Here is a 69251-nt window from a genome sequence, read left to right as displayed (position 1 = left end):
CATAAAATGATAGCCATAAAGATAGTCCAACTTCATATAGCAAGATTAGAAATGTGTGCCCCGAAGGTAGCAGGCTCAGTCAATCCGTATGTATTTACTGAACATCAGGAGGAAAATGGAAGTGAAGGGCTTATGGTCTGTCTGGGAAAGGAGAGAGGAGCACACCCAGGAAGGGGAAGGCTTCCTGGAGGAGTCAGGCCTTGAGCTCCTTCTTAAGGATAAATGCCATTTGTTGAGCTGGTGTCCTAGCTAATGCTCGCAGGCTTCAATGACCAGTACCCTCAAACCGACAGAAGTGAAAAGAGGATTTCCTGGAAAGACGTGGGAATCTCAGAGAAACTGGTAGTGGAAAATACAGCTAGATCTCATGGGATCTGAGAAGACACTGGGCTGGTTATTTGTTGAGGATAATTTGACTGAGTGGGTGAGTATGGAGGGCGTGTGGGCACACATACATACCCATAGACACACCTCAGTAATCTCTCTCTCTCTGTCTCTGTTCCATTCCCCTCTCCTCTCCTGGTTCAGCCTGGTCATGCTACATGACCAGAATGGCATTCAGGTAGTGCTCTGTAGCTCCTGTCTCCATCTAAGTGACTCAGTTACTATGCCTCCTGAGTTCCAATGCCCACAAGAGAGAAACTGAAGAGTCAGCCAGTCTACTTATTGTTTTTCCTGGGTTCAGATGCCCCACCCTGTTCAATCATCTGTGGACAGACGGCAGATCATGCACTCACCCAGGAGAAGGGGGCATTGACTCTTATAATCAAGATGGACAAGACAGAACGAGGGTTGTCCAGGCAGGGAGAACACTATGACTGAGGATTTGGGGTCTGTGTGTCTGTGGGTATATGTGAGAGAGAGAGGGAGAGAGAAGCCAAGAGAGCTATCAGGACCACGATTAGCTGGGTGAACTTTTGCGATTTATTTAATCTCTTTATGCCTCAGTTCCTCATCTCTACAATGGAGTTGTTGTGAAGATTAAATAAATAATCCATATAAAGCTCTTAGGAGAGTAAATGGTCAGTTCCTGTATGCTATTTTTAACTAAGTCTGGATGGATAGTAAGTTCTCATCATGACAGGTCTCGACTGTCCCCTTTGGTTCTACCCTGGACAAATCATTGATTTTGTCTGAACCTCAATTTGTCCATCTGTAAAATGAGATCAGACTAAAATAATTTCCAGGCTCTTCTCTAGATTTAGAATGTCATGGGCTTGGCTTGTGGTTTTGGGCAACAGGGAGCCTGTATGCTGTCCAGAAGGCAGATGACACAATGAAAGGGGCTTTCATGGACATGGGTGTGCAGCAGTGTGCCTGGGGACAGTGGGGAGTGTGGCCAGGTGATAGGGTGTGTAAGTACGAGCAGTACCAGATATGTGTGGTCTGAGGATCTGGAAGGGGCCTCACTTAGGGCAGGGAGAAGAGGGGCCAGGCATACAGAAGCTCAGATGGTCCATGATAAAAGGAGCATGACCAGGAGAGCCACCCTGCTTGGCCATTGGGCATGCTCAGAGAGAAACTGAAGTATGAATCATCAAGGCTGAGGGCGCCAGGCCTGTTTACCGAGGAGGCACTAGGGTAGAACGAGGTCATTGTGAGGGTTAAAGAAAAAAATCTAAAATCATGTGATGGCCTCTGGAGCAGCAACAGGAGGGTTTTCCTCAAGGACACCAGAGCTCAGCAGCATCTCAAGAGACCATTGAGCACAGATGGCATGCGGCTGATGGCATCAGGTCCCTGACACTGTCTGGGGCCTTCAGGCTTCCAAGGACCACAGCAGCCCCTCTGGCCAGCCTCCCATCCTCAGCCACCAGCCATGTCACATTCAATTATCTTCCATTCCTACACTGTGCTCCTGCTGCTTCCCTCAACTCCCTGTCCCCACCAGCCCCTATCACCCCGTTCCCTACCCCTTCATCCTCCAAAAGCCCCCTCTTCTGATTTCACTCAGGGCTGCTAAGTATTTCCAGAAGAACTGTACCAAAGCTTGTTATGACCTCAGCTTTGGGTCCTGCAATCCTGGCTGGGCCCCAGTGCCATCTTGGCAATCCCTTTCTGCTTTTCCATGTCCCTGCACACTGCTCCCATTGTCCACAGTGTCTTGTCCAAATGCTCACCACTCTCTTCAAGAAGATCCACATCATATGCCATCCTCCCTCTTGACCATACTGTACCACAGCAGAGGGCCATGACCACAGTTTGACTGAGAACCCCCAGGTGGCCCTGTCATGTCTATAAAGTCCCTTGGTTCACCTTCCTCCTCCAGCCTCTGGCCAACGCTATTCCCTGTACCTCTGCATCTTGATGCTGTGTTCCCCATCCACCCTGGGTTCTGGCTCCATCACTTATTCCTTCTTCTTCATATACCTTTAAACTTCTCTTGGCTCCTTTACTGCAGTCTAAGTTGCCATCACTCCCTTCCTGTTAAGGCAACAAAACACAGCAAACACTTCTGTGACCTTGTGTATCCCTCTAGAAATCTCCTTTCTCTCCTTCTCTTGTCCAGTCTGAAAATCTGTACCTTTAAATTGGATTATTTAGCCCATTCACATTTATTGTAATCATGGACATAGTTTGAATTTATTTTCACCATTTCATTTATGCTTTCTATTCATCCTTCTTTAATATATTTTTTTCCTTTCCTTCCTTACTCCCTTTGGATGGATTATTTTTTCTCATTCTATTTTCTTCCTTCTCTTAATTTGGAAGTTATTTAATCTGTTATTAGCATATATCTGACAATTAATAAAGTATGCATGAATTCATATGTAACTTATACATTTTTTATTTAGTCTTTTTAAAAAGATTTCACTTATTTATTTGAGAGAGAGAGAGAGAGAGAAACATGAGCAGGGGGAGAGGGAGGGTAGAAGCAGGCACCCCATTGAACAGGGAACCCCACGTGGGGCTCTATTCCAGGACTCTGGGCTGATCTGGGCTGAAGGCAGACGCTTACAGGGCCGAGCTACCCAAGCGCCCCAAGCCTTCATTTTTGAAAGGTATTTCCTATGAATCCAGTAGTCCCCCTCCCCCTTATCTGTGATTTCGCTTTCCACAGTTTTAGTTACCTGTGGTCCACCATGTCCAGAAGCAGATGATTCTCCTTCTGACATATTGTCAGAAAGTCAGTAGAAGCCTAATACTACATTGCAATGCCTACATCATTCACCTCATTCATTGCATCTTGTAAGCATTTTATCATCACACATTATCACAAGAAGGGTGAGTACAGCACAATAGGATATTTTGAGAGATCACATTTACATAACTTTTATTACAGGATAGTGTTACAATTGCTCTACTTGATTGTTATTGTTGTTACTCCCTTACTGTGCCTAATTTGTAAATTAAACTTTATCATAGGTATGTATGTATGGATAGGGAAAGATAGTATATAAAGGGCTTGTAACTATCCAGTTTCACTGGGGGTCTTGGAACGTATCCCCTGTGGATAGGGGGAGCTATTGTATACGATATCTAAGTTGACTGTGATTTTTCTCTAGGCCTTTTTTAGTTGTTTTTGGATTTTTGACTACAGAGACTATATTTCTTGGAATTTTATCTGTGAGAATTCCTTGTAGCCCAAGTTGAAGGTGGGCTTGTCTAGAGATGATCTGCTCTTCTTCCTTCCAGTTACTTTGAGAAGGTACACCAGCCCAGGACCATTTGAATCTAAATAGTGTATAGCTTTTCAGATCACACTGGTAGAGTGAATTTGTAATGAAATTGAATCATGCAAGCCCACTTGTGGTTGCGAATTCTCAGGGAAGATTTCCCCCCATTCTCACTTAGAGCCAAGGTTTAAGTCCGGTAATTTTCCTTTCCTATCTCCTGGAGGAGTGAATTCTTTCTAGTTCATTCTTCAACCTAGTATATTATTACCCATCCTGGGTCACAGCTTTGCGCAGATGGTTGCTTATTAGACTCCTCACCTTGGGCAGTCCTGGGCTTTGTTTTCCGTTCCCTCTATCCTGCTTGCCTTTGAAAACCAAAGTTCAAGTTCACCTGGTATGCAAATGGTCTCAAGGTGAAAGCCAGCTTTGCAGTTTTGCTTTCCTCTCTTTTGTTTCTTAGTTTTTGACTGGAATATTCTTCACTTCCTTGGTAGTTTTCTAAGTATTTTGAGTTGCTTCTTCAGCAGAAGGTTTGCTTAAAGAAACTGGTCCACTGTTCTGAAGGAAATTCAAACCTCCCTGTCCCGTCACAGCCACGTTCTTTTATGTATGTATGTATGTATGTATGTATGTATATATTTCTATTTGAGAAGGGGGAGGGTCAGAGGGAGAGAAAAAAATTTTTTTGAAGATTTTATTTATTTATTTATTTATTTTTTATTATTTTTAAATTTTTTATTTTTTATAAACATATAATATATTTTTATCCCCCGGGGTACAGGTATGTGAATCACCAGGTTTACACACTTCACAGCACTCACCATAGCAAGATTTTATTTATTTTTGAGAGAGAGAACATGAGAGAAAGCATGAGCTGGGGGAGAGGCAGATGGAGGGGGAGAGGCAGACTCCCCATGGGGCAGGGAGCTCTATCCCAGGACCCTGGGATCATGACCCGAAATGAAGGCAGATGCTTAACCAGCTGAGCCACCCAGGTGCCCCAGGAAATAGAATCTTAAACAGACTCCATGCTCCACACCCAGCATCCAGAGCAGAACTCAGAGATGTGGGGCTCGCCTTACATACAACCCTGGTCCTGAAATCAGGAGTTGGATGCTTAACTGACTGAGACACCCAGGTGCCCCTCAGCCAAGTTCTTCTAAAGAACAGATGACTCTCAGTCTTTCTAAGCCTCTGCTTGCCATTCACTTATAGCCCCCTGAGGTTAGGCCTCTACCCCATGTTTCACTGAACCTACTCAGGTAATCATCCCCTTGAAGCATCAGGCTTCAAATCCTCAAATCCTAGACATTCTTGGTTCCTCATCTTATTTTATCCCTTCTCACATTAGAAACCCCTGATCTCTTGAATCCCTGGGGGTTGCATGCAACTGATGAATCACTGAACTCTACCTCTGAAACTAATAATACGCTATATGGTAATTGAATTTATAAAAAAACAACAAAAAACAAAACAAAAACCTGATGCTTAGAACCTGCCAAGAAAACGGGAGAAAATCACATTTCCAAATATCTGTCCACATCTATCTCTTCAACGTTACCTGCCTGTCTACCCTGCACCAGCCCCCTTCACCCCGCACCCCCTTCACCCCACGCCCCCTTCACCCTCTGTGCTGCCAGGTTGCTCCTGCTTCCTCTAAATGCCAGGCAATTTTACTTCAGTATCTTGTTCGTACTGCTCTGTCTGCCGGGAACTACCTCCTGCTTTCCCTTGCCCCACACCAGCCTGTCTACCTAGGGGATGTTCTTTGATCTTCTAAGAGTCAGCTATAGCATGGCCACTCTGTGAAAGCTTTCTGCCCTCTTCAGCTTGTCCCTGAAGAGTTGAGACATCCATATCTCTTGAGTGCCCCTACTGAGCCTTTACCGGTGTGTGTTACAGCGTAAACACATGTTGTTGCCTTTTTTTTTTTTTTTTAAGAGGAGGGAGGTTGGGGAGGACATAAGGCAGAAGGAGAGAGAGAATCGTAAGCAGGTTCCATGCTCAGTGCAGGGCCTGATGCAGGGCTCAATCTCAGAACTCTGAGATCATGACCTGAGCTGAAAACAAGAGTCAGCAGCTTCACCAGTGGAGCCACTCAGGCATCCCTGTTGTTGCCTTTTTAAAAAACGCTTGCCTCTATTATTGTAGGTTCCATGAGGGCAAAGACCATGACTTATCTCTCTTTTACATGGTGCACCCGGTATACCATAGGTGCTCCCTGCATGCTTGTAGAACGGGTGAATGAAGATGAGCTATTCCCTTCTTGAGATTAATAAGTCTGCTGCTCATCAAGGTGAACTGAGCCAGATCCCCTAAGATGGCAATGTCTTGGTGCACTGTGACTAAGATGGCAGCCATAACACTGGACAGTCTAGTCATTGGAGCCCGGGGAGTAAGCTCTGGGGAATCCCATGACAAAGGGGAAGAACAAGGCAAAGAGGAAGTTTGTAGACTGTGATATGGGTCCAGTCCTAAAATTAAGGAGCTTAACAGAAATGGACACTTTGAGAAGTGTCCAATGGACACAGAGAAGCTGTGGGCAGGACACAAGTAGACTGAGTGCCCTAGGGCTCGGCTCAGGACCTAAAAGGGAAGGTAGGCACATTACATAGGAAAGCCCTGATTTGAGGGGATGCACCAAACCCTCAGGAATAGGGTGTGAGGATATAACTAACCCCTCCCACAACCCATCCAGTCTAATGTCCACACCTTCAGCTGGCTCTCGGAGACCAATCCCTGGGAATGCATGAGATGCTATGATGCTGAAGGAGCACAGGACCAGCGGGCTGTTCCTTCAACACTTAATTATACATGGGCTAGGGCAACTTGCTCACCTTCTTTGGGTCTCAACTGCCTCCCCTATAAATTGCACACACACCGACATGTCTCAACCACTTCACAGGATTGCGGTAAAGGTCAAATCGTCATATCGTAATAGCTATTCTTTTTATATCACTTCCTATGTGTCAGAGGCTATGCTAACTGCTTTACCTATGATATCCTTGCAACATCTCTATGAGATAGAACTATTTTTTTAAAAAAGATTTATTTATTTGAGAGAGAGGGAGAGAGCACAAGGAGAGGGGCAGAGGGAAAGAACTTCAAGCAGACTCCCTGCCGAATGCAGAGCCTGACATAGGGCTCGACCTCATGACCCTGAGATCATGACCTGAGCTGAAATCAAGAGTTGAACACTTAACCCCCTGAGCCACCCAGGTGCCCTGAGATAGAACTATTATCAACTCTGTTTTGCAGATGAGTGAATCGAGGCTTAGGGAGGCAAAATACCTTGCCCAAAGTCAAATGCTATCAAGTGAGACAGTGGAGCTGGGTTTGGGGTTGTCACCCCAGTGTTCTGTTTCCCAGGCTGTATATTCAGGTACACAGCTGACCTTGCAGTCGAGGAATAAAGCAACCACAGGGATTGGTGAATGTAACTGAATTGAATAGTGTCTTCCCTGAATTCAGGTCCACCCATAACCTATAAATGTGATCTTATTTAGAAACAGGATCTTTGCAGATATAATCAAATTAAAATTACTTGAGCTCATAGTGGATTGGGGTTGGCCCTGATTCAGTGACTTGTGTCTTTATAGGAAGAGAGAAATTTGGACAGAGAGATACATGGAGAAAAGATGGCCACGTGAAGATGGAGGCAGAGAATGAAATTATGCTTCCGCAAGATAGGCAACACCAAGGATTCTGGGAACCATCAGAAGCCAGAAGAGACAAGGAAGGATTCTTCCCCAGAGGCTTGAGAGAGAGAGAGCATGGGCCTGCTGACACCCTGGTTTCAGATTTCTAGCCTCCAGAACTGTGAGAGAATAAATTTCTGTTATTTTAAGCCAAGCAGTGTGTGGAACTTTGTTAAGGCAGCTCTAGGAAACTAAGACAGTAACCCAGCACTGTGCATATCACAGCTGGGCACCGTAAGAATGGGTGGGGCAAAGTTTGAGAGACCAGTTAGATGGACTCGGGGGGTGACCATTTTGGGGTGATGAGGGAGAGCAGTATAAAAATAAGGGGTTTACTCATGCAGCTACTGACCAGCTCATAGACTGCATCTCTGCGTGACTTTGCACCTGTGTGTTTGTGTGTGAGTTGTCTGAGGAGTGTGGCTGCAGTCATGTTTTTTTTTCTGGATGAGAGGATGGGTGTTCTTCAGATTTGTAACAACTTAGAGGATGAGGGTTCCATTTGGGAAATGTTGCTCCCCACCTCTGGTCATCCTCTCCACCCCTAGATCTTGGATGATGATGCACTGTACTTAGAGAGGTTAAAGAAACTTGCCCAGGCATTCATACCAGTTAGTAAGAAAGGGAAAATTCAGATCCAGAGCTCTGGTTCTAAAGACTCTGACCTCCTCAAGATCTAAAACTGTTTCTCAAGCTAAAGAAAGCAAACTCTTTTCAAAAAGATATGGGCAATTGATTCAGTTAAACTTTTTTATTTTATTTGTTTTTAAAGATTTTATTTATTTATTTGGCAGACAGAGATCACAAGTAGGCAGAGAGGCAGGCAGAGAAAGGAGGGGAAGCAGGCTCCCTGCTGAGCAGAGGGCCTAATGTGGGGCTCTATCTCAGGACCCTGGAATCATGACCTGAGCCGAAGTCAGAGGCTTAGCCCACTGAACCACCCAGGCGCCCCCAGTTAGCCTTCTTTAAGTACTTTTTTCTAAATTTGAAAGTAATACTTGTTCATCTGTAAAATATTTAGAAAACATTGAAGTGTTTCAAGGAAAAGTAAAAAAAAAAAAAAAAAAAAAATCCTGGCAATAACTACTGATAATATTGGGTAATTCCTTTCCAGTCTTTTCCCCATACAGTTATATATTATCAACAAAATTAGAATAATACTGTAAATAGTTTGGTATTTTGCTTGCTCATTTAACATTATCTCACAAACATCTCACCTTATTGGTTTTTATACATTTAATTTTTAATTACTAAATAATGCTCCATCCCATGGATGGGCCATCATTTATTTGTCTTCTATTACTGCCTCCTTAAGGGTCCAGCTTTTTTATGATGATAAACATGCAGCTGTTAACATTTTTCATACATATTGGTCCTCATCTCTATTATTTCTTGGAAGACAGACAAGGAATAATACCAGCCCATGGGTATGGATATTTTAAGGCATTTGATATATAATGTCAAACTGTTTACCGAAAGGTAAACAGCAGAATGGGAGTGCCTCCCGCAGCACCCTCCCCAAGACTGAGCGCTAGCATTAAAAACCTGACTCTGTTCTGCAAAGGGGCACCCCAGGATGTGATCACACAGGTTGCCGCAGGCTGCCGCGCGGGACAGGGAGGCGGGTTGCGAGGACCCCGGCAGGACGTGAGACGTGATGGGGGCTTGAGGCGAAGCAGTGGGGATGGAGGGAACAGAAACACACGCACGCGACCCGTATGGCATTCGATGCGGAGGAGGGGGGTGGGTGCTGATAACTGTGCGCAGGGCGAGGTGCAGGCCAGGGTGGGGGCCGCGTGTCAGACCCGGGCCTCTCAGCGGAGCGCTCGGCACCCACCCGTGAGGTGGCCGAGGCTCGAGCCCCTCCCACCCCTTTAACAGAGACACTCCCCTTTAAGGCGGGCGCCCGCGCGCACCCGGCCCCGCCCTTCGGGGACGCGCGCGGCGGCCGCGGCGCCGGCTCGGCCGGGAGCGCACGTGCCGGCGCCGGGCGGAGGAGAGGGAGGCGGGAGCGGGGCTGAGGGAGGAGGGGAGGCGCCGGGGGCGCGCGCGCGCGCGCTGGGCGCTGCTGGGCTGCGGCGGCGGCGGCGGCGGCGGCGGCGGCGGCGGTGGTGGTTACTATGGCGGAGTCGGCCAGAGCCTCCTCCTTCTTCCCCCTTGTCGTCCTCCTGCTTGCCGGCAGCGGCGGGTCCGGGCCCCGGGGGATCCAGGGTGAGTCCCGGGCCGGGGGGCGGAGGCCGGGATGGAGAGAGCCGGGCGAGGGCGAGGCCTCGAGCCGCGGCCCCTGGCTACAGCGCGCCCCCTCCCCACGCGCACAATATGGCCGGGTGGGGGGCGCGGAGGAGTCGGGGTGACCCGCGGTCGGCGTCCCCAGACCTCCGAGGTGCGGCTGCCCCGCCGGGACCGAGCTCACGCGGGGCCCCTGGGGACCCGAGCCGTCTTCCAGGCGGAACTGGATTCGGGGAGCTCTCAGGATCACACTCCCAGCACCCCCTTGTTCCATAGTGGGGAGTGCGGGCTCCCTTCCCTGAGATTCGGAGGTCCGTGCTTCTGCCATTCAGCATGTCCAGGGGTGGGGGTCTTCATACCCTCCCTCCAGATGCTCTTGAAGGGTGCCTTTTCTCCCGCCAAGATTGAGGGGTTCAGGCGATGGGTGTTTGCTTCTCTGAGGTATCCTGATGTTGCGAGCCCTTGCGCACCTCAGGTGACAGGGGAAGGGGTCTCTAACCTTTCCTTCAGGACCTGCATTTGGGGTGTCTCTTTCCTTCCCTCTGCTTCCTCCCTAATGTTCTGGGAAAGGGAGTCACATTTCCCCTTCGCGCAGCCCCTTTGAGTTCAATGGGGCAGAACCCCCCCCCCACATACACATGCCCTGTGGAAGCTATTTGGAGGAAGCGAGACCCACAGGCCCCTAAACGTTTTTGGAGCTTGGCTTTGGAATCTCTCTAACCCTAGGAAACCTGGTTCCAGAACGGTTAATCTGCATCTAGGTGTATTTGCTTTCCACCTCGCTTCCCCCACCCCACCCCAGGGGGCCCATTCAGTTAATCACTTTGTGGCTGCCTTTCAGGTGAAATCCTAGAACCTCCCTCCAACCCCCAAGATTATTTAAAGATCCCACCACTGGACCCACTTCCCGGCCCTTGGTCAGTACTTATTTACCTTCCCACACGATCCCTTTTTCCAGCCCTGCCCCCCACGCACTCCCCCACCCTCACACACCCCTTACCTTCCAGCCCCCACAGCCTTCTGCTCCCTGACACCACCCCCACCCTTCTCACTATAGAGGTGGGTACCTCTCTGTGGGACACTCGACTGGGTGTGTTGTTTATGAGGTTTTGGGGGCTAAGAAGAGCACATGAAACCCTAAAATATTTAATTTAATAGTCTCCTCTGAAATGTGTCTTGGCATTGGGGGAGAAGATGAAGGTTATATTTGGCAGTTATATTGAAGTGATTATTGACCCACAGATGGATCTGGGAGAGACGATCAGGATTGTATTCGCTCCCGATGTACAAAGCCTGGGCTTTGACTTCTCAGCAGCCCCTAACCTTCCAGCTATGGGAGATCAAGTGTGTGTTCTGTGGCTCTCCTCTCCACTAAAAATAATGATTCTCAGGTGGGTTCAGGCTTCTTTAATAAACCAGACAAACAAGAAAAGACATCATCCTACTTTGGAGTCTCAAAAACAAGTTCATTATCTCTAGCTTTGATATTTGTTCCCAGTGGTGTAGCCTGTGCAGTGGGGTCTTTGTTCACTGGCTAATGCTTCTGTTAAGCACCTCGTATGTGTTCCTGGGTCTTGCTGCTCTGTGCATGGGTAATATGCCGGTGGGTCTGATAAACATGGTGAAGGTCTACGAACAGGGACTGACAGTTGGGGTAAGATCATGCTTTTCGTGAATAATGTCTGCTGGGCCTTATTATGGGCCATGTTTTTGGAATGTGTAACATAATGTTATTTCTCTAGTAGGATAGTAAATAAGGAGACTCAGCCATCAGGTTTGTCATTTTCTATGTGTCTGAATAAATCTTTACATTCTTTCCTTAGGATTTTTTATACTGTCCCAATATAGTTAGGTTTTTTAACAGCGATTTCCCTGTTGATTGGGTGTAGTGTCTGGGGTTTTTCTTGTGGTGAGCCTAGTTAAGAATGTTTAATTGGTAATCCAGCTGGTTCTGAATAGGGCAGAGTTCATTTTTTGTAACCTTCCTAAAATGGGTGTTTGTTAGGGTGAGGATGGGTGGGCATAATAGGGAGTTAGTTTCTTTTTTTGGTAAATTGGAAATTAGGTTGTGTGTCCAGCAAACATTCTCGAAGGCCTTTAAACTTCTTGGCCAGACGCTACAGTTTTTTCCGGGACACATGTAGTTGCCAATAGTGCATGCTACAGAGACCACTGTTGCAAAAGGCTTAAAGTCAAACGTCAGTTCTGGGAAAATAGAGGCTGTGGGATTAACAAGAAGTTGATTGCTTTCCTCCCCTGAGCTTCCTCTCTGTACTCCTCTAGGTGAGCTGAAGGAATGAATGAGCCAGGCAGCTCTGATAGCTGGTACTTGGGCATGACATGAGGGCAGCAAGGGATAGGTGTTCCTATTAGTGCATTAGCTGCAGCTTAGTAAAAGGCCAGTGACAAGAAGAATGAGTGCCATGTTAGAGGCAGCATCCATTTGATAAATATAACTGGTTTTAAGGTCTCACTTTGGGATTTTCACATCAGTATTTAAAAATGTAAAGTTGCATTAGTTAGTAGTGGGAGAACATGGCATAAATTTCTTAAGACAAAAGGAATGAGGGAGACGTTTGAGGTTCTGAAAGGAACATTTTGGATTTCTGTGAACAGACTTAAAAATATAATTTTAGGCCAAGTCTTATAATTTTGTTGAGTGGACATGGATTTGAAGTACAGTAAAAGTGAACTCTTGTAGAGAGAAAGAGAATCTCTGGTTGATTTTGTTAAAAGAGTTCCCGGAACAAATGTGATTAAAACATAATAAAATGGCTACTCTGGTTAAAGGTTGGAGCCAGATGGAAGGAGGAAGCCAGATCTCAGCCCCAGAACTTTGCTCCCTTAACAGGTTGTCCTTGAACAAGTCACTTGCTTAACCTTTCTGTGACTGCCTCAGTTTTCCCTCTGTACAGTAAGGAAATAGCCTGTGCAGTTCTTACTGGGACATTTGTGAGACTAACTTACTGATAGCCAGTTGGCTGGGAGGTATTTTTAGACACAGTTTCTGACTTCAGGGAACAAGCAATGTTGGGTTACTTTTTATCTTATGGAGTGGAATAACATACTCTTGGGATTGATAGAAGCACCACAGGCCACAGTGTGGTTAATTTCTTCTGATTTGTGCATTTTTTTGTAGACCGTTTCAGATTTCCTCAAGTTAATTTCTGTCTTTTGACAGGCTCTTACATCGTAGACCGGGCAGCGTACCTGTGCTAATCAAAGACAGTCTGGAGGGAGTGACCTGCTTTAGGTTTTATTGGTTTGGCAACGTTTTAATTCTTACGCAACTCTGAGTATGTTTATGGCACTATGTAAATGTTACATAAGAACATGGAGGCTGAGAGGTGGCTGGAATGGTGCCTGTGAACACAGGAAGGTTAGACTGAGGACTTCATCCGAAAGGACCTTGGGAATCTGCAATCAGCACAGGAAGAAACTGCACTTCATTTTCCTCTAAAAACCTTTTTAGATGATTGTGTCTTTCAGGTGGACTGCCGTGTTATAAATAGGTTTATTCTCCACCGGTGAGCTAATTGTAACCTTGCTACCAAAATATGAATCAGTAAGCGAGGAGCCGAGGAGCCGTGTTGCTGCTTTCGGCATGTCCTGTCGAAGTTGCTTGTTGCATTTTGGAACAGGAGTTGAATTGCGTTGCAGTCTGCTCTCATAATAACTCAGGAGTAAAGGGTGTTGAGGTGGAATGGAATTCTCAGTTCATGGTGCTTTAAATCTTCTTTATTTTTGAAGGTTAAAGAATACCAAAGTGGCTCTTTTGTTTTAATTTCGAAATCCTTATTGTTTACTGTTCAATTTTTGCTCGGGGCAGCGGTAAACATTAATTCTGGAATCCCGCCTCTTTGTCTTGAATTCTTGTGTTATTTGTCTGTTACAGTAGGAGTTGATGTAAGAGGGTCTTATCTCATTTTCCTCTCTGTGTTTATGAAAAGGAAATTCTAGAGTACTCTTTCTCATCCATCCCTCTGACGCTGGAAGTGCTGCTGGCATCCGTAGCCCATCAGTTCTGCCCGGACTGGGAATGCTGAAGCCTTTGAAGGAATGGGCTCCTCAGACCCGCAGTCTGATCTGCATTTCTCCCCCTCGGTAGATGCCGCCTCTCGTGACCAGGTTCAGATACCTACCTACGTGCTCCAGGCTTTTGCTCTCAGTGTCTCTTGCACACGTGGCTTAACCTGAGCTTGGGATCCGGAGGTACCATCGCTGCTCCAGCCTAGTCTCTCCCTGCCGGCTTCTCCATCAAGGATAAATGTAACACCAAGCAAAAATACTATTTCAGAGTGTATCTCTCTTTCCCTTCCTCAGTAGAGCTGCCAGCATTTGGTTGAGCCGTGGAGTTTGCGTCCCAGACCATCTGACCTGCTGTCTGGGTTTTGGAGACAGTGCCACCTCAGGCAGCTCTGGGGATCTTTTCAGTTTCTTTCTTCTCTCTCCACTTCATCCTAAGCCTGCATTTGTCTTACTAAATATTTTGATTTTAACATAATGAAAGTAACTGCCCTTCCCTTTAAAGTGTCAGTCACTCCTGATATTTGTAGAATTGCATGTAGGAGATTTCTCTATTCATTAGGTTGGGTATGTGCCTGGAATGATTCTTGGCTTGGGGAAATAACCCTGAGAGAATGAGATGGGCAAAAAATCCCTAAGTCCCTAACTGTCATGGAACTTAGAGTAGCAGTGGCTCAGACTAAAGATAAATAAGTAAACACAATTCTCAGTCTTAAGTGCTCTGGAGAAAATAAAACAGAATGATGTGCTACAGTGTGCTGAGAGCTAAAATTTCACATCTCTCTCATCTTTATTGTTTCATCTGTAAAATGAGGCTAATATAGTCAGGTGTCATTATTCGTGGTACTTATGGTCTATAAAGTTGCCTGGAACACTGGATTAGCAAATACTGAACCACTGCTCCTAGGGGAAAGATGGTGTTAGGTTCCTATGAGCCAGTGGTCACCACCTTTTCATTGACAGATCAGTACCTAACCCTGCCATGTGTGTGTTTCTGGTTAAAGACACCTTATTTAATATATATTGTTTGCTTAATTAACTTTGAACTTAAGGCCAACAGCACTATAGTGCAAGCCTGAATGACACTTACCTGATAACATGTATTTTACTCTGCCAGGCACATCACTGTCTCTTTGAGCTTGGGAATATTGGAGAGCATTTTAGCACTATTCTTAGGGGCCATTTTATTTTGTTTTTGAAGATTTTATTTACTTGACAGAGAGAGAGACAGTAAGAGCGAGTGCAGTGGGAGTGGGAGAGGGGGAAGCAGGCCTCCTGCTGAGCAGGGGGCTGGATGTAGGGCTTGATCCCAGGACCATGACCAGAGCTGAAGGCAGACGCTCAACGCCTGAGCTACCCAGGTGCCCTTCAGGGGCCATTTTGAACAGCAAAATTTCCACCCACCAACAGGAAAGTGTAAAAAAAGTGAGAAGCATCGCACAGAGTATACTATGAAAAGAACATATACTTACAGTATGAAAGCTGAAACAAGAAGGCAGAGCATTGTCCTTTTGTTCACCATCAGCTGGGGACATGTGCATTGGGGACTAACATTTTTTACCACTCTGCACATGTCTGTGAATGACTATGAAAGCACTGAGAGTATTGATTTTGGGGTTACAGATAAACTTTAATGAAAATGGAATCTGTGAAAAATGAGGATCACCTGTATTTTGTTAAAGCCATACAAATCATTGTGGCAGGGATAAAATTATATGGAATTCCAAGGATTCCTGAATCGTTTCACTGAACCAGAATTTGAATATAGAGAGAGGTCCCATTTCTAGCCTGTAAATATAGTTACCTGAAGTAAATATATATAGGTATGTATATATAGTGGTGTTAGTGATCTATAGATGTGTAGTGATCTAAGTAGATATATAGTGATCTAAAGATTCCTTTAACACATATTTATTGAGCACCTACTATGTGCCAGGTACTGTCGTAGGTGCTAGAGATACAACAGTAGGCAAAAGGACATCAAATGTCTTCCTTCGTGAAGCTTACTTTCTGGCAGGTTAAATAGGCAATAAATAAAATATAAAATATAAGGTGATTCTTTCTACCACCATCCACCCTCTGCTCCCTCCCCCCAAGAGTTCCTCCTGCCTTTGGATTATACCACCTTCCTATTATTAAACACCAATCTAGGCATGCCTTGGAGGGATTTTGCAGATGTGATGAAGGTCCCAAATCAATCGGTCTTCAGCTAAGGGGATAGACCTAAGTAGGTAGCTCTTTGAAAGCAGTTTTCACAGCTGATTGCAGAAGAGGAAGTCAGAAATGCTCCAGCTGGTTTGGAAGAAGTAAATATCCGTGTGTGACCTGCCCACGGGGGCCACGTGGCTAGAACTGCGGGCCAGCTCTGAGAACTGAGAGTGGTCCCTGGCTGTCAGCAAGGAGGCAAAAGAGGACCTCAGTCTTCCATCTACAAGGTAGTGGAGTTTGCCAACAACCAGCGAGCTTGAAAGAGGTCCGAGCCTTGGAGGAGAAGGCAGCCCTGGCCAGCACCAGTCACACTGGGCCTGGACTTCTGACCTATAGAAACTGAGATAGTAAATAAGTGGTGTTTTTTAAAGTGAGTGAGTGAGTGTGTGTGTGTGTGTTTGTGTGTGTGTGTGTGTGTGTGTGTGTGTGTTGGCTCAGATGGATATGTGAGGAGAAGGAAAGCAAGAAGGGAACAAACTACCCAAGAGTGTGTGTGTGTGTGTGTGTGTGTGTGTTGGCTCAGATGGATATGTGAGGAGAAGGAAAGCAAGAAGGGAACAAACTACCCAAGAGTGTGTGTGTGTGTGTGTGTGTGTGTGTGTGTGTGTGTTGGCTCAGATGGATATGTGAGGAGAAGGAAAGCAAGAAGGGAACTAACTACCCAAGAGTGTGTGTGTGTGTGTGTGTGTGTGTGTGTGTGTGTGTGTGTTGGCTCAGATGGATATGTGAGGAGAAGGAAAGCAAGAAGGGAACTAACTACCCAAGATAGGCTCAGGGAGACTTGAGACCTGGTACCCAGCCATGCTGTTGATGGACCTTGCATATGAAAAGTCCTTTGACTACATGTGGCCTTCACCTACTGCCAGTTCCCTTTTCCTAGATAGTTGTGAGTGAGTGGAGGAGAGAGATTCTGGGTACTTTGGAGATAAGTTTTTTTTAGGTGGTTACAGTGTTTGAGCGGGGGAATCTGAACTGAAGTGTATCTTTTTTTTATTAAGTAGTTGTGGTGAACCTGCCTTACCCTAGATCTTCATGTGTTGTCCTGGTGTACATTTGTATATTACATTTTATAATTGTGGTCCATAAGATTGAATTGTGTTCATTTCTAACATCCAGGAGCAAGCTGAATGGTGAGAGTGTTACTGAGGAAAGAGTCTGTCCCTGCCCTTAAGAAGTTTACACACGGGACGCCTGGGTGGCTCAGTGGGTTAAAGCCTCTGCCTTTGGCTCAGGTCATGATCTCAGGGTCCTGGGATCGAGCCTCGCATTGGGCTCTCTGCTCAGCAAGGAGTCGGCTCCCCGCGCCCCCCCCACCAACCCCGCCTGCTTCTCTGCCTGCTTATGATCTCTCTCTCTTTCAAATAAATAAATAATCTTTAAAAAAAAAAAAAAAGAAATTTACACACAAATGGACTTTTCTTCTTTTTGTTGAAACAACCACAAGACTAGAAAGAGTTTAGACCCTTCTCATGCAGTGGATGACAATAGTAATAAAGGCATCTAAACACTTACTAAATACTCAGGTATGATGCCAAGGACAGTTATTCTGTGCATCTGCTTTGAGCAGTCTTATCCCCATTTTACAGATGAAGTACTGGGGCACGGTGAGGTTCAGTGGTGGGCTAGACGTCTGTCAGACTCCCAAAGCATGTGCTGTAAATCCTGTACTCTACCATATCCTGTGAGGACTGTGAAAGTAATTTTCTAACCAGCCTCTGTTTCTAGTCTCCCACTTGTTATCCATTGTGTTGCTGGATTTAATGTTGGAGGGTATGCCCTGCGTCTCATGATTCCAGTGCTTTCATGTGGCCTCCAGGATCAACCCCAGACCCCTTAGCCTGGCATTATGTTGCGTCTGGTCTGGTCTTGTCTCTCTTACTATCCTTGTCTCTGGCTGGGACCTTGCATCTGATCATTCACCATGGACCTAATATGCCTTGTGTTTTGCTTGGCCTCAGCCTTGTCTTCTTAGCCAAAGTGACCATCCTCTGTGTGGGACCATCTTTGTCTTCTTGCCTTCCCGTGGTCCATGGTTCCATCCTCTCCGCTCTTCTCTTTGGTCCATCTGCTCCTCCCACTCTCCCAGCCTCTGCCCCCTAAAAGTGGATGCTCAGAACTGGCTTATTCTTTCTATGGCTTTGTCCTGTCCCAGAGCCTTGCACATTTTAAGTACTTAATAAGTTGTTTAATTGAATTCATTCAGTTCTTTTTCATCCTCCCAGCAATATCCCCGGTAAGTAGTTCCAGTTCTGTCCTGCTGTACTTTTAGTCTCTCCTCTATATGGAGTTTTTAATCCTTGTCACTCAAAACGCTACAAACATTTATGAGTTACTTGGAACATGATCAGCTCTCTTCCTACCTCACCGCTTTCATCTTTGTTTTATTCTACCACCTACCCATTTTATTCCAGCCAAATGCACTTGATCTCAGCCTCATTAGTTTTATTCTCAGCCCTGGCTGATTTTTTTTCTCCTTCATTGTCCCAGTTGCCTGAAACCATTCCTATTCCTCTTCTCACTCAAAACTGTGACGTACACTGTCTCTTCTCCACTCATCCTTAGGATGGTAAATAGGTCAGGAAGCAAATATAAAATACCACTCATAAACATCCTCCCCTGTCCTAATGAGCCACAAATATGTCTTTTTTAATACAACAAAGAAAAAGCAGAATGATTTTACATGTTCATTATAAACTGTAAGTAAAGGAGAAATACCAAGTTACTCCTAGATAGTCTGAATATGACTGCTCAGTCCATACACTTAGGTCCTGGGAACACTGGGCACCCTCTGTAGTAAGGCACCACTCATTCCAGTTTTACCTTGACATTCTCCTGGGCAGCAGGTGGGCCCTTGCTAAGATATTCAGGTATTTACAGTCAGCCATAAATTAAGTTGCAATGACAGGTCTCCTTAGCATAAACATCAAACGTCTCTTTTGAGTGAGAACAAAGCTTTCATTCTCTAGACCTGAGGCTTAAGGGTGAACTTGTTTAAACAGCTCTCTGGGGTTGGGTTTGTCTCCAAGTAGAATGTCAGAAAGGCAGTTGGTAGAATAGATAGTGTGGAGCTGGTTTTTCAAACACCTTTCTCTTATGCAAACCCCATTCCGAGACCTTTTCCCAGATTGGAATTAAATACCAAGCTTATCAAGTGTCTTATTGTTAAGTCTCTGGGTTTTTTCCCTCCTCATACAAACAGCTTCCTTTATTAAGTCACTTACATGTTTTTCATAAGTGTGTTTTACCAGTACATTCTTTGGTTTTTTAGGTACCACCCAACTACACATGTAAAACTTGACTTTATTTTGGCTTTTGGATACTTGAGAGGTTTGGTTTGGTTTGGTTTTAATGTGTTTTTAAAATATTAAATAAAATAAAATCTAATTTTGATGATTGTGAAGGGTGAAAATGTAACTTGGGTCTTTTTTTTTTTAACCAACCAGTAGCATCTGATTGCTTTACTTCAACATTACGTGATGTTTCTACTTAGGTTAGAGGTTTGGCTCCTGGCACATTGTCAGTTTCCAGTTACTGTCCCCCCTCACCCCTATCAGGGGAACCAAACATGACCTCTGTTTTGTAACAGTTTAGTGGCAGATACCTACCATTTTTTTTTTTTTTAAGATTTTATGTATGTATTTACTTAACAGAGATCACGGGTAGGCAGAGAGGCAGGCGGGGGTGGGGGGGGGCAGCAGGATCCCTGCTGAGCAGAGAGCCCGATGTGGGGCTCGATCCCAGGACCCTGGGATCATGACCTGAGCTGAAGGCAGAGGCTTTTAACCCACTGAGCCATCCAGGCGCCCTGACACATCCCATTTTTTAACCTGATTCAGGATTTTCCTAAACATTTTGGTAACTGTCTAGATCAGTAGTTACCTTTTTTCTTTGTCTTTTTAAAGCAGTGCAACTCTTTAAAGAATACAAAAGTAGAGTGGCGCCTAGGTGGCTTAGTCAGTTGAGCATCTGCTTTCAGCTCGGGTCATGATCCCAGAGTCCAGGGATCGAGCCCCACTTCGGGCTTAACAGGGAGCCTGCTTCTCCTTCTCCTCCCTGCTAGTGATCTCTCTCTCAAATAAATAAATTAAAATCTTAAAAAAAAAAAAGAATAAACAATAGAAATATATGTATAGCAGATAAAAGCCACTCTGGCAGAGCCCCCTTCCCTCTCCAGTTACTAGGCTGAGATGTATTAAACCCAGTGCTATCTACCAGGCACTGTGCTAGACACCAGTGAGAAAATGGCGAAGCAGCACAGGGCAGTGGCTCCCCCCTTATAGAGCTTAAAGATTCCTGGACATCTTGGAGAGCACGGGGATTCAGGAAGAATACAGTCTAAAGAACGCTAGACCTCCAGGGTTCCCCCCCATTTATGTATGTATTTATGTAATCTCTGCACCCAACCTGGGGCTCAGACTTATGACCCCGAGATCAAGAGTCATGTGCTAGACCAACTGAGCCAGGCATCCAGAGGGTTTTTTTTTCCCCCTATGCATGTGTGAGGTGTTTAGATGTTTTTGTTTCATAATTGGTATTATATTATACATACTGTTTTTGAAAGGTGTGGTATTTTTAATATTGTGGTACAACACAGATAACAGAAAATTTACCATTTTAGCCATTTTAAAATGAACAGTTAGTGGTGTTAAATACCTTCATAATGTTATCACCACTGTCTGGTTCTAGAACTTTTTCTTTACCCCAGAAGAAACCTGGTAACCTGTTAAGCAGTAACTTCCCATCCTCCCTCCCACTCTACTACCCAGCTCCTGACAACCACTAATGTGTTTTCTGGATATTTAATATAAATGGAATCATACAGTATGTGGCTGCTTTCACTTACACAGTGTTTTTAGGGGCACCTGGGTGGCTCAGTCATTAAGCGTCTACCTTTGGCTCAGCTCATGATTCCAGGGTCCTGGGACCCAGCTCCTCATCAGGCTCCCTGCTTGGCGGGAAGTCAGCTTCTCCCTCTCCCACTTGCCCTGCTTGTGTTCCCTTCTCACTGTGTCTCTGTCAAATAAGTAAAATCTTAAAAAAAAAAAAAAAGGTCATGTTTTCAAAGTTCATTCATATTGTAGTGTATATCAATAGTTTATTCATTTTTATGGCCAAATAATACTCCATTGTATGAATATACCACATTTTGTTTTTCCATTCATTATTTGGTAGACATTTGGTTTGTTTCTACCTTTTGACTATATAAATAGTACTATTATGAACATTCATGTACAAGTTTTTGTTTGAACACTTGTTTTCAGTCTTTTGAATGTATACCTAAAGTGGAATTGTTGGGTAATACGGTAATTCAACATTCAGTTTATGGGGGATCCATCAACTATGTTTTGCAGCAGCGAAACATTTTATGATCAGTGGTATACTGGCAATGTATGAGGGTTCCTGTTTTCCAAGTCTTCACTAACGCTGGGTATTTTTCTTTTTCTTAAGAACTTCCTAGTGGGTGTGAGTGGTGTCTCATTGTGGTTTTGATTTGACTCTGCATTTAAAATTCATTTGCATTTGAGATAATGTTGGGCATTTTTTCATGTGCTTGTTGGTCATTTGTGTATCTTTTTTGGAGAAATGTCTGTTCAAGGCCTTTGCCCATTTTTAATTGTTTTGTGTTGTTGAGTTATGAGTTCTTTATGTATTCCGAGTGCTAGGCCATTATTAGATATGTGGCTTGCAGATATTCTCTCCTCTTCTTTGTATTCTCTCATACTGTCCACTGAGGCGTGGGAGGTTTTAATTTTGTTGAAGACCCGCTTATTTTTCTTTTGTCCCTTGTGCTTTTGGTATGCTATCTAAATACCATTGCTAAATCCAAAGTCATAAAGCTTTACCCCTATTTTCTAATTTGAAGTTTTAAAATATAAGTTATAACTTGTATATTTAGACTGTTGATCCGTTGAGTTCACTTTTACATGTGGTGTGAAGTAAGGGTCAACTTCATTCTTTCACATCTGCATATCCAATTGTCTAGGACCGTTTGTTGAAAACTAGGCCTTCCCCCCTGAACAGTCTTGAAATTCTTGTCAAAAATCAGTCAATCAGAAATGTATAGGTTGGTTTATGGACTCATTTCTGTTGCATTGATTTATGTGTCTGTGTTTAATGCCAGTATCTCCCTGTTTTGATTGCTGTAGCTTTGTAGTAAGTTTTGAAATCAGGAAGTGTGAGTCGTCCAACTTTGTTCTTTTTTTTTTCTCCAAGACCATTTTGGCTCTTCGGACTCAGAGTTGAAGTCTTTATTCTATCCTAAGGAAGCTGTAGAGGGTTTGGATAAGGTCCAAGGAAGACTAATTAAAATAATCATGCCTTGTAATAGGCTATTCTTATCAGTTTGGCCTGTCTGATAGAGGCTGTCATCTGGAAGGAGGAGGGCTGAGAGGCAGAAAGTTGTGAAGGGGAAGGGCTGCGCAAGCTGGTTTGGGCAGTTCATTGTGGATACTGCAGACCTAGAAGGTGACCCAGTGAGCTTTGGAAGAGGCAGGTTTAGCATACCTGAACAGGACAGTGCCCCATTCTGGTACAAAATCAGTGAAGCTTTATATCCCCAATGGGCGATTAATGTAAGCTACAAGTCATAAATACTGTAGCTTTAAGATGTTTTAGAACATCTGTGGGTCTTTATCTACCAGGACAGATGTGGATGTTTTGTGGTTTGCCTCTTACCTTCCAAGGTTGGGCCACCACCCTGTGCTGTCCTACACCCAGTCCCCTGGAGATGTGTTCTGGGGCAGAATAGTGGGCTGAGTGGCCAGGAGCCTATGCCTGTATGGTGGCTCTTGTGAATTCCCATGAGCCACACCCTTGCTAAGTGTCCTCCCAGTGGGTCAGAGAGAGAGAGGACCCAGCCCCAGTGCCCTGCCTGTAGTGGGGTTGTCCTTGCTGAGACCTAGCCACCTCAGTGCCTCCATAAAGTGTAGCTAGACAGACGCTGTCCAAGTTGGGACTTGTTGGTCTTCTTCGAAACACAGACTCTCTCATGAATCAATTTTGCATCTTTATCCTACCACAGACCGCCTTCTGATCATATTTTGGAGCCACATTCAAATCCTGCTTAGGTGGTTTGTTTTTAGTTAAGGTTTGACTGACTTGTTAATAACAAAATGCTGTGCTAGTGAGAAATTTGTTCTGGGCCCCTTTTTTTAGTGGGGGGATAGGCTGAGAGAATCCTAAACAGACTCCACACCCCCAGCAGGGAGCCTGACGTGATGCTCCATCCCACAACTCTGAGATGCTCCATCCCACAACTCCGAGATCTTGACTTGAGCCGAAATCAACAGTTGGGCGCTGAAACAACTGAGCCACCAAGGTGCCTCCTCGTTCTGACCACTTTTTTTTTTTTTTTTTTTTAAGATTTTTATTTATTTATTTGACAGAGAGAGAGGGAGAGCAAGCACAGGCAGAGAGAGTGGCAGGCAGAGTCAGAGGGAGAAGCAGGCTCCCTGCCGAGCAAGGAGCCCGATGTGGGACTCGATCCCAAGACGCTGGGATCATGACCTGAGCCGAAGGCAGCTGCTTAACCAACTGAGCCACCCAGGCGTCCCGTTCTGACCACTTTTTAACTTGATTGTGTCTCAAGTGATTTTGTTACTCCTCTGTGATTGGTTTTCCAAATTGTGTTATTTCTACTACATAACTCCTTGGTTGTGGAATACAGAGAGTTTTAGGTATATATATATTGTGTGTGTGTGTGTGTTTGTAGACTGATTTAACCTGATGAGTGACTACGAAGTAGATTATAAAGGGCTATTAGCACTCATTAGTCCAGATTTAACTTTTCAAAGAAATCATGGTTAGGTTGCTGATTAAGTGAACTAGTACATTTATAGTAAATTCAGATGTTTTTATAACTTTATTACTTATTTTGATAAATGAATATTAACAGAAGACTAGCCCTAATGTCTGTCTTTAAAGTTCAGGAGAGAGTATATAAAATTTAAAGCAGAACTTCCCAGTGTTGGATCAGTGATCCAAACAATGTGAATTTAAAAACAAACTGGATTCAGATTTCAGCTGGAGGATTTTAGAGGTCATTTAGTTCGTTGCCTTCTTTTTGATTAATCGTGAGGAAAATGAGGTTCAGAGAGGTTAAGTGACTTGCCCAGTGCCACACGGCTAGTTTCTGGAAGAGCTGAGGCTAGCATAGCAGTTTCTTGCTGCGCTTGCTGTGGTCTTACTGTAACTTGCCACTTCCTAATTAGTGGTTAAAGAGACATTGTATGTGTGCGTGCCTGAGTGTGTGTCTGTTTATGTTTGAGTCTTACATTTAGAGGAGAGAGTAAAGTTGATTGAGCACCTACTTGCTGAGCTCTTTTTAAAATGTATTATTTCGTATGGTTCTTGCATAGTCCTGTAAAGCGATTATTTTTTTTTTTTTAAAGATTTTATTTATTTCACACAGAGAGAGATCACAAGTAGGCAGAGAGGCAGGCAGAGAGAGAGGAGGAAGCAGGCTCCGCACTGAGCAGAGAGCCCGATGCGGGGCTCGATCCCAGGACCCTGGGATCATGACCTGAGCTGAAGGCAGAGGCTTCAACCCACTGAGCCACCCAGGCGCCCCTGTAAAGCGATTATTAACAGTCCCACTTTACAGATTATGAAACCGGGGTGCAGGAAGGCTACTAACTTGCGCAAGGTCGGGTGATTGGTGTTAGAGCTGGTATTTGAGCCTTGGGTCTTTCTGACGTACTCCTGCCATCATAACCCCACTGTAGCTCGCGTGTTAAGTAACTGAAGCCTTTTCAAGGGTGTGGGAGTGGTGATGGTTATCTTAAAGATATATCTGTTGCAGACTTCTCCCTCACTCTGTAAAATATATAGAGGTACCCAGATGTGTGCAGAAAGAGTCCTTCTCCGAACACTCATAGCACTTAGCGGATGTTTGGCTAATCTTCATACCATCTCTGTAAGATAAATGGTATTTTCTGGTTAGGCGGCTGAGGCCCAGATAGATTCAGGGACTTGCCTAATTCCTTATCACAAACCCACATGGCCCTGCTCCCAGTTCCGTTCTTCATCCCGTCTCACATAGATTTCACCACTTTTGTTCTTTCCTGTCTTACACCAAGATTGTTTAAGTACTTCCCAAAAATAATGAGCCACGTGTGGGTGTGTTCGTTCTCCAGAATGAATCACTGTGAAAGAGGCCATGAACCAACGAAGGGAGAATAAGTATCTGGAATCAGAGACTCTCGGCTCTCCTGTCTGCTAATTGACAGACTCTGAAGTGAGCTTTTTTGGTTTTTTTTTTTTTTTCCTTCTTAAAAGGCGGCTACAGGTCTGGCCTGTGTGTCCCGCTATGCTCAGAATAGCCCTCTTGGAGTTGTTCGTTTTCCCTTCTTGCTTCCCAAAATAGCCCCAGTGCTGTTCTCTTTGCTGGATGTCAGGGCACATGTACTGAGAGGTGTGTGCTCCATGGGGAACCCCTTTGTGCCTCCATGTCCTCCGTGACACAGAGGGGAGGGGCGTCAGCTTCCTTGGATGGCTGGTCAGGACTCCAGTGTGAGTAAAAGGTTTGGCTCGAGTATTAAGAAGGATGCAGAAGTAAATTTAAGTTAGCAAGAAGAATAAAAGAGGGAGCAAAAAGAGGTATTTGGGGGGAAATGAGGAGGTTTCTTTGTCTTTCTTGTGTCTAAAAAGGGTTGGAATCGAAGTTTAGGAAGAACTTATTTTTAAAAATTGCTTTTATGATTTGGATTCTAGTCTAAAGGGACCTGCTTTAAACTTCCTGCCCTTAAAATAGAACACTACCCTCACCCTTCAGCAGGTAACTGCGTGTTTTGGAATTTCTCCCAGAAGAAAGGGCTCTGATCAAAGGCCTTACGTGAAGCCCCGCAGCGGCCTCGTACCTGTCAGTGTGCGCTCCCCTTTGTTTCCAGGCGTGGGAATGGCCAGAGATTGCATCATTTATAGAGCTTGAGGAAGGGGGCTTGGGCACGGAGATATTTAGAATCTGTCTTTGGAACTGAAAAGCCGAGAGATGCCTTCCAGTGTCTTGCAGGAAGAGACAAAGATAGACTGTTTACAGCCTGAAGGGATTGGTCATAAACGTCTCTTCTCTAGGGGGCTTGGTTTGAATATATTCCCACTCGGTATCCAGATAGTAGTCAATGAGTGTCCAGTGTGGGACTTGGGTGGGCTGCCCCCTCCATTTCCCTATGGGCGAATGCTTCATTCAGCACCGAGTCCCAGCCTAAGTGTCCCAGCCGCGCTCCTGCCTGTTCCGAGAGGTCAGGGCTGGGTTAGGCTCATGGGAGACAGTGTTGGGGAGAACCAACTGCTGCTGTCTGTGCTATTCTTGTTAGATGGATAAATAAAGGATTTCAGATTCCAGGGCTGCTGAACTGGCTTTCAGAGGCGCCAAATTCATTTACAGTAATTTCCTGTCAATAGTGCACACTTATGTATAAAACACACCCAGCAGAACTCATTAGTCCCAGACATGATTGTACACACTGCCTATTTGGGGGGCACACGTGTGTGTGTGAGTGTGTGTGTGTAAAATATATTTACATATATTCATATATTTTATATATATGTATATATTTTACATACATATATAAGATTTTCAAGTGATATCCAGGGACCTTCCAGAGTAGGTTTAATTTTGAACACTTTTTATGCATCAGCTCGTTTGATCCTCCCAGTAACTCTTTGAGGTAAGCATTAATATTATCCTCGTTGGAGGTTATTCTTTTCACCCCTTGTGACAGGTGCACCTGCCATGGACCAAAGGGAGAAGAAGGATATTGGACTAGTGGGTGGGAAGCTTTTCACGAGAAGTGATGGTCAGGCTGAATCTTAAAGGATTTGTGAGAAGTAGCCAGGGAAAAAAGCACTGCAGCAAAAGAATGTGTGAGAGCATGCTGCATTCAGAAAACTGTAGGCCTGCCTGGTGCCGGAGAAAGGGGATGGAATGATGAGCCACCATCAAGTGAGGGAGCCTGTGTGGCTTTGGATGGAGGATGTAGGGTTGGGGCAGGAGGTGGTGTCATCTTCTCCAAGGGGTAGGTGCCTTCCTCTCTCCTCAGGGATCTATATTTAAAGGAAAACTTCATTCCCAGCTACAGAATAATGTATAATGAGTCTAAGACAGAGTTCAAGAGGTGGTTTCTCTGTTTCTCATGGGCATTAGATAGGGCACTTAGAAGAAAATGGTGGAGCTTGGAAGCTGGGTTTCTGAGCTGAATAAGCAGGTGAAAAGTTGTTGCTCCCATTGATGGTGTCATCTTTCGTGCCCTGTCTGTATAAAAGCTCCTTATTTGGGAACATCAGGTGTGCTAAAGGGTTATATGCTAAGTCTGGAAAAGGACCTAGGAGGAGATCTCCCCATTAATGTCAGCGTACTCCCCAATCTTGCAGCTCTGCAGTGTGCATGTACCAGCTGCCTCCAGGCCAACTACACGTGTGAGACAGATGGGGCCTGCATGGTTTCCATTTTCAACCTGGATGGCATGGAGCACCACGTGCGTACCTGCATCCCCAAAGTGGAGCTGGTCCCTGCCGGGAAGCCCTTCTACTGCCTGAGCTCTGAGGACCTCCGCAACACCCACTGCTGCTATACTGACTTCTGCAACAAGATTGACCTGCGGGTGCCCAGTGGTGAGTGGACAACCTTGTTGGACTATTGGCTCATCCTGGAGGCAGGGCACCCCTATCATCTCATCCTTTGCTCTTTCCCAATCCCTTTGTTTGGCCATAGGTGAAGGTACCTTTTAGATGTTCTCCAGGGTGACAAGGGGGTGGGATTCCTCCCCAGTCAGGTCTGTGGACAAGAGGTTGGGGGTAGGCAGATGGTCAGCGTAGTCCCAAAAGGGAAAGCCGCGTTTTGGCTGCTGGCTGAGCAGCTGTGGGCAGCTGGTGAGGAATGGGAGAGCCAGGCAGGGATCCCCACGGGAAGGTATGGAGACAACCCCTGAGCTCTGTGAAGGCGGCTGCGGGCCAAGAGTGATGGCAAGATGGAAAGAGAGACCTGAGCTGGAAAAGAAGGACAGCAGTCACGGCTGAGGAGTGTTATTAGCTGGCACTCCTTTGCAAGTGTACCATATAGAAGGCATTACTGGGAGAGCAGAAGAGGAGAGACTTAAAGCTGCAGGGCTTAAAGCAGCTGTTACGAGTGGAAGAGCAGAAGCTGGCCTCTGTCTGGGGCACTGAGGCAGGATAGTCCCATGAAATGCTGCGGATGAGAGAGTGGATTGTGAGTCGGACTGTTGGAAAGGGCTCCTCCATTCGAGAGGATTGCATCTGAGAGCACCGGGCAGACAGACAGCCGGGTAAGACCAGGGAGGTCAAGGGCACCTTGAACACAGGCAGAGGGAAAGGGCATTTTTCACGTGGAGGGAGGTGTTGGGGACAGATAAGGCCAGAGCTTTCCCCTTTTTTTACTGTGTTCTTTCCCTCTCCTCTCTTACTTGACCCAGGTCACCTCAAGGAGTCTGAGCACCCTTCCATGTGGGGCCCTGTGGAGCTGGTGGGCATTATTGCTGGCCCAGTGTTCCTCCTGTTTCTCATCATCATCATTGTTTTCCTTGTCATTAACTATCATCAGCGTGTCTATCACAACCGCCAGAGACTGGACATGGAAGATCCCTCATGCGAGATGTGTCTCTCCAAAGACAAGACGCTCCAGGATCTTGTCTACGATCTCTCCACATCAGGGTCTGGCTCAGGTACCAAGTCCTTCAGTGATTATGTCTGTGGTTGGTCTTCGTCACTGGTTCCCAGCGGGATAGACCATTTATGAAGAAGGCTGGGCCCTGTGCTTGTCTCTGCCAGCATGAAAGCATTTGGCTTCCTAATTCCCCTTCTTTTGGAGTCTGATATATAATAAGATAATGGGCCCACAGAAAAGCTTTCATTCCCTGGGATTCCAAAGGTCAACTGCAAAACTCGCCATTCCAGAAACCCCGCCTCTCTTCAAGTCTTATAACTGTGCATCTATTAAAATTCACCTGGTTCCAGCTGAGCAGTGGAGTGCTCAATGGAAGGGCCCCTTTGGAGAAACAGGAGTGTGCCGAGTTTCTGTGAGGTGGTGATAGCTAATCATTGATCTCTGAGCAACCACAAGGGGAGTTTAAGGACACTGAGTAAAGCTGAGAGCTGGGGTTTGGTGAATCATTGACTTGTACCAGTTGCCCAAGGGTTTTTTGGTGGGGGTTACGTAAAGGCAGCCTGGGCTGACAGCATGGGATCAGTACCATTTGTTTCCTGCAGGGCCTGTTGGTAACCAAGTCTTTCTTAGATGAGGAAATTGAACCTAACCCTGGACCTTGGTGGGAGCCCGGAACTCAGGATAAAGGGACTGGGGTTGCTCAGGTCTCAGGGCATAGCTCAGCTAGCTATTAGATGTGAAAGGAGTACCAAAGAGTGTTTTTATGAAGACAGTCATTTTAGTGATGGTGGTATTTTGTCCTTGTTAAAAAAAAAAATCATCTGCAAAGGACTCTATTGCCATTCTGGCTAAAACATACAGAATTATATTGTGAGAATTTTGTGTGTGTTTACGTATGTTTCCTTGCCGTGTGACAAAGACTATTGTTCCATAGGGAAATTATGCCATCAGTCATGGCCAGACATTCCTCCTTGAACACAAGGAATACTTTGAGCTGTGACATCTCCTGAATTTCAGTGGTTTTGCCTTTATTAAGCTCTGCAGTAGAGAGTGCCAAAATGATGGATATATTTAAAAGCTGCATATTTTTAGGAAGAGAGAAAATACATGTCTTGTTCTTTGCTGAAAGAGGTAGGGCAGTGGTTAGAACTGCCTGACTGACTCTGCGACTTAATTTGCTTTCACAGGAGGGTAGCTCAGGTTTTCTGAGTTCTTTTGGAGATCAGAACTAGCCAAAGCTAATGAAGGTCCACTGTCGTCACTTAGTCCTCTGGAGTAAAATGATAATATTAACGATTTCTCCTTGTTCAAGTCCCTTCTTAATTCCAAATATGCAAAGCTTTGAAGGTGTTGGCCTTTTAATACTGTGGTTTTTAAAGTGATAAGTGTTCATGTGGCTTTCAGTTCCCTTCAGCACGTATGTGTTGAAGGCCCTCTGGGTGACACAAGGTAAACAAAGATGACAAGGGCTGACCCAGGATCAGATAGAAGAGATGGGGATTGCTGGGAAAGGGTCTCATGGGGGAGGTGCCTTTAAAGGGGCCTTGAAGACGGAGTTGGATGTTTTATGAGAGGTAAGAGGACAGGGAACATTCCAGGCCAAGGAAAACCCCTTGAGCTAAAGGACAAAAGGGCACAGAAGCTCACCATGTGTTCAGGGGACAATACAGAGACAGGGATGCCCTGCCCACACTGGGGGGTGGGGACTGGCAGCACAGCATGGGTGGGCAGGACCTTGGGTGCTATTCTTTATCTTGTAAGGCAAGAGGCATCTCCCGGAAGTTTTCATGTGGCAAAGTAAACATTCATGTTTTCCGGTTGAAGGAATTCTGGCAGTGGTGTGGAGGGTGAATTCACTCATTCACCAGCCCCCCCCATTAGGGAGGGCAGGGTGAAGCAAGGCTGTGTGTGGGTGTGCAGGGCAGGAGGAGGAAGACAGGGGAGGTGGAAAGACCAGTTGGGGAGTCTTTTAAAGAAGGACCAGAACTGGGCTCAGGGGAATGGAGAGGAGGGGTCTGATGTGAGAGACATGTTGGTGGTTACAGAGTTGTAGTTAAAAGCATAAACTTCAGGGGGCACCTGGATAGCTCAGTGGGTTGAGCCTCTGCTTTCAGCTCAGGTCATGATCTCAGGGTCCTGGGATCAAGTCTAGCATCGGGCTCTCTGCTCAGCAGGGAGCCTGCTTCCCCCTCTCCCTCTGCCTGCCTCTCTGCTTACTTGACTTGTGATCTCTCCGTGTCAAATAAATAAAATCTTAGAAAAACAAAACAAAACCATAAACTTTGGGAGCAGGCAGTTCTAAACTTAAATCCCTTCTTTGCCACTTGCTGCCTGTATGAGTTCAAATGAGTTACTTAACTTTCCCTTTTGAGCCTTCGTTTTCTCATCTGTAAAATGGGGATAATAACACCATCTACCTTATAGGTGGTTGTGAGGAAATGAGATGATTTATCTAAAGCTTTATCATAGTTCCTGGTGCACAGTAAGCCTCCGGTAAATGGTATTCACATCCACAGGACTTAGGGATTAATAACATGTTTATTTGGTCTGGGAGAGGATGTGAGAGAGCTCCGAGTCAGTCCTAAGGGTAACTGTGATTGGATAGATAGGGAGACTACTGAAGGGGGCACATGAAGCAGTAAATGAGCCCTGCGAAAGACAGTAAAGTTACTCTTAGGATAAGCGTGGGTTGTCTCTTGTTGCATATCTGGAGCTTGACCTGTGAGCAGAGCTTTGGAGAGAGGTGGGAACCTTGCCTGCCTGACCAGTTGGGCTTTCATGGGCCACACAGCACCGCCCTCTAGTGGCTGTAGAGGGGAGCTGCCTGAGGCACCCCCAGTCCTCCAGCGCTCTTTCCTCTTCTCTGCCCTCTTTCCTCTTCAGTTAGCATAAAGCAGATATGGGTGGACTGGCCCACAAGAGGCCGACTGCAGAGTTGGTAAATCTGGTCACATGTGTGCAAATCTGTCTCCCATACTAACTGAAAAAAAAATTTGCTTAGATAAGGCGTAGCTAATCTCGTGCGTTTCTGTTTCTGTGTTCACTCACTACCAGTTGCTGCCTGGTTTAGCCCTCTGACTGCTCACCTAGCCATGGTGCAGGGGCAGCCACAGCTGTCCTTGGTCATTGGACGAGGGTGGATTGGAGGCATTGTGTGGTAATGGCCTTTCCAGTGTGGCAGTGAGAGTGGGAGTTGCAAAGTTCAGCGAATTTTCAATATCTGCCTTTCATTCTTTGGTCCACAGGGTTGCCCCTTTTTGTCCAGCGCACAGTGGCCCGAACCATCGTTTTGCAGGAGATTATTGGCAAGGGCCGGTTTGGGGAAGTGTGGCGTGGCCGCTGGAGGGGTGGTGATGTGGCTGTGAAGATTTTCTCTTCTCGTGAAGAACGGTCTTGGTTCCGGGAAGCAGAGATATACCAAACGGTCATGCTGCGCCACGAAAACATCCTTGGATTTATTGCTGCTGACAATAAAGGTAATGAGCCGGGTTTGGGTATGGGGGGATCCCAGAGCCAGCAGTAGCCCCAGAGGGTGGGGGTCACTGGGGAAGTTGAACAGCTATGGGACCGCCTTCAGAGTTACTCCCATAGAAAGAGAATCCGAATAAGCTGACAGTCCTTCCAACTTTTCTTCTATGAAAAGCTTACACCAAAACCCAGGCTCTTCAGCAAGCAAAGCTATTAAGCAGATAAACAAGATCAGCCCCTCCCCCTGCCTGCTTACTCTACATTCCTAACACCCCTTCCCCTCACCCCTAATGTAGTCCCGGCAGGGGCTCCAGTTAATTTACCTTGAAAATCACTAGAATGAAGAATTACAACCTCATCCCCTGCCAGGGCAGGAGAGCCCTGAAAAGTGTGTGGTCCATGTTCTGTGATGTAATTGGCAGTGACCACATGTGTAGTGGAGCGGGCAGCATAGCAGGGATGACCTGGCTTCCCACAGAGTGTCACCTCCTCATGGTCTTTAGGCTCCGCTTTTGGTCGGCTTGGACCTGGGGTCCCTTGGTTCCTCCTTCCTCTCCCTTCTCATTTTCATTTAATTTTGGAGTCTCTGTTGTGTGGCCAGGCATATCCTTGTTTTTGAGGGCTTCACTGACCAGCAGAGCGAGAGGTTAACGAATAGTTGATTCGAGGAATTCTAGGAAGCTAGACTCTCATAGCAATCTATTAGCTAATCGATTAATCGAAAGCCAATCAGTCTAAAGCTCTTCCATTGAGCAAAAATTGGGAGTGAGATGGGGGTCAGGGAGGTCCCACGTGAGCTTGATTGAGACCAGGGTGTCAGGAGTCCGTCAGGAAGAAGAATCAGTGGGAAGGGCACTGCAGACACACATGTAGAGGTGAGGAGTGTCTGGGACCCTGCAGGTCATGTGGGTGGAGAGGCTGCCACCACCAGACTGTGAAGGGCCTCCTAGAGAGCCTTACGGTTTATTCTGAGATAGTGGGGAGTACTTGGCATTTCAGTCATTAATTCACTAACAGCCATTGACCACTGTAGGGGAAGACCTCTGCCAGCTGCTTTGATCGTCACAGGGAGCAAATCGTGGGCCTTGTCCTTGCAGCTTCCAGAGAGAGGGGGAGGCAGGCATGTGGGCAGGTAGCGCACCTGAAGTCGGAAAGACCGGGAGGTGTTTGCTTGTGCATTTGAGAGAGTCGCCCTGACAGCTGTGACACAGGCTGCTCCCATGACATGGCAGTTTCTAGAAGTTAGTGTCTCCAAAGTCTGCAGAAGATGCTAACTATTTATTCTTCTTTCCTAAGACCACAGCAGACTGCCGATTCCTTGCATTGCTTGGGTGGGGGGGATTGTCATATGGCCCCAACTGCCCCTAAGTGGAAGAGGCTCGGACTCAAACATGGGGGAAGAAGGGGAAGAGAGCATGTTTATTCCCTCTGAGTAAATTGTGCTTTTTATTATTATTTTTTAACAGCAACATCTTTTGAGAGCACTTCAATTTTATATACAGGTTAAAGGCTCAGAAGATGTCTTCCCTTCTAACTTTGACTTACTGCCAGGGTCCTCCCAACTTCAGGGCTGGTTGGAGTGCCAGAGCAGGTTGTTGGGTGGGCTCCTTGTTCGTAATCAGAGAAGCCAGAATTGGTGCTGTTCCAAAAGCCACTCCCTGTATTGATTCTGGCAGCCTGTATGAATAGGGATCTGGCTGTAAAAACTCACATTAGGGCCAAGGGAGGAAGAAAAATCGGACTCCTTCGTTTTTGCCTTCTTAGCATGATATATATATATATATATATATATATATATATATATATATATATATTATGGTGTCCTGGAACTAGCACCGGCCTGGAATTTGGAGATCTCAATCCAATTTCCAATCTTCCTATTGACAGCAGCATAACCTAATTAGATTACCAGCTTTGGGTTTTTCTTTTTCTCCTTCCTCCTTCCTACTACACACTGCCTCTCATCCCCTACCCCATAGAAAAACGCGTGCTGTCCACCTTCCATTGCTCTTCTGGGGATAAGGTGACCTTTCTGCAATACTTGGAATTGTGCTCTTCATGCACTGAAAAGCATTTTTTTTTGTCTGGAATATAAGAACACACTAAGGAGCTCTTTGCTCTTCTCCCAGAGAGAAAGAGCTCATGGCCTGGAAGGAGCAGTGGCCTGAGAGGAAGCATTACGGATGAGCCAGCTGGGGGGCTGGGCTATGCTCACAGGCTCGTGGAGCACAGAGGAGGGTCTGCAAAGCCTTCCTTGTTGGCCACAGCGGGTGCAGCCAGTCACAGTCTAATGAGTAGATGAGTAGGTCGTGTTCAGACTCTGACAGCACCTGCCAGAAATAAGGGAGCCTGTCTAAGAAAGAACATCATTCTTCTGTCCTTCCTGGACCCCCACACTGGTGATCAAGTATAGATGAAACGGGTACAGAGGGGGAGGCTCAGGAGGTGTGGAGGCCACCATGAAATCAGGCGTCTAGTTGGGAGTTCATGCTGTTCACCTATTCTTTCTTTCCTGCCTTAACCGTTTTGCTGGTAGTTGTGCCTCTTCCAGAACTCCTCTGTGGTTCTCTGCAGATAATGGCACCTGGACACAGCTGTGGCTCGTCTCAGACTACCATGAGCATGGCTCCCTGTTTGATTATCTTAACCGATACACAGTGACCATTGAGGGGATGATTAAGCTGGCCTTGTCTGCAGCTAGTGGGCTAGCACACCTGCACATGGAGATTGTGGGCACCCAAGGTGAGTGGACCCCGCCAGAGCGCCAGGAAGTTGAGTAGACTTTGAAAGCCGGTACCATCCAGGTTTAGTTTCCAGAACGCCTTTTTCCTGAGGTGGTTGGAGGTGGGCCTCAAGAACTGTGGCCCAATCTAAGGGAGAGAGGTTTGAGTTTCCCTTGAGAACAAGAGGTGTCTCCAGTGGGGTCTTTCCACCTCTGTCTTTAGAATTTTCTCAGGGCTCTGGAACATAAAGTTTCCATTGTTTGTCAACGGCTGGCCTGGCATGATTGCTGAGTGGTGAGCTAGTGTTCTGTCATCCCCGAAGGCTTCACACACATGTAAAAGAATGGAGCCCAGAGGAGAAAGGGAGCTAGGGCAGAGGAACACAGTTCACTAAAGTCACGTCACACATTCGCTGTTGGGGACAGTTGGCTTACAGACACTGGGCTTTTTCTAATCTAGGAAGGTTCTCCTGGAGGAAACAGACCTCAAGCTTCCTTGTAGGTTGACTGTGACATCAGCTCTTTGGGGTATCATGGTTCCTTTTTTTTTTCTTTTAAAGATTTATTTATTTGACACCGAGAGAGAAATCGTAAGTAGGCAGAGAGACAAGCAGAGGGGGGGGGGGGGGAAGCAGGCTCCCTGTTGAGCAGAGAGCCCAATTTGGGGCCCAATCCCAGGACCCTGAGATCTTGACCTGAGCCAAAGGCAGAGGCTTAACACACTGAACCACCCGGGTGCCCCTGGGGGATCATGGTTCTCCTCCATATTGTGGGTGTGCTCCCTGATTTCTGGTTGACCAGGGCAATGGCTCTTGCTGGCCCTGACTGGAAACCAACCATTAACATGTGTGACAGTAGCAGGCCTTCTCTTCGCCTCTTTGACAGTGAGAGTCTAGCAAATACAGCAGTTCTTCTTGGAATTCCTTTGCAGTTCTATCCTGGAGTGTATCAGTTCAGGGAAAAGAATGGAGGAGACATGAGAATCACTAATGAGCATGTCCTTCTGAGCCTTCACTTACCCACATTAATGTGTTTCGTCCTCACATAGCTGTCAAGTAAGGATTGGGGTAGCCTCATGTTGTGGATGAGAAGACAGAGGTACAGATGGGTTAAGTCGCCTTTTAGGGTTACGGGGTTAGTGGAAGGCAAAGCCAGAAGTAGGACCCACATAGTCTGGCTGCGGAGTCTTAGGCTTTTAACATGTATGCTCTCTCTATATAAAGATCCATATTTTCTTTTCTCTGCCAGGGAAGCCTGGAATTGCTCACCGAGACTTAAAATCAAAGAACATCCTGGTGAAGAAAAATGGCATGTGTGCCATCGCAGACCTGGGCCTGGCTGTCCGCCATGATGCAGTCACGGACACCATCGACATTGCCCCGAATCAGAGGGTGGGGACCAAACGGTAGGAAGGCCTTGGGCCTCTGACTTTGCCCTGCCCTTGTACCGAGGCGCGCACGAGCGCCCATCTCCCTATCTGCAAAGGAGAAAGAGACATAGACATGGAGGTGTGGCTGAATCGAAGCCCCACCCCGTGCACTGGAAAGCTGTGCTGGTTGCATCCAACAGATGCGGGTGTCGTGAGCCTGGCTCTAAAGAACGAGACACATGTAGCTGTTCTTGGTGTTGGGCAGGGGAGGCAGCAGAACAAGAGAATCTGGAGAAAGATCTGAGAGGGGGCAGGCCACAGACTTGGCTGGGGCAGGGAGGAAGAATGTGTAGTCCCAAGGGTGCTTTGCTGACGCAGGGGTATGTCTGCTCTGGGGTCAGAGCAGGTTTGCCCACCCCGAGCAGAGGTGACTTAGGGTGGAGAGTTGGGGCACCTTTAGGATTATGGGTCTGCTTCCTGCTTCATACAGAAGTGAAGGAAGGAGTAAGGAATTATGATTGTAGATTGATTTCATGAGTTAGAAACGGAGTGTCTTGTAATGGGACAGAAGAGGAGATCTATTTATCTGCCAGATTTCAGTGAATTTCACTCAGGTGTGCTGCTGCTTTCCTCCCTCTTCACCTATATGAGTGCAGCTACCTAGGCCCCAAAGTGTGAGGCCTGAGGTGACCCCCCCATTGGCCTTCAGGTCGGGGGGATGCTAAGGGGTAGGGGGACTGGCTCGAGTAGTACTATTTAATCAAGGAAGAATTAGCAATCACCTAGAATTAATTTCATTTTTATCTGTAATTAGGTAAGATAACAAAAGATGTTCAGAGTGAAATTTAAACTCAACCCATCACTGTGGCTACATTTAATAAAGTCCAAGACCCCACAAGCCACCAGATATTATGGGTTGTTACTACCCTGTGATCCACAGAACAAATACTACTGTCAGGAAATCAGAACATGCAAAACATGCTTACATCTCGATGGTTAAAAAATAGAGGTACAAAAAGAGCGGCCTAGTATCACCCAGCTCTGGCTGAAGTTTCGAATCCAAAACATGGGAGTTTGCAGTAAAGAGAATTGATCACTTCCTGTTCCCCAAGGAACATTCTTGGGGTGATGCCTTTCTACATTCCGAGGGCCCCTGAATCACTACTTGGATTTAAACGAAGAAATCGTTTTCTTGGTGTGATTTTGCTTCCTTTGCTCTTGCAGATACATGGCCCCCGAAGTGCTCGATGAAACCATTAACATGAAGCACTTCGACTCCTTCAAATGTGCTGATATTTATGCCCTCGGGCTTGTGTATTGGGAGATTGCTCGGAGATGCAATTCTGGAGGTACCTTTCTTTTTTGCCTTCTCTTGCTCCCCCGTCCCAGTCCAGCTTGCCGGATCCACTGAGGGAGCTCACCTGAGGGAGCTGGTGTTTCTGTGACTCCTTTCTCTTTACAACCTATTGGGTGTCTAAAGCCAGAGCCCATCACACCTCGGGTCCTCATCAAAGATGAGGGAATCTTGGAGGTGATTGTACTAAAAGTGTGTCGACTCTGTTGCATAGTGCTTTTTACAAAATTGTATTTATTTTTAAAATTATTTTTATTTATTTGAGAGAGAGAGTGTGAGTGTGCTGATGGTTCAGGGGTTGGCAGAGGGAGAGAGAGAGACTCTCAAACAGGCTCCACGCACAGCCTGGAACTCGACTCAATCCCAGGACCCCGAGATCATGACCTAAACCAAGATCAAGAGTTGAATGAATGCTTAACCGACCATGCCATCCAGGTGCCCCTGTAGAATAGTGTTTTACATTGTGGTAACCATTCTGGAGGCTTATTTGGCTTGGTTTTTTGTTTGTTTCTTTTTTTTTTTTTTTTTTAAACACATTGTCCTTGTCCTCAGAGTTTGGGAAAGCCCCGGGCAGGAATAGCCCAGGACTAATGCAGGGCCTCCCTTTCCATGAGAGGCAGGGAGTATGTTCTGACACCAGCTCTCAGGCCATAGTACTGATCAGATAATGGTGGTAATTTCTGAATTTGGAACAGAAAGTTTATTAACATACAGGATTTTCTCAAAATGAGTTAGGTTTTTATTCTGTAATTGTTTCTTACACCTTTGGCATTTGCACTGCTCCCCCATACCAGAATCCAGTAAAAGGTAGTATCAGATCTAGCAGGAAACATTTTTTATCATTAGCTTAGTACATCAGTATTATACAGTGACTTCTAACTTTTCTGCCATGTGAACAAATTCAGGAACCACTAGAATCTTTCCCTCAGCCATTTGTCTCTGATGTAAAAGATTCCAGGTCAATGGAAATGAAATAAATAAAAATTAAGTGAACTTAAAAGAACTGTTAAGTCTTCCAGTGGAACGCTCTTCTGTTTTACTCACCTTTTCCATCTCTCATGTGTTTGGGAAGATTCACATTATGGAGCAGGCACCCAGGTATTATTCATGGAATTGCACATACAACATATTTAAAAATTTATTTTTAAAGCAAATTATACCCCCCAGCCCCCAACATGGGACTTGAACTCATGATCCTGACATTAAGAGTCCTGTGCTTGGGATGCCTGGGTGGCTTAGTTGGTTGAATGGCTGCTTTTGGCTTGGGTCATCATGCCCGCGTCCTGGGATGAGTCCCGCGTCGGGGTCCTTACTCGGCAGGGAGCCTGCTTCTCCTTCTGCCTCAGCCTGCCATTCTGCCTGCCTGTGCTCGCTCACTCTCTCTGACAAAAAAAAAATTATTACTATTATTTTTTAAAGAGTCGTGTGCTCTACTGACTAAGCCAGCCAGGCACCCCTGAAATGTGGATCATTATATACAGATAAGACAGATTTAAGAAAAATCTGGTCACACAGGTCTTAAACTGTGAATAAGTTAATTTTTTCCCCAGAAGTTGGGGCTGAGTATTCTAGTAATAATGATACTTACTACTCACTGTGTATGAACTCACTGAATCTGTCCTGCAGAACCTAAGAGGTGGGTACTATTATTTTCATAATTTTACAGATGAGAATGAGTCACAGCAAAATTAGGTAATTTGTCCAAAGTCACACTAATCAGCTAGGATTCAAACACTGGCAGACTGAGGCCAGAGCATAGTTTCTCAGCTACCCCTTAGATAATTACCAAGTCAGACTCTGTTTATAGATCTGCCCCACTAGCTCAGAACAGTAGAATTTTTCCTGGAAAAGGGCAGGGAAAGTTACCTTGGAATTTTTAAATTAGCTTTTTATTACAGAAAGTATTTCAGTTTGTAGCTCTAAAAGATAAGAACTTAAAAACATGACACTGTTATCATACTTTAAAAGTGAATAGTATTATCATTTAACCAGTCCAGGTTGAGATTTCCCCAGGTGTCTCCAGATTTTTTAAACAGTTTGTTCAAATTAGGGTTCAAATAATGTCCATCAGCTGCAGTTGGCTGACACACATCTTAAGTCTCTTATAATGTACAGGTCCCCCCTCTGCTTTTTTTTCCTTTGCAGTTTATTCCATTGCAGAATCTAGGTCATTTGCCTTGTAGTTTTCCTATCTAGATTTTGCCAGTTACCTTTTCCTGGCATTCACATGTTCTCTATTCCTGTGGATTTCCTGTGATAGTTACATCTAATGATGAGAATTACACACACACACACAGTATTTTCCCCCAAAGTTGTTCTGTTACCAGGCACATAATGCGGGTTCTGTCTTCTTTGTGATGTTAATAGCCATCAGTGATCATTGTCCAAATCCACATTCATTAGAGGTTGAAAAATGCCAATATTCTGATATTGTCAATCCTGAAATATTAGCTAGATTTTTTATTTAATTTCTTAAAACTTAAACAATAATTTTTTCTTAAGTAAACTCTACTCCACACATGAGGCTCAAACTCATAACTCTTGAGTCGCATACCCTCCTGACTAAGCCAGCCAGGCACCCCTGGATTTCTTCTTCTTCTTTTTTTTTTTTTTTTTAAAGATTTTATTTATTTATTTGACAGGGATCACAAGTAGGCAGAGAGGCAGGCAGAGAGAGAGGAAGGGAAGCAGGCTCCTTGCTGAACAGAGAGCCTGATGTGGGACTCGATCCCAGGACCCTGAGATCATGACCTGAGCCGAATAACCTCCCCCCCTTTTTTTTTAAATATCGTGAACTGGTGGATTAAAATCCATTGATGTGATTAATTTGTCCTACTTTTGCTTAAATGTTCTCATCTTTGGCCACAGGGGAGCTTTCCAAGTTTGTGCCTTTTGACACGACCTTAGTAGTCTTTGATAGTTCGCTAGTTATCGTTTGGAAAAGATACTCCTGGCTAATCTCGTGTATCTCTTATCCCCTTCCTGGAACCCACCCACCTCTCCAGGGAGCCCTGGCTCCTCTTAGCGGGAAGTGATATTTATAGATCACAGTGTAAGTGTTGTTGTAGATTTTAGAGTACTGGCCTCCTTCTGTTGATAACTCAGGTGGATATTTTTCTTTTCTCCCAGGAGTCCATGAAGAATATCAGCTGCCGTATTATGACTTAGTGCCCTCTGACCCTTCCATTGAGGAAATGCGAAAGGTCGTATGTGACCAGAAGCTCCGTCCCAACATCCCCAACTGGTGGCAGAGTTATGAGGTAGGAAGCTTCCCTGCCTCCTGTGGATTTTCCATCTGCCTGATTTTTCTACTTTAGAAAAAGGGTTTCCTAATTAAAAAAAAAAAAAAAAGAAAAGGGTTTCCCAACAAGGAGGCTGTGCCCAGAGGTAACCTCTGAGTGTGTCAGTTATGCACAACCATGTGCTGTCTTTTTTTTTTTTTAAGATTTTATTTATTTGACAGACAGATTACAAGTAGACAGAGAGGCAGGCAGAGAGAGAGGAAGGGAAGCAGGCTCCCTGCCAAGCAGAGAGCCCGACGTGGGGCTCGATCCCAGGACCCTGTGATCATGACCTGAGCTGAAGGCAGAGGCTTTAACCCACTGAGCCACCCAGGTGACCAACCATGTGCTGTCTTATACTAAGTCCTGAGGGGCCATGGTGCCTTGTCCTGGTCACTGTGGGTTCCCTTGCAGATCGACAGCCTAGAAGAAGAAAAATCTATGTCTTGGGGACCAAGCCAAGTGAGTTTGTCAACAAGAGACAGAAACAAAAACTGAGCGGGGAGCGTTAGACCTAGCTAGAAAAATGGCTCTGGAACCACAGGGGTGAGCTGAGCTCTGTGGAAGAGCCTAGAAGAGGCATCCAGGAAAGAAGCTTAGCCTGGATGTAGAAGAACAGCAGGACAGGACTTAGGGAGAAGGCATGTCTGTGAGGGAGGCGGCTTTTCTAAAAACTCAGGAGGGGAGGAGGGTGTGTAGGGTTGGAGTTTGGGTGAGGTGGCATCTGAAGTGGGGCGGGGACAGCATTTGGGGGGGAATTGAAATGAGAGCAAATTTATAATGCAGGTTCCTAATAAAATGGCATTTTGGGGTCTTAGAGTCTTCCCAGGAGCAGGGTTTGCGGAACCAAGTGCACGTGGGCCTCCTTGGCCCTCATGGCGCTGCTTTTAGGCATTCAAACCACTAGGGGGCATTGGTGCATTTAAGAACAAAATCATTCAGTTTACATTTGACGTGATGTCTTCCTGTTGCATAATAGAGCAGCATTTTCCAAAATGTTCCTTGGAGCCCTCAGGTCAGGGTTTCCGAGGATGAGGGTGAGGTTAAAAGAGCTGGTCTTTAACTGCCCCTGTTCCACACACCCTTCAATCAGTCTTTGAAATTTTGAAAACCACTGGCCTAGGGTAGCCACTGGGGACTTCTGTGGCCCTCAGAAACCAGAGCTTTCTGCCTCTGACAGGATTGCCTTCAGGGGCTCCGTTGCTGCTGCTCCTCACCCCCAGTCTGTGCCTGTGAGCCGGCAGACGTGCGCGTGCCCAGAGGTGCCCCTGTTGTGCCTGGCTCACGTGCTGCTTTAGAAAACCAGTTAGGACAGAATCATGCAGAGGGAGTCTCCAGCCCGACAGAAGTGATTTTTGGAGCCCTGGCTATTTCTGGGACCCCCATTCAGAGCACCCCAGTGATGGCTGGCCGAGGGCACTTGCAGGGCACATCGCCCCTCTCCAGGCACAGCATTCTCCTGGCCCCCGAGGAACAAGGGGAGGGAAGCTTGCCCCAGAGGTCCCAGGGCTCAGGAAGGTGGTTGGGAAGGCCTCCCCGGGGCAGGGGTGAGAGTCCGCCTGACGCCGTCTGGGTCTCCCTGTGCAGGCTCTACGGGTGATGGGGAAGATGATGCGGGAGTGCTGGTACGCCAATGGCGCGGCCCGCCTGACCGCTCTGCGCATTAAGAAGACCCTCTCACAGCTCAGCGTGCAGGAAGATGTGAAGATCTAAGCCTCTCCCTCCCCTGCACGCAGCCCTGGGCAGCGGGAACTACACACAGAGCTGCCACGTTGAGCGTACAATGGAGGCCTACCTCTCGTTTCTGCCCAGCCCTCTGCGGCCAGGAGTCCTGGCCCGAAAGAGGGACCGAGCCCGGGAGACTCCCTCACTCCCATGTTGGGTTTGAGACACAGACACCTTTTATATTTACCTCCTAATGGCATGGAGACTCTGAGAGCGAAGGGTGTGGAGAACTTGATGCCACAACTTGAGCTGGCTGTGGTGGGAAGTCCGCAACCCTGGTGCGCTGGCGGGTGGCCTGGACCGCCTGGACGAAGCCGAGTGTCGCCAGGGCACCAGTGCCGTGCAGCACTGAGGGTTTTCCTCCAGGGACCAACCCCAGCACTCCGAGGTGGCCCAGAGGCACCAAGAGGACAGCGCCCTCTCACAGGCAGCTCTGGGCCCCAGGCTCCCCTCCTCCCTCCTGAGGACATCTGGAGGGCCCCCCAGTGGAGACGGGATCTGCCGCCTGTCTGTCCAGCCATGTGTGTGTGCATGTGCCGAGGTGCGTCCCCTGTTGTGCCTGGTCCGTGCCACGCCCTTACACATATGTGTGTGTGTATGTGTGTGTCTGTAGGTGCGCACTTACCTGCTTGAGCTTTCTGTGCATGTGCAGGTCGGGGGTGTGGTTGTCATGCCGTCTCTGCGTGCTGGTGCCTCTGTTCGGTAGTGAGCAGCGTCTGGTTTCCCTGGTGCCCTTCCCAGAGGTCTTACTCCCAGCCCCTCCCCGCCCCAGGAACCCCATGCCGTGGTGGGGCTCCCTGCCCAGCAGGCTGCCCCACCCACCCCATGTCAACACCTCCACTTCAGACTGTGGAACCAAAGCTGGCCCAGTTGTTCATGTCAGGCGAGGCTTTTGGGTCCAAATGTGAGGCATGGGGGTGGGCAGGGAAAGAATCTTGGTGGAAGTGTCAGGCGGTGCAGTTAGTGGCAGCCGTGGGAAATGAGCCAGCCCAAGGGCATGGTCCTCAGCAGCAGCAGGAAGGGCCAAGGGATTTGAAGCCCAGATCCTGGGACTCAGATTGGAATGTCACATCTGTCTTTCATATCCCAGATTCTGGAAACAGCAGTGTATATTTTTGGTGGTGATGGGTTTAGGGTGGGGAAGGGAGAGGGGGGCAAGGAGTGGGGAGGGAGTCCGGGGTGGGAGGGAGGCATCTGCATGGGTCTTTTACTGGATTATCTGATTACGGTGGAGGGAAGATGTGAGACCTGCACCCACTTCAGGGGCCCTGTGAAAGGAAACAGCCCGAGCCAAATCTGTTCTTTTAACCTGAGTATAGTATTTAATGACGTCTAGAAGCACGGTTGTGGGTGGTGATTTGCTCAGCATATCTTAGGTATATAATAACTTTGAAGCCATAACTTTTAAACTGGAGTGATTTGGGTTGTTTCTTTTTTCCTTCCTCCTTTCTCTCCTCTCTTTCCTTTCTTTCTTTTACTTTCTTAATTTTATTGGAAGGGTCTGAATTTTAACTTTTTTTAATATTATTGTTTATAAAAGGAAAACCATCTCTATGTGATGATTACCTCTCAATCTCTTTGTTTTTAAAGAAATTCCTACGAAACACAAAAAAAAAAAACCACAAAAAAAAAAAAATCTTCAATGAAACGCACACAGCTCAATCACACTGGAAATGTTTGTCCTTGCACCTGAGCCTGTTCCCACTGAGCAGCGAGAGTTCCTCCCTCTTTGCCCTGGAGGTCAGTCTGTCTTGCACTGTGCCCCCCTCCCCAGCCCCCAGTTCTGTGAGGGGTTTCTGCATCAGGGCCCTAGCCTTCTGTGCGTTGTTCAGCTGGTTACACCTTTTCCTCCAGCATTTATTCACCAGATGTTTGCCAAGTGCCTGTGCTGGGCACTTGGAATACTATACATGAGCAAGACAGGCGTGGGCCCCCTCTTGGAACACTGAAGAAGGGGCTGACCCCAGTTAGTGGGTGCCTGGTTCAAGAGCAGATGTTTGTATAGTTGGTTCTGAGAGTCTTTTGAACCTGGAATGATTGCTCGCAGAGAAGATCACTGAGGAGCAGGGTGCCGCCCCACCCCAAAGAGCCCGGTGGTGGACAGTGAGACCCTAAATCACTGCATTCATTCTAAGCCCCCCCTCCTGCCCCCAGGGGAGGCACATGATGTATGCAGCCTGAGAGCGGGGCCCTCCTCCAGCCCAGTGATTCTGCCAAAGCTTGTGGAGGAGGGGCACGCCTCTCCCTGCTTACATGGGTCTCCCAAATGCTCCTGGTCTTCCTATTTATTTTCCCCATGTGTTGCTTCTTTCCTTGCATTAAAGGAGATCTTTGCCTCACCCTTTGGGCCAATTTACTGGCTACTGACTGATTTCCCTTGAATACCAATTGTGTCATTAGGGGGACCTTCTTTCCCCACTCCTGTTGATCCCTATGCCCCCCCCCATCCCCTGCCTGTCTGCCCTACAGCAGAACCTGGCAGGGTAGAGGCGGTGATGGAACTTAGACTCCCGTGCCCCAGTCACAACCAGCCTCTGGGATCTGCCAACACTCCTCAACCTAGGGCCTCCCAAGCCACTGGCCTGTTCCCCGGGAGGCTCTTCTGGCCTCACTGCACCTTGGGGAAGACTCAGCAGTCTTTGGGGAAGTTCCCTCTTCCCCACTGCTCTTAACACCAGGAGTTAGGAGTTGGAGAGCTGGGGAGACACTGAGGCCTAAAGCCGTGGTTTTTGGCCCCTGGGGCTAACCCTGATCCATAGGGCTACCTGCACCTCTGGATTCTGGATTCACAGACCAAGTCCAAGCCCGTTCTCACGTCGCCATCAAGGCCCCCGAACGGCATTCTCGGTACTTCTGTTTGTTTTTGTACATTTTATTAGAAAGGACTGTAAAATAGCCACTTAGACACTTTACCTCTTCAGTATGCAAATGTAAATAAGTTGTAATATAGGAAATCTTTTGTTTTAATATAAGAATGAGCCTGTCCAATTTCTGCTGTACATTATTAAAGTTTTATTCACAGAGCTTTCCTGGTGCCCGCTGTCTTCTGTGTGTGTAGCTCGACTGCCCAGCTCTGGTCGGGGGCGAGGGCAGGAGGCAGACACTGTGAGGAGGTGGTGCTACCCTCCCACATGCACCAGTCACAGCCGGTCACGGTCACGGGGTCAGAAGAGGAGCTGGCCTGAACACAGCCCTCTTCCCTCTCTGACACACGGCAGGCAGCCTGGCCTAGCCTGGACGAGGGAGGGGGAGCAAACCACTCATCTTTTCTCAGTCTTCGTCTGTAGCTGCTTTTGCCTTTCAGCCTATTCATCTATACAAAAGAGGGTCTTGATCCCAGTGCGTCACCAACCACGTAGCCTTGAAGGCAGCCGAAGAGCTCTGCTGGGTTTGTGCTTTCCCCCTTGTCAATTAGAGAATAAATGTGAATTGGGGGCACGTAGGTGACCTAGAGATGGGAATCTTCAGTGGCTGCTTGGCTTTTTAGCATGTGGGTGGCAGTGAATGCCTTTCTTTAGGCCACGGGAACCCAAGATATCAAGTCCTCGGGGTCATGGAAGCTCAAGTGTATCTGGGACCCTAGAGGTCGCCTGGTGCATTGGTGTCAGGCACTGGGCTCCCCTGCAGCCCCCTGCCACTTACTGGGAGGCCCACGCCTTTCTCTGTAGGCCATCTGCTCAGTAGCAAGCCCCTCGTCATGGGGAGCCAGGCAGCCTCCACGTGTCTTCTCCAAGGGCGGGCGAGAGCAGTTACTCTCTCGTCCTGGGAGGTCCCTTCCATTACCATCAGTTAGTGTTGTTGATTAACATTGACAGTCAGTGCTAAGCAGTGCCCCAAAATTTGCTTTACATATATTCACTGCCCTTATCCTCAGAGAGCGTGCAAGGTGGGCATTACTCTCCTCCCTTTGTGGATTAGGAAGCAAAGGCTAGAGAAGTCAGTAAGCTGTCCATGGAGCTCATGGACAGGAAAAGACGTTGGACCTGGGATGTCTGACCACAGACTGTGGCTTCTTGGCCTGTGTGCTGTCCTGCCCACATGGTTCCATGTTCTTCTGCCCTGCCAGCTGCGCTCCACTGAATGTCACAAAAGCCTGGGGCCAGCAAGGGCACATAGCATCCCGTTCGGGCACTAGCTGAAGTGCAGACTGGGACACAAATGACACTGCCTGACTCCTGCGGGTCCCATCTGAGGATCCTGGGACTCCCATCTCATGGGCTGAGTGAAGCCCAGCCACCTCCTTCATCCCATCCACAGGAAACTGCTTTTTTGAACTCAAGTGCAGGACCTGTAAAGTTGCCCTATTAAGTTTTACCAGAGGATGTGCTCATGGCTCCAACCTGTCAAGATTTAAAAATTCAAATTGTTGGGGCACCTAGCTGCTCAGTAAGGAGAGCATGTGACTCTTACCTCCGGGTTGAGTGCAAACCCCACATTGGGTGTAGAGACTACTTAAAAATAAAATCTAAAAAATAAAAAATTCTGATTGTTATCCAGAGTTTTCCATTGTTCTCCCGTCTGAGACTATTGGGCTGGAGAAAATCAAGTAACTGACCTCTAAAAATTGGCTTTAAGTTTGGCACATATCCCGGTAACCTGGATTAGCTGCTAATTAAATTGTCCTTGTGCCCTCCCGGTAATTCATTTGTGGACAGAGATAACAGCACAAGTCCAAATATCTTTCTGAAGTGGCAAGGTATTGTTGTGACTGTTGGATTTCTTTGTTGAAAGAAAGGTGACATGGCTTGTGGGGAATCTCAACCCCATCAAAAAGCCATCCTGTGAAGAATCCATCACCTGGCCAGGCATGGACAAAAAACCCACTAGGCTGTGGATTGCAGCTTCAACTTTACCATCCTGAAAGAATGGCAACCATGGGGTACGCCTTTGTGTGCTCTTGACAGTTACTAACAATGTTTTGCCTTTGTAAGGCCCATGACACAGGAGACCTGAATTCTTTTGAATAGTGTATCATTTGGGTGTTTTTGTTTCACACATTGTCAATTTTTGTCCCCACCAGGTCCTGTCTTCTGATCTTTACAGGCTGGAGAGCATGCTTGCGAAATACAACCAAAACAAAATTAAAAGTAAAGCATTAGAGTTCAAGAGACACTCGGGAACATAGGAGGGGTGCATAAGGAAGGTGGCAGGAGGGGGAAATGGTGTACTATGGTTCTCCAGAGAAACCCAACCAATGAGATGGATGGATAGATGGATGGATGGTTGGGTGGATGGATATTTTAAGGATGTGACTCTTGACTATGGGGACTGGCAGGTTTGAAATCAGGCCAACAGCTAGAGATCCAGAGAAGAATTGATGTTGCAGTCTTGGATCTGAAGGCATTCCGGATGCAGAATTCCTTCTCCCTCACGGACTTCAACTGGTTAAGGCCTTCAACTGATTAGACGAGGCCCATCCACATAAAGGAGGGTATTTTGCTTTATTCAAAAATCTGCTGATTTAAACGTTAATCACAACTAAAGCACACCCTCACGCAACTTCTAGACAGGTTCAGCCAAACAACTGACGCCACATTCCGGAAGTCGTTGAGCATCCCATGGTCAGACAGGATGGGATTTAAGGAATATAGCAGAGAGCCTTGGGTTCATCTAGGAATCCTCCTTGGGACTCACGGAAGGGGGCTAATAAGGTAGGAAGGTTTAAAGAACAATCGGATGGACTAGGCTTTCTTTAATTTGTTGAGCAACCTTAATGTGTTAATGCAGAGAGAATACAAAGACAGTCTATGGTCCTTGCTCTTCAAGGCAGAGAGATGGTTTGTACAGAAAGAACAATAAGGCAGTCTGGCAAGTCCCCTTATGGAACTATATGTAACGTGTCATGGAAGCACAGACGGGGTGCCTAGGGAACCCCGTGCATCCCTGCCCTCCAGGGGCTCCCTGACTGGTGGACTGGACTAGTAGACAGACAACCACAATGTAGCAAGGGGCATGCTAGGAGAGTGGTTGATAGAGAATGACCCAGGAGCACAGGACAGACAGTAAGCAAGGGGTCAAGAGAGGTGACATCTCTGTTTTGTTGTAGGCCTCAGCCTGCTGACTGAGGAGAGGGTTCTAGAGGTGTCACCATTCAAGAACCACAGATGTCCTCTGCTATGGCTGGCTAGCGCAAGGGGGCTGTCCCATGCTGAGATAAAAAAGACTTCATCCTGGGGGCCAACAGTGCCATCACTTGTGACAGCTACCTCAGACTCTGCCCATCAGTGGTTTGTTCCCTTGAGCCTGGGCTCGGTCTCCAGAAATGTTTCTCAGCAACATGCTTCTGTGGAGTTGCCCATAGGTTAAAACCTCTCTGAAGTTCCAGCTCCCTCACGGAGGGAATAGGGATGAGGTGATCCTGTTCATGTCGGGGAAGATCACCTCGCAGATGTCATGAGCGGCAACGGTCGCACGGGAACAGCTGGAGGAAAGGAAGAGACAAGAGGAAGAACACACAGGTTTGGGGCCTAACCAGAGGCAGAGAGGGAAAGAGGGGAGCTGATTCTGGAGTCGGGCGGAGAAAAGTCAGTTGGGAGTAGGTGGGGGAAACTTGGGTGCTCCACCCCCTTCCCCCCCCCCCCCGGAAAGGGAACCGGGGATGAGCTCCCCAGCAGCTGTCCGTGCCCAGAGGGAGGAAGGCTGGGGTGTCCGAGGCCTGGAGGACCGCCCTTTTCTGCCCTCACTATCTCCACATCCTGAAAGGAGCCAAGGTAAAGCAACAGGTTCCCTAAGTTCTAACAGCAGCGCGTGGATGCGGTGAGGAAAGCTGGGGAGCCAACCCTCCCTTCTTCCGTCAGTCTCCCCTGTTCAAGTCGGAGACACCTTGCCATCCCCACCCAAGAGGCAAGGTGGTCCCAGGCCTCTGGCCAAACTAGACCCAGAGGCCACCCCGATCTAGAACAAATAAGCTGCTGTATCTGCCTTGCCCTTACTCCCAGACCCCCCAGAATTGGCTCTGTGGGCCGTGCTGGATCCTCCCCACTGCCAGGCTCCCCTGGGCCCCAGCACCACACTACCCAGTGGAAACTGTTGGGTCATGAGAGCCATTAAGAAGAACAGCCACTCCCTGCCCCGTCAGCTGCCCACCGGCTGTCTCTGCCTCCCTCGGTGTCCCGCAGGCAGGGGGCCCAGGCCCTCATTCCCAACCAGAGCACCAGCTGAGTCCAAGGCCCCCCTCTCCCCGCCTCCCCGGTTCAGGAGCAGCGGCAGTACCCAGATAGAAGTCTCAGTGACCTATTACTCTTCCTCCCTGTTCTGGAATCAAATGCCCAAGTTGACACTGCATTAGACTCCAGAGCAGCCTGAGCAGCTGGAGCTCTCACCCCCAAGTACCCTAACTTCCCGAGAGCTTGAGCCCGCCTGTGGGGACAAGATTCAGCTCTCCCCGCTTCCTCCACCAGGCCCGTTGACTATTAGGTATCCCAGCAGGGACTTGTCCCAAAGAGAAGGGGTCTTCCTCGGGCCTTGGCCATGAGTGGAAGGAACCCTCACCACACACAGCAGGCCCTATCCTGAGAGCTAAGAACCAGGGCAGCTGGAGGGAAAGTAAGCAAAGCTGGGGAGCTCATTCTGAAACAGAGACTGGCTCGGGGAGAAGATACAGATTGAGTGCACATGTCTGAGGTCCCAGAGCCTGGGGCATTTGCAAGGAGGCCTCCCTGAGGGCAATGTGCGGCATGCTCCCCCCTCCCCACCCCCGCCATCCTCCTTGCCACCCCTGAGCTTTAAGAAGCTGCAGAAGATAGGATGGGGAGAACAGATGCTAGACAAGAGACTCAGGCTTAGGAGGAAGTCGTGGAGGAGTGGAGGGAGGGAGAATGCAAAGCTTCAGGGTCCCTGCGTGTCTGGCCTCTGGGGGTTGTAGCACGGAGGAGACCCACCAGCTGTCTGCCACTGTTTGTTGAATCTCCCCAATGACGGCACAGCAGCCCTGGGGGAGAGCAAAAACAGAACCTCCGAACTGCGACTTCAGCGGGACTCCAGAACTCGGCGAACACCAAAGTGCAGCGTGGCATCTCGGTGGGACACAGACCCTCTTGCGCAGTAGAGGAGACGTGGATGATCCGGGAACCCTGCTCAGATTCAAGGAGGAGCCTGACACTGAACTAGACAGCCCTTCACTCCCGTTTGAAGATTTTCTAGCAAGAGACACATGGCCACCAGAGGGCATCACCACCCCGTAGTGCGGCGTCCTGGGCTCCCCGGGCTCCCCTTTCCCTCCCTGGAGAAACTGATGAGATGTGGAGCAGGAAGCAGGCGAGGATCTCTGAGCTCTCAGGGGAGCTGCTAGCAGCTGAATTAAACAGTCCCTGGAGTCAGGAGACCTTGGATCTCGTGGGTTCTAGTGCCTGTTCCGCCACCATCCTTCCTCCCTGGCCTCAGTTTACCTCCTTTCAATGAGTGCTTGGACCTCCTTGTATCATCACGGGGCCATGAGACCCTTCCTTTCCAGCTCTCCAACTCCAGGATCTAAGCAAATCATACAATGAGCCTCACATTGCGTCTTCCGAGCCCTCCCTATAGGAGAGGGAAACTTGTGTGAACTTCAGTTCTCTGGTGCTGTGCCCTCACTCGGAGGCAGAAAGGCAGACTGACCTGCAGACTGCCTCCACGTCAGCCTGAAGGAGGACTGTCTTAATAGGGCTCGAGACGCTGGTGCCGTGACACCTGAGGCGTCCACTTCGGCTTTCAGACAAGGTGGTGTCTGTGGGCTTGCCCTCTGTGATAGCTGGGGTGGTAGTCCTTCCCACAAGAGACTGTACAAGGTGCCCTTTTGCTGGTCCCTTTGGGGACAGCTGCAGGAGTGAAGAGAATAGAAACCAATGCCTATCGCCTCCCCATCCCCCACCCCACCCCCACCCGCACCACAGATACCGTCTGTCGGGAGCAGGCAGCAGACGGTCCAGGGGTCCATCTGTGCTCATGCTTCACAATATAGTCCCATGTTTCCCCACCAACACCCCCTCGGCCCCTCAGCTGATGGCCACTTGGTGGTGCCAAGGGGTAGGTGGGAGGAGGGAGAGGAAGACACTAAGGGAGCTAGCTCTTGGCTCCCAGCAGTCCCCAACCCACCCTCTGTGCCCCCCCCACCTCTGCCACCCAACAAGCATCCTGCCATCTGGACTTGTGCTAATTACTGAAGGGTGGCGAAGCACCCCTCCCACCCACACCTCCTTCAGGGGCTGGGGCCCCAGGGGCCTGGGGCTGGGGCAGTGACATGAGTCGAGGAGACACAGAAGCACAGAGACTGAGACAGACCTGTGGACTGAGACAGACAGGAGACAGAAAGCCCTTCCTGGCCTCTTCAAGTAGATATGGCCACTTGGCTCTCCGTACCTCTCATGCTGGCCCTCAGAACTAGCACAGGAACGTGTACGTAACCAGACCTAGAGCCTCTGTAAGCTCAGTGCCCAGCCAGCACCTGGCCTGGAGCAGGGCTGGAAATGTAGGGCGAATGGGGAACTGAAGGAGACAGCATGACACGGGGTTAAAACCCCAGGTTCTGGAATCAGGCTCCCTGGGTTGGAGTCTCAGTTCTGCCACTCAGGGGCCTAGAGCGAGTTATTCAACCTCTCTGGGCCTCAGTTTCCCCATCTGTGAGGTACCGATTACATAGGCTTATTAGGAAGACCAAGTGAGTTCACACATGTATGTAATGCAGCGCACACACACAACAATGTGAACGGCCCCGGATTACTGCTCAATAAATGTCAGTTGTAAAGGCATAACACAGGTTTGGGAAGACTGGAGGAGAAAGGGACAGATGGGACCGTACCTCCCCAGCCTCTGTTTAGTGGCCCATGGTGGGATGTGGAGGCCCCCAGCTTGTGGTGCTGACGCCCTGTGGTGGCTAGCTGCTCTTTAGACGCCAAGACTGGCCTTCCACTTCCTCCTCTCACTTCTTATTTGGGCACCTCTGACGACAGCGACTTCAGCTGGGCCATCCCAGTCTCTCCCACTGCCTGGCAGCCACAGTAACACAGGCAGTGGGTGGGGTGGGGGGGGCGGGAGAGTCTTGGGGGCTGGTCCCAAAGAGGGGGTCAGAGAACGGTGGAGCACCTGCCCCAGCCCTGAGCACCCACTCGGCTCAGGCACATTCCCCTCCCCATGAGTCAATGCATAGTTAAGATCTTTCTACTGGGAAAAGGGGTGTCTGAGCTCCAACATCAGGAGCTAGGGAAAGGCTTATCCAGGAGGGACCACTCCTGACCCTTTAAGGGACAGGCCAGAATTATGCCCACACCCACGGCTGCTGGGTTTCCACTGCTTCCCTTGCCCCTTGAGCAGGGAGGGAGCCTCTCTCACCTCTTCTTGGGCAGCTGTGCAAAGGGGATATCCTTGACCGTCACTCCCTAGGGGCTTCTGCACAGTCAGGGGTATCTCTAACCTCTTTTGGGACTTCATCCCACCCGTTGTACATACCCCTGCACAGCGCTGCTGCCACTCTCCCCTTGCCCAAAGTCTCCTGCAGCCCTCTGGATCTCCTAGAATCTTCCCCTGAGCCTCCAAACCTCCTTCCTTAAAACCACACACACACACACACACACACACACACACACACACACACACCATGTATCCGGGAGACCCCCCCCCCCACACACACACACACAAACACGTCAGGTATCCGGGAGACCCCCGTCCGAGGACGTCCTGCTTCCCTCCTTCGTGGCTAGGCTTTCCCCAGTGAGTGTTCAGGTCCCTAGGCTTTCCCCAGCCTGGCGGGGCGGCGGACGCCGTGGGCGGGGCTCCTGGGCAGCAGCCCCCCCAGGGGGCGGGGCCTGCCGCTCTAGGGGCGAGGCCATCCGAGGCCGCTCCCCGCCCGCCCCCCAGCCCGCCCAGCTCGCTGATCCTATAAAGGGAAGCGACCCGGGGCCCGCCCGGCTGGCACCCTCTAGCCGCAAGCACCCCTGTCGCGCGCACGAGCACCGCCTCCGAGGGTCCCCGGTCGCCGGGCGCTGGAGCCATGACCCTCCGCCGACTCAGGAAGCTGCAGCAGAAAGAGGAGGCGGCGGCCGCTCCGGACCCCGCCGCGCGGGCTCCCGACTCGGAAGTCGCTCCCTCCACTCCAGCCCCGACCCCGGCCTCGGGCCCCCGTGCTGCAGCCGCCAGCTCTGGGGCCCCCGGAGACGACCTGTACGCGGCGCTGGAGGACTATCACCCGGCTGAGCTGTATCGCGCGCTCGCCGTGTCCGGGGGCACCCTGCCCCGCCGAAAGGTGCGTCCCCACCCCCCAACTCCAACGGCCCCCCAGCCCTTGGTACCCCCTGGTGTCTTTTCCTCGAGACCTGCTCAGCCCCGCAACATCCGGCATCTGTGCTCGTTAACCCCACGACATATTCCTCGGGGACCACCGCGTCCCCCACCTACTTCCCCAGCCCGCTCTTCCCCCCGACACGTTCTGAACCTGCTGTCGCTCGGTCAGGCTCCTCGGCCCTCTCCTCCAAAGGCTCAAGCCTCCCCCGCCTCCACGCCGCCCCCGATCTCGTCGGCTCCCCACTCCGCTCCCCACGCGCAGCCGTCTCGTCTCGCTCCTCTCCTTCCCGAGCACCCTCTTCTCCGGCTCTCTCCATCTGGCCTTCAGCACCCTTGTGCCCCACCTCCCGCGCCCGGGTGTCTCGAAGCCCCCTGGACCCTTCGCCTGGGCTTCTCCAGTTGGAGCGCGGAGGCCTAGGGCTACGGTCCCGCCGCTCGCCGGGACACGCTGAGGGTCTCAGAGCCCGTGGGGGAGAGGGAGGCGGGTGGACGAGAAAGTGCGTGCGGCACGGCGGACTCCCGAGAGCTCACCCTTCCGAGGGGACGCCCGGATTGCTGGGCTCCGGGCCTGCGCCTTGCCCCGCGACGAAGGTGCTGGGCGCGAGGGCATGGCTCCCGGGACTTTGCCGGGACCGGACGCGGTGGGAGGGGTCGCAGGGCGCCCGCGGGGCAGGAAGGATGCGAGCCGCGCCCGCCCTCGGAGTCGCCCCCTCTGCGGGGCTCTTCCTCTGGCCTGTGAACCTGAACGCTCAGAAGTCGGGACACAGACCCAGGTTGCGGGGGGGGGGGGGGGGGGGGGGGCGCTGTGGCCTTTCCCCGTTCAGCACGTACCCCCCCTTCCAGGCCCTTGGCTCCCCCCCCCCCCATACAATGAACAGCTTGTTGAGAATTTGCATTTTATGAAAATCGGGTTGAAAGACAAAGGGGTCTCTCTCTATGCTGCCCAGTCCTTCCACCCTGGCCCATTTGGGAACTGCCCCCACCCCTGAGGCCAGTCTTTGGTTCTGGAAAAAGAGGGCTCACTTCTCTTCCTAGCCTTGGGGCAGCCTGGGGGGAGGGTTAACTAGGGAAGGGACCAAGAAGGCCCTGGGCTGTTTAGGGCTTGTGGGACAGGGGTTGGTCTGGCACAGCCTCTTCCAAGGGCCAATAATTTTAGGGAAGGAGAGAGACTAGTTGCTCCAGGGTCCCAAGAAAGGAGGAATCTTCAGCTCTGACCCTCCCCCCCCCAAAAAAAACCCTCCCAGTCTCTCTCCTAAGTATAGTGAGAGTTAAGGACAACTTTGAGGTCTGGTTTTTGTTTGTTTTGTCCAAGAGTGCAACAAAATAATATGGCAACGTGGAGAAACCCAGGTGGAGCTGGGTGCAGCTGGCCACCTACTGCTGGGATCCACAGTTGGTTCCTGAAACGGCCTGTAGTTTGGGGGAGGAGGGGTGGCCCAATTGTCCCCTGACTTTTCATGTTCAGGCTGGAACTGCTGGCCCTCCAGACCTGGGTCTCTGACCCCAACACCCCCAAGTCTCTGTTTGCGACTGAGAAAATAGAAGGAGATGCCCAACTGGTGGTGGGAGTGGTGGTGTCTCTGGAGTACCTTGATAAGCAAGCCCAGGGTCCCCTTGCCCTTCTTTGGGAACATCAGGAAAGAACCCATATCTCAGCTTTCAGAGTCTGGAGGCTCTGAGTCCTGCAGACATGCACCCTGAGGGTAGAGACTATTCTATCTAGATTAATGAGTCCCCCTTTTGCCCCCCTCGCCATCTGGGCTAGCACAGTGCTTAGAAGTCCATGCATCAGGAACCCAGTAGGACTGTTGTGTTCCCACAGTCTCAGTTATGGGGTAGAGCCTTAGGGAGAGCTCTGTGTGGTGATGCCGCAGCGGTGCTTGGCGAATAGTTACACTGGACCCAAAGCAGGTATGGAACTGGCACCAGACAGGCAGGCGACAGGAAGTGAGGTGCTGGGTCCAGGGCTGGAGCCCAGGGGAGGGACCTGCCAGAGTAGGACTGTCAGCATGGGCTAGAGGACAGTACCCCTCACCTGCTCCTTCCTCTGTATCTGCCCACCCAGGGCTCAGGATTCCGCTGGAAGAATCTTGGCCAGAGTCCCGAACAGCAGCGGTGAGTCGCCAGCATCCCAGCCCCTGCTCTGGTCCTCATGGGTCAGGTGGGCTGGGGGTGGAGAGCAGCAGGACACCGCTCTCGGCCCAGTGGGAGTCATTCTCTCAGCAGGCTTCCCTCGCTAGGAGTGAGGGGCAGGTGGGGGCGTGGGCTGTGTTAAGGGGGTGGCAGAGAAAGGAGGTAGGGATTCTTAGTCATCAGGTGCTCCTCATGCCACCCCCAGTCCTGCCAGTTACCCCTCCCCAGGGAGATCCGGATCTGGGAGGTGGAGGAAGTGGAAGTCTTCGGGGTCTCCCCTGAGCTCTCCTGGTCCCAGCCCACCCTAGGGCCCAGACCCTAGCCTGGCTGCGTCCGGCTGTTTGAGTCCAGCGACCCCTGCCTCCAAAAGCTTAGTCCTCTGCTGCCCCCATCCTGGGGCCAGGGCTGAAGTAGGTGCTGACCTCAGGCCCTACACTGCTCAGTCCCATGCAGACTGGGGCCTGGCTGCTAAAAGGAATCAGCAGACGACAGCCCGCTAGCCAGATTGGCCTGTTGGGCCCCTGAGCTAAGAGTTGTTTTTCTAGTTCTAAAGGGTTGTAAAAATAACAACAAAGAACAATCTATGACAGGGGCCAAATGGAGCTCGCAAAGAAAGCCTAAAATATGTACTATCTGGCCCTTTGCAGAAAAAAGTTGGCCAACACTTGCAGAAACCCAGAGAGCACTGGGGTAATACACAACTTCAGTCACCCTATTCCTCGGCCCAACGCACAACACACACAGTGGGGGTAAAGGCCTTCTTTCCTGGTGGGGAGGAGCTCAAGTTAGGACTGGGAGTTGCTGGTCAGCATTTGGGGGCATCTGGATCAAGCTGGGAGCTGTGGGCCTGGGTCTCCATGGCCTTTCTGAGGCCAGAGACTTGAAGGAGCCTCTGGAGGCTGCTTTCACTCGGCCTCTGGCAGGGCGGGAAGGAAGGGGGTGGGGGTGGGCAGAGGAAACTCTGGGCTCCCCCAGCAGGCGAGGATCTGGAGCGGCTCCAGACCATTGTGTCCAGTGGGCAGGCCTTCAGTGCGGGAAGGGGCGGCCTTGAGGTTCCCCTCCCCCCAGCCTCACATCTGGTGGGCTGGCCCGGGCAGCTGGGAGGAGCAGCTGTGGTCTGGGCTGAGCCTCGTGACTGGCCTCCGGGGGTGGGGCCAGCCCTCTCCCCAAGGCTGCCGTGTGGAGAGGCTCAGGGCTGGGGCCCGAATTCAGGGCCTCAGCGAGTCAGTGAGTGGTACCCTAGGGCTTGCTAGAAAGCTGGAGGAGTAGCTCAAAAGCTCGGAGAGTCCATTCCCTTTGGGGGCCAGCTATTTCCAGTGCCTCCCTGCCCCGGAGGTTGGATTGATTGTCTGTGGCTCCATGAAGCTGATCTGGGCTGGGGATTGGGACAGGCATTCCAACAACCCGTGATGAGAGTGGGTTGTGGCTGGAGACCGATGAGTCCTGCCTGGGTGTTCTAGAATAGACCCCCAACATCAGTGGAAGGCCACGCTATGGGACCAGCAAGTTCCTTTTCATCATGACAGTCCTGAAATGGCCCCTGTGTCCCCTTGCAGGAAAGTGCTGACTTTGGAGAAGGAAGAGAACCAGACCTTTGGCTTTGAGATCCAGGTGGGAGAAGCTGGGTACCGAGGGAGTGAGGGATCGGGAGGCCAGGGATGGCTGGCCCCTGCCACAGCCCTGGCGGATTGTTCCCTTGTCTCTGACAGACATTACGGCCTTCATCACCGGGAGGAGCAGCGTGTGGAGATGGTGACTTTTGTCTGTCGGGTTCATGAGTCCAGCCCTGCCCAGCTGGCTGGGCTCACACCAGGTGAGGCTTGAGCCCAGGACACAGGGCTTCAGGCAGGTGGGATGACCTTACTCCCAAGCAGAGGGGCTGAGAAATGTCTTCTGAAATCAGTCCCCTTCCTCCTCCTGTTTTGAGAAGGCCAAAAAGAATGGATAGAATCTAGGCTTTGGATCCAAGCAAAGATGCCATTTACTGTGTGATATTGAGCAGTCCAATCTGCAAAATGGGGGCAGTAACATGCCTGGGGTTTCCCCAGGCACAGAGCCAGGGCCTGGTTAATGGCAGATGTTTCTGCTGCTGTTTTCCTTCCTCCTGGCAATCTGGCCCTCCATCCCAGGGCAGGAGTTGGGAAAGGTGCAACGTTCCTTTAGATCTGCTTGGTATTGGAGATCAGGACCTATCCCACACCGACCTGGCCCGACTCTGGGGTACCTGTGTTCCTTCCTTTAACAAGGAAATGATGATATGATGCTTCCACTAGGGGACTCTTGGGATTGGCCAAATCTAGAGCCCCAGGACCCAGGGAGGGGATTGAGACCCTACGAACTCACTGCCCCTCTCCCGATTCCATTACCACTTTCTTCCCTGAGCCACACCTCCGTGCCCACTCACCAGCAGCCCCTGCTGGCCAACTGGTATACTTCAACTTTGCACAATACCTTCACATCCACTCTCCCTGTGGATCCCAGAAGTAGCCACAGTAGGGATCCACACCCCCTTTTTTACAGATGGGAAGTGGGCCCTCGGAGAGGATGGCTTCCCCTGCCTCAAGTCAGGAGGTTCTTAGGTGGCTGAGGCTCTCAGAAGCTGAGGCCTCTCATGCCAGGGTGCTGGTATCAGGTCCCAGCTCTGTGCTCATCCTGACCCCTCCCTGTTTTGGCTGAGTCTCATGACCCCCTGTGGACTAGACAGAAGTAACCAGCTCCAGGGGCAGCCCAGGGTATCTGAGAGGGCTCAGCCTTTGGGGACATTTTCCTGAGGGTGGGGTGAAGGTGTGGGCGTATGAGGGCCTGACTCCTGCAGCGGGTGTGCTGGGCCAGGACGAGGTTTCCCCCACAACCATGAGGAGTGGCTGGAGGGAGCTCAGGAGCATTCTGTGAGGTTCTTACCCTGACCCTTTCCAGCTCGGGTGGGGGGCTAGAATTCTTAGGCCATACCTCAAGGAACAGATACTGATCCCCCTCTCTGCCTGGCAGGGGACACCATTGCCAGTGTCAATGGCCTGAATGTGGAAGGCATCCGGCATCGAGAGATCGTTGACATCATTAAGGCATCTGGAAACGTTCTCAGGTAGGTCCAGGTGCCGCAGTCCCTGAGGATCCCGGAGCTCAGCTTCTCTCAGTTTCCACACCCTGTGGGTTTACACAGCCTTTTGATTCCCCAACCTCCCCAGGCTGGAAACTCTGTATGGGACATCAATTCGGAAGGCAGAATTGGAGGCCCGACTGCAGTACCTAAAGGTAAGAGAGCCCGGATAATGGCCCCCTGGGCCCTCTCCTCCCCCAGTCCCTGCCCCTTCCAGCATCAGTCTTCCTAGGGGCCCATTTACCTGTGCAAACCTGCTTTTAACCTTAAAATTTCTTCTGTGTACTGCCCGCCCCCTCAGTCTGTCTCTTCCCACCTCCTGCTTGTTTCTTGCTAGCTGCTGACAGGGAGCCGGGGGGTGTCTCTTGCAGCAAACCCTGTATGAGAAGTGGGGAGAATACAGGTCCCTGATGGTGCAGGAGCAGCGGCTGGTACACGGTGAGTGGAACTGGCCCCCACCCACACCCCCCTTCCCGCTGGCCCTCAGAACTAGAGTGTTCCTTCCCTCTCCCAGGTGGAGAGAGGTTACTACTCCCGGCACAGCGCTGCCCTGGGCTACTACACTGCACACACATTCTGAGTTCATTCTCATGATGGCCTTCAACAAAGCCTTGGTATCTCCATTTCACAGATGGGAGCGGCGAGGCTCACTGAGCGGGTTTCACATACCTTCGGCGCCCTTGCACCCTGGCCGGTCCAACTAAGGACTTGAGTGGACAGTCCTGTTTTATAGAGGAGGGAAGTGGGATGGTCGGGAGGAAGGAGCGAAGGTCCCCTCCCCGGGCGCTCTGACGGCCCGCCCTCTTGTCCTTTCTTCCTTGGCAGGCCTGGTGGTGAAGGACCCGAGCATCTACGACACGTTGGAGTCGGTGCGCTCCTGCCTGTACGGGGCGGGCCTGCTCCCGGGCTCGCTGCCCTTCGGGCCCCTGTTGGCCGCGCCCGGGGGTCCCCGCGGGGCCGCGCGACGGGCCGGGGGCGACGCGGACGACGCCGTCTACCACACGTGCTTCTTCGGGGGCGCCGAGCCGCCTGCGCCGCCGCCGCCGCCCCCCGCCCGCGCTCCCGGCCCAGGCCCCGCCGAGGCTCCGGCGTCCACACTCCGGGCCGCTCTGAGCCGCAGCGCCAGCGTGCGGTGCGCGGGCCCTGGGGGCGGCGGCGGCGGCGGGGCGCCGGGCGCGCTCTGGACTGAGGCCCGGGAGCAGGCCCTGTGCGGCCCCGGCCTGCGCAAAGCCAAGTACCGCAGCTTCCGCCGGCGGCTGCTCAAGTTTATCCCCGGACTCAACCGCTCACTGGAGGAGGAGGAGAGCCAGCTGTAGGGGCGGGGTGGGTGGGGAAGGTATTTATTTATTTATTCTATCCAGCCAGTGCAGAAAGGGGGCGAGGGGAGGGGCGGGTACCTGCCCTCCCCCAAGGGACCCCAGGAGCCCAGCGCAGCGGGAGAGGGTCCTTGCCAGCGCCAGCCGGTCTGCTGGTGCCTAGCTGTCTCTGTGGAACGCTGCTGAGCCCGGGGCTCCAGATTCCTTTTCAACTCATCCTCCCCTAAACCACAGTGGGAGGTGGGGCGGGGAGAACCAGGCAAGCTGGGGATGGGAGAGGTTTGGGGGCGTTCATCCTACATCAGGGTCAGTAGTGCCTTGTGGGGTGTCCAGGAAAACCCCTCTGGAGGGGAGGAACCCTGTCCCGCAAAGCCCTCTCCTCAGCTTTACTTGCTCCTCACCCTTGGCCTAGGGGAGAAATGGCCTCCCCGGTCGGTCGTTCCCCTACCTTCCACACACATGCACAGTTCCAGTTAACCAGTGGGTCCCTGAAGGGGCCTAAGGTGCTGGGCCCCCTCCTTCCCGGCCTCGACCCCTAAGGGCTTGGCCCCTCCTAGGGGCCTGTAACTAAGTTGGGTCCTGCCGGGCTGGGGTCCTGGGTTCTCTGCCCCTTGGGGGACAGGAGTGGGCATGTCCAGGTGGGATAGGGGCAGCCCAGACTGTTCCACCGTTTTGCATATTGTTGCTTCTGAACCACAAACTGTATAAAATTGACGGTTTTTTGCATCTGTTGTCAGCGTGGTGACTGCCTGGTGATGGGGGGTGGGGCAGGACGGGGCTCCAGAAAGCTCTGACTCTACCACACACCCCTCCCCCTAACACACATACACACACACACACACACCCTTACACTGTATTTTACATCTTATTTGCTTGGAGCCTGCAGCCAGGGGCATAGTCTGGGGGATCTTGGCTTCCACTTATGAACCTGAGGAAGAGGCCCCACCCCCTCTTCAGAACTTGGGCTTCTGGTTGTCTTGAACTTCCCTTCCCAAATCCTCACAACAGGGGGTGACCAAGGCTCCTCTCAAGGACTTAACTATCCCTGTGCTTGGAACCCTCTTGGGGCTGGACCTTGGTCTCCCACAGAGGAGGCCTCAGCCGCCAGCCCCCCAACCTGTGACAGGCCTAACTACTGACTATTCCATTGCTCTAGAATGCCTCACTGTACTCCTAAAATAAGATTCTGACTACCATGCTGGGTTGTCTGACACCCCCGCCTGCCTCAGTTTCTTGTCTCCTCGCTTCCTTCTCTGGCCCCTTCACTATATCCGGAATGCTTCAGATCCCACCCGCTCAAGCCCTCTGCCTTCACTCTTCCCATAATTGACCTCCTCAGTCCTCAGCTCTGCTTCCCAAAGGACTCCCCACCCAGTCGAAAATACAGTCACACCTTCCCCTGTGGCAGAGCCCTGGCTTTTTCTGTCCTACCACTCACCACCCTCTATAGTTTTCTTGACTTCTGTGGAGTCGTGTTGGCCTGGCCTGGCTCCCTGTGACAATGCACACTCCTCACAGCAGCCCTCCGGGGACCTTTCCTGTCTTCTCTGCCACTTTCATTCTTGTCTGCTACTAGCTCACAGTTGGACCCCAATAACGACAGCACGTGCTCACAGCATCTCTGGGAGGTGGACCATTCTTTGAGGAGACCCAAGGCAAGTGACCCATTTAGGGTCACGAAGAAAGCAAGGAGCTAGGCCTGGGACGTGAGACTCCTGTGCCAGTGCTTGCTGGCAGTGACCAGCATACAAGGGCAGCTTTAAGGGGTCTGAGTGGCACCTTACCCAGCCAGGCCATCTCCTACCCTCTTAGTCCTGCATGGAACTGCACTTGCCTCCTGAATGGGCTCCCTGCTTCCTCTCTTGCCCCCAGCCCATCCCCTCACCTAGTAGTGTGGGCTCGATCTTTCCAAAAAGGAAATCTGACCATAACCCTCCTCCTCACTTAAAACCCCTCACAGCATCCCCTGAATAAAAGAATAAAATCCAGGGGCGCCTGGGTGGCTCAGTGGGTTAAAGCCTCTGCCTTTGGCTTGGGTCATGATCCCAGGGTCCTGGGATTGAGCCCCACATCAAGCTCTCTGCTCAGCGGGGAGCCTGCTTCCTCCTCTCTCTCTCTGCCTGTCTCTCTGCCTACTTGTGATCTCTGTCAAATAAATAAATAAAATCTTAAAAAAAAAAAAAAAGAATAAAATCCAAACTGTTGCCTACGGCTTATCCATAACATCTTGTCCTCCTGGGCAGACAAATGACAAAAAGACATCCCTTCCTCTGAGCTGACAGCAGCCATACAGGCCCAAGAATGTGGTAACCAGGAGATTTTGTGCAGTGCACAACATCTGCGAGCAAGCGTACTGGGATGCCCTGCAGGAGGCCCTCCGGGGTCAGGTCTCTATCTCTCTCTTCAAGCTCAAATTGTTTCTCCTTCAATGTCACTTCTGTTTAAGCCACACTGTTCTTCCATATTTGAGTCTAATTCCTCAAATATGCCCAGCCCTTTCTTGTCTTCGCCCTTTGCCCACCGTGTGCTCTCTGCCTGGACTACTCTTCTTTACAAGACTGATTTCTTCATCCTCCGGGGTCAGCTTAAACACTTCCTCACAGAGCTTTCCCAGATCAGATCAGTAGTTTCCTGTCCTCATCATTCTTTACCTTGACTCCTCTAGTTTTTGTTGTTGTTGTTGTTTGTCTTTTTCCTTCTTTATATTCTTTATAGCACTTACTCCCCATTGGTAATTACATGACTTCTTTTGTACAGATAGGTCTTCTGCTTCCCTAGGGCAGGAAACTCAGCCTTGTTTACACTGTACCTCTGGGGCCTAACACAGTGAGGTACACAGCAGGTGCTCAATAAATAGGAATGCATCCACTGGGCAGTCCAGCAGAGAGGTGATCACCACCTCCCTCCCCGCTCCCCCCCTGCCTTGTTCTCAGCCCTGGGGTAGGGGTGATGAAGAAGCCCCTCCCTGCTCCAGCCGATGCTGGCACCTGTGGGCCCCTCTCATGATATCCCTTTGGGGCTGGGCGTCAGCCCCAGCTCAGGCACCTGCACCTGGCTACCTTGCCCTCCCTGGTTCCTCGGGGAGGGAGAACATTTGATTAAGAAAATGGAGCTTCCCCAGGCTCCCTGTTTGAACAGCTGCTCTGCAGCCATGACAAACAGCAGCTCCCAGAGGCTCAGGTCTTGGGGAGGGGCCCTTCCCTACCTTTGTTCCCAGAGCCCAGGACTGCCAGGGGACCAGCTGCCCCAGCAAAGCCTAGCACCTTGCTGAGGGCGGGCTCTGCAAAGGCTTTCTCCTTCCAGCAGAGATACCCAGCCCCTCTGTGACCAGCCTCTTCCTCTCCTCCTCCCCTGCATCTAGTCTCAGGAGTGATGTCCTGTAGCCCTCACCCAGGTTGAAGGGGACTCCTGGCCACAGCGTGCACAAAGGAGGGTGAGGGGGTGCCCAAAGGGGGGCTGAATCCCACCTCACAGATGATGGGATGACGGCACCAGCACAGCAGCCTCCTGCCGTGTAGGTGGGTGACAGGGAGTGACTAATGTGCGAGCTGCGATGCTAAAAATTAACCCAGGGATCGTGTTTGGTGGAGGGTGGGGGTGGATGGGAAGGGAGCAGGGACGTGGAATAGTGTGTGGCTGGTATTCCCCTGCCCTGCCTCCCTTCCTTCTCCTTCGTCTCCCACCAGCCTTCTGGTCCTCTCAGTGCCTCAGGGGACTCTGGGAGACCTTTCCCATCGCCAAGCCAGAAGGGACCCCGAATAATTCCAGGGAGAAGAGTAGAGGCCACTCTAGGTCTTGTTCATGGTAGAGTGAGGACACAGCCTTGCAGGTGGAGCTCTGGTCTGAGGTCCCTACAGAGCCCTGCACCTCCCCCCATCTCCCTGGCACAGTGGCTGCATGCTGCTGAGCTCCCTGGTTCTCCCTGCTCAGCCCTGGCCAGAGCTCTGCTCAGGAGTGGAGTGGGGGAGCAGAAAGAACTAGTGCACAGAGCCAAGGACAGGCTTCCATCAGCAGGTGGAGTTGGGGTGCGCTGTACCTGAAGGAAAAGACAAGGGACTATCTCCTGGAGCACCTCTAGGTACCGGCACTGTGTGAAGCACTTCCAGAGTTTTCGACCACTCAGGCCTCACAGCATATCTGAGAACCATGTGCCACTGTCCCCATTTTACAGATGAAGAAGAAGCTAAGAGTTGGAGAGGTTAAGGTAGCCTAGCTGGTACCTGGCAGAGTCAGCATTCCCTCATATAGGGTTGTCTCTAGAACCTGGACTGGGCAGAGGGAAGACTTCCTGGAGGAAGGAGTATGAGGACGGATGTCAAGATGGTAAAGAACCGTTTAGAGGAGCTGAGCCTCTAAGGCTGTGGGGCTCTCCTGTGGGGAGGGAAAGTGGGAGCATGGAGGGTGGATGAAAGTGGGACCTGAGGGAATAGAGTCTGATATGTGCCAGAGAGCAAATGAAGATCAGGTCCAGAAGGATCAAGTCTCCATTTATGTGGGTGTTGTGCTGGAATGAGGTGAGAACCTTCTCATCAAAAGATTGAGGGGCTCTTGAAACTGGGCTCTGGGGGCCACCCAAGGGCTTGGGCTTGGAGAAGAGCTTTGTTGACCCATGTAAGAAAAGATGTTAGAAGGAGTAATCCAGAAACACTCCCATTTTGCTTGGAGACAAAACCGTAGAACTTGAGCTGAATGGTGGCAGGAGAAGAGATAAGATAGGAGAAGGCACTTTCTGCTCACCAATTAGTCACTCCCCAAATCGGGGAAGTGAGAGGCTGCAGGACTCCCCAAAGGTCAGGAGAAATGCCAAGCTGTCTAGTTGGGAAGCTGTCTGGCCCTGCATCTGATGGCTGGATGGGGTGGTCTAAAGAAGGGAGGGCTGGTCTGAGACAAGTAAGAGAGAAAAGAGCCTGGGGCAAGGAGAAGGCTGGAGACCAAGGAGGGCTCCTCAAAGCCAAGAAAGAGCCAAAAAATGAGAGGACACCGCAGAGTTAGAGCAGGCATGCCTGACCCCTAGTGGTGCCCTCGGAACACTGCATCTCTCTCCGTCCTGACCTTACCGGCAGGGGACCTAGCAGGAGTAGGGTGCCCTGTCAGCCAAGTGCGGGAGGGTGGCTCTCCTTCCTTAGAGCCCACCTCTCTAGGACTTCCTCAGCCCTGCCCCACACTCACAAAGTGGAGCCCCCTCTGAACCACACAACCCATCTGTGAACGTTTTCCTCCTGGAGTACAGAGAGCGCACCAATGTGTACAAGTAAAAAGTATGGAAAAGAAAGGGTGCTTACTAGTAACAAAAAAACCACATAAGAATAAATCCCATTGGAAAAGTAAATATATAGTAAAAGTAGTAGATTAATTATTATAAAGCTAGTATGAAGGTTAAAAGACAAAAGTAGTAAAAATAACTATGATTACAATAATTAGTTAAGGGATACAAAGGTCAAAAGATGTAAAATGTGATCAAAAACACAAAACCTAGGTGGGGGAGAGTAAAAATGTTGAGCTTTAGAATGGGATCACACTTAAGGCGTTATGAAGTTAAAACAGACTGTTATAAGTTGTTATACGTAAGCCTCGTGGTAGTCATAAAGCAGAAACCTATAGTAAAAACAAAAATAAATAAAGAGAAGGGAACATAAGCATACCACTAAAAAAAGTCATCAAACCATAAGAGAGAAGAGCAACAGAAGAGGAAAGGAGCAGAGAGGAACTACAAAAACAGCAAAAAAAAAAAAAAAACAATGAACAAAATGGCAATAAGTAGATACCTATTACCTATTCGACTTTAAATGTAAATAAACTAAATTCTTCAATCAAAAGACATAATGGCTGAATGAATTTAAAAGAAAAAAAAACCTGTACCCTTTTATATGCTGCCTACAAGAGAACACTTTAGTTGTAAGGACACATACAGGCTCAAAGTTAAAGGATGGAAAGGATACTTCATGCAAATGGAAACAAATAAAAAGAGCTGGAGTAGCTAGGCTGCTGCTGCTGCTTCTTCTTTTTTAATTTATTTGACAGACAAAGATCACAAGTAGGCAGAGAGATAGGCAGAGAGAGAGGAGGAAGCAGACTCCCTGCAGAGCAGAGAGCCCGATGTGGGGCTCAATCCCAGGACCCTGAGATCATGACCTGAGCCGAAGGCAGAGGCTTTAACCCACTGAGCCACCCAGGCGCCCCAGTAGAGAGGCTTCTAGTAGATAAAATAGACTTTATTATTATTTTTTAAAGATTTTATTTATTTATTGCACAGAGAGAGACACAGCGAGAGAGGGAACACAAGCTGGGAGAGCGGGAGAGGAAGAAGAAGACTCCCCTCTGATCAGGGAACCTGATTCGAGGGCCCTGGGATCATGACCCGAACCAAAGGCAGACGCCTAACGACTGAGTCCTGTCTCAGAGACTGTAATAAGAGACTGTAATAAGAGACAAAAAAGGGTGCTACATAATGACAGAGAGGTCAGTCCAGCAAGAGGATGTAACAATTGTAAATATTTATGCACCTAACATAGAAGCACCTAAATATAGAAAGCAAACATTAATAGACCAGAGGGAGAAATTGACAGCAAAACAGTAATAGTAGGGGATTTTAATACCCCACATACATCAATGGATAGATCATCCAGGTAGAAAGTCAACAATAAATATGGCCTTAAATGACATGGTAGACCAGATGGACTTAACAGATATTTATGGACCATTCAACCCAAAAGCAACAGAATATACATTCGTCTCAAATGCACAAGGAACATTCTCCAGGAGAGATGATACATGTTAGGCCACAAAACAAGTCTTACTAGATTGAAGAGAACTGACATCATATCAAGCATCTTTTCCAACTACAATGGCATGAAACTAGAAATTAATTGCATGAAGAAAACTGGAAAATCCACCAGTACATGGAAATGAAACAGGCTCCTCAACAACCAATGGGCCAAAGAAGAAATCAAAGGAGACACAGGGGCACCTGGCTGGCTCAGTCAGTAAAGCACACAACGCTTGGTCTCAGGGTGGTGAGGTCAAGCCCCACGTTGGGCGGGTAGGTGACTTAACAAAAATTCCTTGTGACAAATGCAAACAGAAATAGAATATACCAGAATTTATGGGGGGGGGGAAGCAAAAGCAATTCTAAGAGGGAAGTTCATAGTGATAAATGCCTACCTCAAGAAACAAGAAAAGCCTCAAATAAACAACCTAACTTTATGTCTCAAGGATCTAAAGAGAGGACAAATGAAGCTCAAATTTAGTGAAGAAAGGAAATAACAAAGATTAGAGAGGAAATAAATGAAATAGAGGGAAAAAAAGACAATAGAAAAAGATCAAGAGTTGGTTCTTTGAAAAGATAAACCATATTGACAAACCTTTAGCTAGACTCACGAAGAAAACAAGAGAGGGGATTCAAATAAATAGAATCAGAAATGAAAGAGGAGATTTTACAACTGAGACCACAGAAATACAAAGGATCAAAAGGGACCACTAGGAACAGTTACATGGAACAGACTGAACAACCTAGAAGAAGTACATTCCCAAGAACATGCAACTTACCAAGACTGGATCATGAAGAAATAGAAAATCTGAACAGACTGATTACTAGTAAGGAGATGGACTCAGTCATCAGAAGTCTCCCAGCAGGGGCAACTGGGTGGCTCAGTTGGTTAAGCCTCTGCCTTTGGCTCAGGTCAGGATCCCAGGGTCCTGGGATTGAGCCCCACATAGGGCTTCCTGCTCAGCAGGGAGCTTGCTTCTCTCTCTCCCTGCCAGTGCTCTCTGTCTCTCTCTCTGCGTCAAATAAATAAATAAAATCTTTTTAAAAAGCCAAACCAACCAACAACAACAACAAAAACCCACAAAACCTCCCAGCAAACAAAAGTCTAAGACCAGATGGCTTCACCAGAGAATTCTACCAAACATTTAAGTAATTAATATCCTTCTCAAACTCTTCTAAAAAACCAAAGAGGGGAACTCTTCCCTCCACATTTTACAAGGCCAGCGTTACTCTGATACTAAAACCAGACACAGTTACAAGCCGATATCCCTGATGAATATGGAGGCAGAAGTCCTCAACAAAATATTAGCAAACTGAATTCAACAGTACATCAAAAGAATCATATGGCATGATCAAGTGGGATTTAGTCCAGGGATGAAAAGATGGGTCAACATTCACAGACGAGTCCATGTGAGACACTCCATAAACAAAATGAAGGACAAAAATCATACGGTTATTCAATTAGCTGGAGCCAGTAGACGCAGAAAGAGCATTTGACGAAGTTCAACATCCATTTATGATACAAACTCTGAATAAAGTGGGAACCCCAACATGATAAAGGCTTTGTATGAAAAACCCATGACTAACATTACATCCGACAGTGAAAAGCTAAAAGCTTTCCCCCTAAGATCAGGAACAAGGCAAGGATATCTACTCTTACCACTTTTATTTAACACAGGATTGGAAGTCCTGGTCAGAGCAATTAGGTAAGATTTAAAAAAAAAAAAAAAAAAAAAAAAGCATCCAAATGGGAAAGAAGGAGTAAAACTGTCAGTATTCACAGGTGACATGATATTATATATAAGAACCCTAAAGATTCCATTCCCAGACTATCAGAACTAATGAAGAGATTCTGTAGAGTTGCAGGATACAAAATCAATACACAAAAATGTGTTATGTTTCTATACACAAATAATGGGCTATCAGAAAGAAATTAAGAAAATAATCCCACTTACAATTTCATCAAAAAGAATAAAATACCTAGGAATAAACTTAACCAAGGAGGTAAAAGATCTGTACACTGAAACCTGTAAGACATTAATGAAAGAAACCAAAAAAAGACAAATAAATGGAAAGATAGTCCATGTTCATGGAGTGGAAGAATTACATTGGTAAACCAATGTCTACACTACCCAAAGCAATCTACAGAGTCAAAGCAATCGTTAAATGGAACAATCCTAAAGTTTGTATGGAACCACAAAAGTCCCCAAACAGCTAAAGCAATCTTTGAGAAAGAACATCATCAGGGCATCAAGGCATCACACTCCCTGATTTCCAACTATATTACAAAGCAATAATAATCAAAACAGTATGATATTGGCATAAAAACAGACACACAGATCAATAGACCAGAATAGAGAGCCCAGGAAT

General features: G+C 49.0%; 2 protein-coding genes and 1 long non-coding RNA gene across 8 annotated transcripts; 2 read left to right on the top strand and 1 right to left on the bottom strand.

The window, feature by feature from the left end:
• The first annotated feature begins 9359 nt into the window (after window positions 1-9359).
• On the top strand, window positions 9360-45339 carry ACVR1B (activin A receptor type 1B). 3 transcript variants are annotated; one of them, XM_045073435.1, is made up of 10 exons: window positions 9396-9526; window positions 10787-10935; window positions 27149-27388; window positions 28207-28455; window positions 31643-31873; window positions 34440-34607; window positions 35836-35992; window positions 37181-37305; window positions 40440-40570; window positions 42179-45339. In XM_045073435.1, exons 3-10 carry the CDS (start codon window positions 27214-27216, stop codon window positions 42302-42304), a joined length of 1362 nt encoding a protein of 453 aa, XP_044929370.1. In that variant the 5' UTR covers window positions 9396-9526; window positions 10787-10935; window positions 27149-27213; the 3' UTR covers window positions 42305-45339. The 3 variants fall into 3 exon arrangements, with proteins under 3 accessions (XP_044929371.1, XP_044929369.1, XP_044929370.1); XM_045073434.1 differs by lacking the exon at window positions 10787-10935 and having other exon boundaries at window positions 9361-9526; XM_045073436.1 differs by lacking the exons at window positions 10787-10935; window positions 34440-34607 and having other exon boundaries at window positions 9360-9526.
• Window positions 45340-47273: 1934 nt separating this feature from the next.
• On the bottom strand, window positions 47274-54333 carry LOC123390057. 2 transcript variants are annotated; one of them, XR_006604713.1, is made up of 4 exons: window positions 54101-54333; window positions 50912-51111; window positions 50704-50833; window positions 47274-50388 (listed from the first exon to the last, which is right to left on the bottom strand). It is a non-coding gene; the product is annotated as an uncharacterized LOC123390057 (long non-coding RNA). The 2 variants fall into 2 exon arrangements; XR_006604712.1 differs by having other exon boundaries at window positions 47274-50833.
• TAMALIN (trafficking regulator and scaffold protein tamalin) lies at window positions 53175-60841 on the top strand. 3 transcript variants are annotated; one of them, XM_045073438.1, is made up of 8 exons: window positions 53175-53531; window positions 55635-55684; window positions 57259-57327; window positions 57412-57515; window positions 58691-58784; window positions 58888-58954; window positions 59171-59237; window positions 59625-60841. In XM_045073438.1, the coding sequence occupies exons 1-8, from the start codon at window positions 53280-53282 to the stop codon at window positions 60113-60115; spliced, it is 1194 nt and encodes a 397-aa protein (XP_044929373.1). In that variant the 5' UTR covers window positions 53175-53279; the 3' UTR covers window positions 60116-60841. The 3 variants fall into 3 exon arrangements, with proteins under 3 accessions (XP_044929373.1, XP_044929372.1, XP_004774807.2); XM_045073437.1 differs by lacking the exon at window positions 55635-55684 and having other exon boundaries at window positions 53415-53531; window positions 57259-57313; XM_004774750.3 differs by lacking the exon at window positions 53175-53531 and having other exon boundaries at window positions 57259-57313.
• The last annotated feature ends 8410 nt before the right edge of the window (window positions 60842-69251 follow it).

Source organism: Mustela putorius, unplaced genomic scaffold (genome assembly GCF_011764305.1).
Source record: "Mustela putorius furo isolate JIRA1106 unplaced genomic scaffold, ASM1176430v1.1 tig00537227_pilon_pilon_pilon, whole genome shotgun sequence".
NCBI classification, from domain to species: domain Eukaryota; kingdom Metazoa; phylum Chordata; class Mammalia; order Carnivora; family Mustelidae; genus Mustela; species Mustela putorius.
This window is presented reverse-complemented; position numbering and strand designations above follow the sequence as displayed.

What these genes read in the sequence shown, in the direction of transcription:
- ACVR1B (XM_045073434.1), top strand. Translation starts at nt 9,436, where the DNA reads ATGGCGGAGTCGGCCAGAGCCTCCTCCTTCTTCCCCCTTGTCGTCCTC. An exon ending in CACATCAGGGTCTGGCTCAG is followed by an intron (nt 28,456 to 31,642) that starts GTACCAAGTCCT and finishes TTTGGTCCACAG; the next exon opens with GGTTGCCCCTTTTTGTCCAG. An exon ending in TCGGAGATGCAATTCTGGAG is followed by an intron (nt 37,306 to 40,439) that starts GTACCTTTCTTT and finishes CTTTTCTCCCAG; the next exon opens with GAGTCCATGAAGAATATCAG.
- TAMALIN (XM_045073438.1), top strand. Translation starts at nt 53,280, where the DNA reads ATGACCCTCCGCCGACTCAGGAAGCTGCAGCAGAAAGAGGAGGCGGCG. An exon ending in CAGAGTCCCGAACAGCAGCG is followed by an intron (nt 55,685 to 57,258) that starts GTGAGTCGCCAG and finishes GTCCCCTTGCAG; the next exon opens with GAAAGTGCTGACTTTGGAGA. An exon ending in GGAGCAGCGGCTGGTACACG is followed by an intron (nt 59,238 to 59,624) that starts GTGAGTGGAACT and finishes CTTCCTTGGCAG; the next exon opens with GCCTGGTGGTGAAGGACCCG.